General features: G+C 44.3%; 1 protein-coding gene across 1 annotated transcript; it reads left to right on the forward strand.

Annotated features, from left to right (window-relative positions):
- Positions 1 to 10,666: 10,666 nt before the first annotated feature.
- On the forward strand, positions 10,667 to 47,323 carry LOC140908615 (guanylate cyclase soluble subunit beta-2-like). The gene is made up of 16 exons (XM_073336545.1): positions 10,667 to 10,734; positions 11,234 to 11,307; positions 15,003 to 15,097; positions 17,713 to 17,873; positions 18,661 to 18,760; positions 21,976 to 22,172; positions 22,731 to 22,845; positions 25,432 to 25,535; positions 26,465 to 26,681; positions 28,706 to 29,026; positions 30,111 to 30,259; positions 30,779 to 30,925; positions 32,435 to 32,589; positions 34,721 to 34,884; positions 39,925 to 40,020; positions 47,202 to 47,323. The coding sequence occupies exons 1-16, from the start codon at positions 10,732 to 10,734 to the stop codon at positions 47,321 to 47,323; spliced, it is 2,220 nt and encodes a 739-aa protein (XP_073192646.1). The 5' UTR covers positions 10,667 to 10,731.
- The last annotated feature ends 14,527 nt before the right edge of the window (positions 47,324 to 61,850 follow it).

The raw sequence follows: 61,850 nt of genomic DNA on the forward strand, positions 1-61,850 counted from the left end.
AGAAAAGCAAGTTAGAGAAAGTCTATTTTGCTCCAGTGTCTTTTCTTTCTATTGGCCTTCAGTCAGTACTGATCCTTGGTGCATGGCTTATTGGACATGAAATTTACTATTTTAACTGTGTCTGCAATGGGCTACACTCACCTCTCATGAGCACCTGTTGGCCAAGTGCGTGTGCCTGCACTCTCTCTCTGTCTTTGTGGTGGGTCTTTGCTGACTCAGCCCTCCAGCCAAGTCTCTCACACACACAATCTGTCTGTGAGTAAAAGCACAGCAAACTCCTTCTGGGGTATAAGTCCAACAGGGGCCTCTCTCAGTAACATCTCTCTCAAGTTGTCCCTGCTCTGGTATAGAGCAATGCCCCAGGGCTCCCTCCCTGGAGGCAATGTCTTCACCCTCTCAGGTCCTTTCTGGCCACAGCTCTCAAGCTGGCCAATGCAGTTCAGTTGTCCTTCTAGGGTGTATCAAGGTCCAGGCCACTTTCCCAGTGGCTGGTGGGGGTGCAGGGTGGTCCCAGCCCAGGGACCCTATAGATAGCAGCTGTGCCATGTCCCTTTATCTAAGCCACACTGCTGCTCTAATTCCCTGGGCCACTTCCCCATGGGTCCAGTACATTCTTCACACTTACCTCAGGGCCTTGTCCTGGTGGAGTCCCAGCAGCCAGCCCAGAGCTCCTTCACATTCCCCCAGGGTTCTGCCAGCATTACTCTGTCCAAGGCCAGCCGGCCATACTCCTCCTACTCTAGCAAAGAACTAAACTCTCTCTGGCCCTGCAGCTCTTCTTATACTAGCTTGTTGGTTCCTGATTGGCTGCTTCTGACACAGCTGCTCTAGGCAGCTTGAAGGATTTCTCTACTGCCCTTTTCTGGGGTAGGGTGTGGCAGGGCCTCAGGCCTCCAGCAGGGGGCCTCCGGACCTAGTTCACCCTGTCACAGTGTCCCTTGTGAATTGGGAAGGTACTTTGCACAACTCCCTGCCATTTCTATGTTCAGCATTTCTGCTATACAAGGGACTTGGGTAAAGATCCAGAGGCAGGGACTGCTGAATTAATCAGTTTATTGCATTGTAACCTTCATGAGCATCATGCATGCTGTACTGTAACATTTACTAGACAGCAAGTGTTATAGATCTGCATTTCTATTGCTTCTTGACAGACTTACTTGACCAGGATTCCTGCCACTGGCTAAACATTCTTCAGATCTTATTGAGTTAGGATGCTGTTCTTCACCTGATAGGAGAGTGCCAAGGAATCAGCTGTTCACTGCTGACACCTGCTGATTGAATAACATCCTTTTTTTTCTTTCTAATGATATTCATGAACTGAGTTTGCTTCTGTTACACTTCAATTTTACATGTTGTTCCTCTACATTCAGCTTAGCCTGTAGTCCTGCCCAATCAAGCAACATAAATTCTGCCAACATCATCCAGAAAGTCTGATGCCATGTTGAAGCAATAAATTGGGGTATAAATGTAGCCTGTTGCTCATAGACTATAATGGTAGAAGCAACCATCATAGTCATCTAGTCTGACCTCCTGCATATTGCAGGCCACAGAACCTCACCCATCTACTCCTGAAATAGGCCCAGAACCTCTGGCTGAGTTAGTAAAGTCCTCAACTCTTGATTTAAAGACTTCAAGTTACAGAGAGTCTAGCATTTACTCTAGTTCAAACCAGCAAGTCACCCATGCCCCAAGTTGCAGAGGAAGGTGAAAAAAGCCCCAGGTTTTCTGCCAGTCTGACCTGAGGAAAAATTCCTTCCCGACCCCAGATATGGCAATCAGTTAGACCCTGAGCATGTGGGCAACCTACCAGTCAGACACCTGGAAAAGAATTCTCTCTTGTAACTCAGAGCCATCCCCATATAGTGTCCCATCTCCAGCCATTGGAGATATTTGCTAACAGCAGTCACAGATTGGCTACATGCCGTTGTAGGCAGTCTCATCATACCATTCCCTCCATAAACTTATCAAGCTCAGTTTTGAACGTATGGAAACCAGCTAGATTTTTTGCCCTTACTGCTCCCTTTGGAAGGCTGTTCCAGAACTTCACTCCTCTGATGGTCAGAAACCTTCGTCTAATTTCAAGCATAAACGTAATTGATGGCTAATTTATATCCATTTGTTTTTGTGCCAACATTGGCCCTTAAATAACTCCTTTCCCTCCCTGGTGTTTATCCCTCTGATGTATTTACAGAGCGAAATCATAACTCCCCCTCATCTTTCATTTTGTTAGGCAAAACAAGCCAAGCTCCTTAAATCTCCTCTCAAAAGGTAGAAATTCTCAATTCCTCTGATCATTCTAGTAGCCCTTCTCTGCACCTATTGCAGTTTGAATTAATCTTTTTTAAACATGGGAGACCAGAATTGTACACACTATTCCAGATGAAGTCTCACCAGTACCTTGTATAACGGCAATAACACTTCTCTATCCCTGTTCAAAATACCTCACCTGATGCATCCTAGGATTGCATTAGCCTTTTCCATGGCCACATCACATTGGTGGCTCATAATCATCCTGTGATCAACCAATACACCCAGGTCTTTCTCACCCTCTGTCGCTTCCAACTGATGCCTCCCCAGTTTATAACAAAAATTCTAGTTGTTAGTCCCTACTTATATGACCTTGCACTTTGCACTATTAAATTTCATCCCATTTCTTTTACTCCAATTTTAAAGGTCATCCGTATCTTCTTGTATGATATTCCAGTCATCCTCCATATTGGCAATACCTCTCAACTTTGTGTCATCTGTACATTTTATTAGCACTCTCCCACTTTTTGTGCCAAGGACTGTAATAAAAATGTTAAATAAGATTGGTTCCAAGATTGATCCTTGAGGAACTCGTCTAGTAACCTCCCTCCAGACTGACAGTTCACCTTTCAGCATGAGCCGTTGTAGTGTCTCCTTTATCCACCTTTTAATTCTCATATTAATCCCCATTTTCTATAATTTGATAGTTTCCCATGTGGAACTGTATCAACTGCTTTACTAAAATTCAGGCAGATTAGACCTACTGCATTTCCTTTGTCTAGAAAATCAGTTATCTTCTCAAAGAAAGAGATCAGGTTGGTCTGGCACGATCTACCTTTTGTAAAACCATGTTGTATTCAATCCCAATTACTGTTAACCTCTGTCTTTAACGACTTTCGCTTTCAAAATTGGTTCTAATACAACTGAGGTTAAACTAACAGGCTTGTAGTTTCCCAGATCACTATTTTTTTTTCCTTTTAAAAATATAGATACTAGATTTGGAATTCTCTAGTCATAGGGTACAATCTCCAGGTTTACGGAGTCATTACAAAATCCTTGCTAGTGGGTTTACAATGTCATGTGCCTTTAATATTCTTGGATGGAGATTATCCAGGATCCCCAATTTGGTCCCATTAAGCAGTTTGAATTTGGCTTCAGCCTGGGATGTGGTAATTTTTACTTCCACATCCTTGTTCCTATTAGCCACCCTGCCATTGCCCCCAAGCTCCTCATTAACCTCATTAAAAACTGAGCCAAAGCATTCATGTAGGTTTTGGGCCATGCCTAGATTATCTTTGATCTCCACCCCATCCTCAGTGTTTAGTGGTCCCACTTCTTATTTCCTTAGATTTATATATTGGTTTTAATTTCCTTTGCAAGGTCCAACTCTGGTCAGCTTTTGGAAGTTCTTATCTTTTCCCTACACTTCCTGACCTCCAAGAAGTAGCTTTCCTTGCTGAACCATCCCTTCTACCATTCCTTTTAGGCTTTCTGCTTTTTCTTAATAACATATTTGAGATGCTCATTCATCCAGTTTGGTCTGCAACACTTTCCTATGAATTTTTCCCCTTGCTTGGGATGTAGGTAGTTTCTGCAACTTTGACTTAAAGTAATTCCAAACCTCCTCCATATTCAGATCCTTGAGGTTTTCAGTCAGGTCCACTTCCCTAACTCATTCCCTTAATTTCTTTAAAGTTTACATTTTTGAAATCAAGAACCCTAGTTGCAGATCTGTTTTTGTTTATCCTTCCGTTTAGTTTAAACCAAATTAACTCATGATCACTCAAACCAAGGTGGTCCTCTACAGCCAGTTCTTCTATGAGATCATTGCTACTTACCTGCCCCACCACGTTGGCACCTCCTATATTGTGGCCCTGCCCACTCTTTAGAGAAGGATAAAACTGCTTCAGGGCAGCTCTAACATCAGCTCAGCTGCAATGGTTTCCTAGGCACCATTCAGCAACCAAGAAGAGGTGGAGCACAGGATGCTTCTGCCACACACCCTCTCTTCGCAGACATGGCCCTTATGCTGAGGGTCTGGGAGGGTAGCATAAAGTCACTTTGGCAGCTTTATGCCGTCCCAGGAACCTGCAGAAGGCTATTCCCTGGGGGCCATTTCCACTGGGTTTTTGACCACCTCAAGCTGCTAGTGTGTTTAGGAGGCAGATCGTGATGGAAAAGCCGACCCATAATCTTTCTGAAGAACAGTAATTAAAGTACATTATGAGACACACACACATTGGTAACATGGATCATAAAAAGGCTTTTAAACAATATTCAACTCCTCTGTATTGGCTTCAGTGCCAATTTCAGAGATTTTACTCATATACTGGTCATTTTGCTTTTATTTTAAAGATGCACATGGGTGGGGCAAAACCAGACCAGTTGAACACTTCCCACTCATACCATCTTCTCTCTCCTTGAAAGGCTCCCGTGTCATTTTGTTGCCACTGTGCTGTGGAGGTGCTCCCACTGCTGGGCAGCACATAGTCCCTTGTGTGATATACGGGCTTTAGTTTGATGACTAAGAGAACAAAAAGGCATCCTAACAATTCTTTGGACTCATTTTCTTAGCCTTTACTTTAAATCCCCCCTTCATTAAACTTAGGGAAATTTAAACTAAACAAAAAAGCAGCTTCCCTAATTAAAGCCCCTTTCAAAGTTTAAGATAAGGTCTGAGTGCCTCATTTCCATATTTAATGGATCACTTCATTAACCTGATTGCAAGGTGCTGCCTTTCATACTTTCACTCCCAGAACTTTTCTGTGGGGCAAGTGCCCTTCAGTACCAGTGCTGTTAGCATGAGCTTGGTCATGCACACAACATACAGCTGTCACAGAGTCCCTGGGCGATGCTCTGGAACTGCTCCCCATGAAGCTAGTCAGGACTCTGGGGAAGTCTCCTCTCTGGGAGCAGACTGTCTTCAGGACACAAAGCTCACACAGCTTCCACCTTCCTGGGTCTGACCTCGGAGCATTCAGCATCCTCTGCCCCTCTGTGCGCTTCCGACAGCGAGTCCGCTCAGGCGGGGTCCTGGGGAAGCCAGAGGGTCCTGCAGCCCAACTTCACAGTCAGATGTGACTCTCAGCCAGCCAGTAAAACAGAGGTTTATTAAATGACAGGAACATGGTCTAAAACAGAGCTTGTAGGTGCAGAGAACAGGACCCCTCAGCTGGGTCCATTTTGGGGGGCAGTGAGCCAGACAACCACGTCTGCCCTTCACTCCATGTCCCAGCCAGCCCCAAACTGAAAACTCCCTCCAGCCCCTCCTCCTCTGGGCTTTGTTCCTTTCCTGGGCCAGGACGTCATCTGATTCCTTTGTTCTCCAACCCTTTCGCTCTCACCTTGCAGGGGGGAAGGGCCCAGGCCATCAGTGGCCAGGAAACAGGGCGTCGGCCATTCTCTGTGTCCAGACTCCTGCACACACCTGCCCTCTAGGGCTCTGCAGTGATCATACACTCTTATCCCACCACCTAGATACTTAAGAACTGCATAGAGGAAACTGAGGCACCCCCACACTATTCAGAGGAAACATTAAGAACAGTCCCACTTCGTCACAACAGCATTAGGGTTTGAGCTTGCACCATTGACTTCAATGGGTGAGTTAGCAGTGACCTTAGTAGGTGCAAGATCAGACTTTTCGTGTCTATTGCTAATATCATGAAAGAACTGTGCACATGCAAAAGAGCTCCTTCATACTACTGCTGAGTACCAGAGCCCTGGAAGAGTTTACTGATGCGCTCCTTTAATCAAACCAGTGAGACCCAATAGCAAGGTACATAAATGAGGAGCTTTATTGATCGTATCTGCACTATATGAGTATTCACACAACACTGATCTCCCAAAGCCCTGTCCCAGCATGCATTCGGCTCAGTAAAACCTGGGACAGATTCTCAGGAGAGAGTCTCTTCTTTTGTTGTTTCAAAGTCCCAATATTCCCGAGGCTCACTCCGAGTGACTAGCACTTGTGACACTGTTGGGCCATAGTATCACAGGGATTCTTTGTATTAATTGCTCTCACACATACACACCCCTTGGCTGCTGTGAAATGAAAGAAATAATACACTAAAAATCAAATAACTTCAGGGGGAAGAAGTCTTCTGAAGAAATCAAGCCTATGGGACGTAAAGCCACTTTGTTTATATCATCATTCTGCATAAATCATTGGCAGATGCAGAAGTAGTTCAGATGGTGGGTGTGTAATGGAAGTTGGCAGCTGGACAAGATGTCCACTCCAATTTGAATATTTCAGTGCTGTACAGTTACAGTTAAGACAGAAGGTGTCAGCACAGCCATTGTAAAAGCATGTCTAGGAGAAGTCCTAGGCAGTGCACAAGGAAATACGTTATTAGTTTACTGGGCTAGCAACTTTATATGTTTATAGGAATACATTTATACCAGTACAACTTCCCCCCTCCTCACCCCACTCCTGTGAAGGGGGAGAGATACATGAATTTAACTGTATCCTTTTTTCAACTATTACATTATTTGATACATGATGGAACAGCTTCAACAGGAGAGGCTGGGAGAGCTCCCCCATACCAAAATATCCCATATCCCAGTGGGTAGGACACTCACCTGCAATGAAGGACACCTCAGTTAAAATCTTTGCTTCCCATCAGGCCGAGGGGGAAATTGGCCCTGGGTGAGTGCACTGACAGTTATAAGGTTGGCACCACCTCCTCCAGCTGTCTTGTGACGTTTTTTTCTGGACTTTTATTTTAAAGAGTGCCCTAAAATAAAATGAGGCAGAATTTTCAGTTCAGGACAAACTGATTTTTGTCCCCGAGTTTTTGGAACTGCCAGCCAACCAAACGATAAAATAAAATAATTGGCTATTCACCCAGCTCTACTCTGCACCTCTGAATAAGTCAGGACACTATTTAAAGCACAGTGAATGCAGCCCACAGAGCCAGGGCACAGGTCATTCCCAGAGCCACTACTTCAGAGCCTGCCATATAGCCATAGGAGAGACGAGGGAGTTGGAAGAAGGAGCAAGAGCATGTGAAAAGCAAGAAGCTGGCAACATGAGAAGACAAACTCTCAGACATCAAGAAATGCCCAAAGTTCAGGAGTGAAAGTTGTTCCAGTAACATTAATGCAGCTGCACAGTGCATCCTCTTTTTAAGGCTATGTTAATAAGGAGATGTAAGGGACAAACATTTATGTACAACAAGAGAAAGAGGAATGAAAAATACTCCATGTACGCAATGTCACTGAGTTAGTTGCCAGAAAAATTTTCATTTTAGGGATTTCCTTTGTGGCACTTGATCCTGAACCCTTGAGATTGCATTAAGGTTAGTTTCTTTACATTTAATTTCCTAGGGGTGTGTGTGTGTGAATGCAAGAGAAAGACAGGGGAGAACTCAAAAAGAAAAGGAGTGCTAGTGGCACCTTAGAGACTAACCAATTTATTTGAGCATGAGCAAAATCTCTCACTAATTGATTTGTCCAATTTACAAGCTCTGTTGTGTTGTGAATTCCTTGCTTCACAGTTGTGTATTTTTCACAGTCTACAAACTCTCAAGATGTGGGCTGAAGTCAGTGGGCTTGATCCAGCTTTTTACTGAGTATAATATGAACAGTATCTTCTTGAGCAATGGGCAGCACAAAAGATATTGCCCATGTTGCTTGATTCTTTCAGATTGGCATGACACAGCAGATAAGGTCTATTACCAGATTAGCACTGGTTTCTTTTGTGGTGGGCAAACTCATTCATAATCTATTAACAGGTAGCTCCACCATACACTCTTCCACTGATAAGTAGTTTTAATACAGTAACTACAATTCATCATTACTTTTATCATAAAAATGTGGCACGTTTCAAGACTAGAATAGAGAAACATCCTTTAGGGATAACTCAGGAATAGTTATAAGACCCTGGTACAGGGCAATAGACAAGAGGACCCATTAGAGATGCCTTAAAACCAAACGGAGTCTATGGAATCAAAGTTTTAAGTTATATTGTTTTCTTTAAAGTGAGATTGACGGACCTTACTAAAAGCCTGCGCTCATTGAAAGTGACACTGCACAGCAAGGACAGATAGAATGAAATGCGTGAATGAGCTTTAATAGCCAATGCTATTAGCTGACAGCACCCTGACCCGCTAGACATGATCTCATAGCAGCTCTTGCGGGAGGTTTCTCGAAATGCAGCTTGAACTGTCCTTCGGCCACACGGTGGCACTTCATTCCTAGCAATTCTGCAGTCGTCATATTTCTATGATCAGCAAAAGAAAAGGGAAATTGAAGTGTTTTGTCCTACTTGGTCAACAGACATTCAGTGTGTGTGTGTGTGTGTATAGATGCATAAACACATACACTACTCATTTTTAATGTCCTTAATTCATAAATGTTTATTTGGCAGTTTCCAATTTACTTTAGTTCTTTAAGTGAGTTTCCTCATTCTTCCAAGGAGATTTCCCTTTGAAATGAATGCCTGCGACACCACAGGAAAAACTGGAGACATCAGCAAATCCTGTCTGAGCTGCTGACCAGGCACCTCACCACTCACGTTGCTGGGGAAGTGCACTGGACATAGTAAAGGCATTTTTAAAAGTGATTTTGTGTTCTCAGGGAAGAGAGTTGGATTAAAAATAGGGAACCGAGGAAGGATTAAATCCTCAGAGTTTAATGTCGAGATGAGACTCAGCCACAAGATTCATCCCTGGCTCTGCAGTTCCCCGAAGTCCAGAGCCAGAGTTTTAATTGAGACAGTTATTTTGATATGGGAGAGGCCTAGTTAGCTTAAGAGCCAAACTTCCCAAAAGTTTTGGGGCTGTTCAAATCCAGGGTTTCAGTCTGGGCTTCCTTCTAATTTAATATATGAAGAATTATGTCCTTGTTAAAAAACAAAAAAATTACTATTGTCTGCAACTCTTGTGCCATGGGGAATGACAAAACGGAGAAGGGGATTGATGGCAAATAAAATACCCTGTTTTATTTACAAGACAGCTGTAGCTTAAGCATCCGGTTAGTTATTTAGACTGATCCATCACATTAAAGTAAAAATGTGGTAGATCAATCCAGATACCTAACTGATGCATCACTTTTAATGCAGTTTCAAAGATACAGGGCTGGTTTTTGTCCTCAGTTCCAGTGGGCTAAATCTGGAGTAATTTAATTGTGTCAAGGGAATGGAACAAATGGAATACATCCAGCAAGAGCAGAATTTAGCCAACAGTTTCAGCCATTCAGTGCATTGACATTACACATTTAGGGCCTGATTTTCAAAGATATTTAGGTGGCCAGTGGGAGTTTCCAAAAGTGAGTAAGCAGGTTAGATGTCTATCTGCATCTTTAGGTATCTAAATACCTTTGAAAAGCTGAACTGTAAGACCAAATCTAGAGCTAGCGGAGACAGATGCAATTGCATTTATACCCATGGGATTACACTCACTGACAACAGGTTTGATTCAGGCCAGAGCTTCAATTGTCAAGATGGCAAATGCAAGTTATGTGAGCAACATAATGCTAACAACAGCCTATCCTGCAGCGTTGTAAGATTTCTACTCCCTTTGCACAAGGTTCCTGCTGATCACCCCATCCCTGTAGGGCAGCTATTTCTTACTGATGCGCCCAAACAATAGGGACACCTCAGGATAAGCAACACTTCTTGGAATGACACGGCAATATTAGAAATGCTGCTGCTGTGACATTCTCAAAAGTGCCTCTGGCTGCATCTGTTCATCATTCATAAACTGTATTGTCGGACAGGGGGTGCCTGTACGTGGCAGCATGGCATTTTCGATGGACATTTTCCTGGGATAAGATCTCATCACTCATCTCTTCCCTCGTGGTAAGATTTCAAACTTGTTATTTCACATCCAAGTATGATTTAAGGGGCCAGAGTCTGATCTCTGTTACGCCAGTGTAAGTCTGGAGTTATTCCATTGATATGGTGAGACGAGACAGAGTCGAAGGAGAAGTAGACCCAGCGTGGACCAGAGTAAGGGGAGACTGAACGTACTGTCTTTGCAGGCACTCACTCACTGCTACCTTTGGTTATTGCATGGTACTTGGATATTAGGGTGACAGGCATTTCTAAGGCACCTAAGACAAATACAAACAGATAGCACTGATCCCTATCTGGAGAGGGCTTAAACGAGTGATCAACAAACTCCCTGAATCTGTAGTTCAAGTGCATTGTATGAGAGGCTGAGCCCGTGGAACAGTTTCAGAATTTTACATTAGAATAGTCATTTCCACCTCAGCCTAAGCACCACTTTTCCTCTGATTACCTCCATGCTGGACTTTCTGCGCTGTAATGCAAAGCTCTGTTTGGAGAGGATCCATGGCCAGGTAAATGATTAGTTTCTGATTTCCCTGTGGATCTTTCTGTTTTGTGTGCGATGGGCTCTAGACAGTCCAAGTTGATCTGTTAAAAGAACCAGGCTCTCACTGCTGGTGTGATGAAACAACTCACTCACTCCAGCACAACCTAGAGCACCTGCTCTGCACACTCGGCAAGCAGACAGCAGCACCATGGTAAGTGTCTTTCAGCATTACTCTTCTTTTTATGTTCAATACCTAGTTTCTCAGATCAGATTTAAACACTAACTATACTGTATTTTACAACTAAAATATATTTGTCTTTCAATCAAGTCTTGAGGCTGACATAAGCGCTGTTAATTTCCTGCTTTCATCTATCCTTTAACCATATCAGTGCTGCATGATCCAAAAGAATTCAGCGTAACTGAAAACAATGTTCTGTAACCATTCTTAATTGCACGCTGGCTTTAAAGTTTAGTTAATATGTTTTCTCTATGGAAACAAGAACTACTGCTGTGTAGAGAACAAGTCTCGGGGAGTTTTGCATGAAGGCAGGAATGAGCAGTGCTATTAAATAAACAAACTTAACAAGAAATGGGGGAAAGACATAATTGTTTCCCCAAAGGGGTTGTCATTTCATTTTACTTAACCAGCCCATTAAGGGCTCTTTTCCCATGTTCCATTAGGCATAATGCTAATGTCTTCTCTCCCATAGTACGGATTTATCAACACCTGCCTGAAATCTCTAATTATAGAGAAATTTGGTGAAGAGACATGGGAAACACTCAAGTAAGTATTTGATCCTTTAAAAAGAGCAGTACTGATGACTTGGGTCTTCCATCATGGGAGCCAAAGAGGATTAAAATTTGATTGTGTCCTGTTGACCATTATAAATACAATTCAGGCCCACACAGCTCTATGTTTCACTGCTACAATTAAGTATGAGCCGAGCGTGCCAAATTCTGGGCTGAGTTACATCCCCGCTGCAGCTGAGGGAGTGGTGTTCAGCATAAATCAGAACAGAGTCCATGAGAGGCAAATTCATCCAAAATGTTATTTACTAACGCCAGTGGAGTTACACCAGAGAGCGATTTGTCCCTGAGACTCAGAATGCCCTTCCCTTCTGCCACCTTAACCTTCTCCCTCCGGTAGTTCATTTCTAGTATATCATAATGTCATTTATCACATATTGTAAAACTAGCCCCACGTAATTTCAATGGAAGCACGAGACTTGGTTTTTTACCTGTTGGATTAGGCAACAATAAAGAAGAACATAAGAATGGCCATACTGGGTCAGACCAAAGGTCCATCTAGCCCAGTATTCTGTCTTCTGACAGTGGCCAATGCCAGGTGCCCAGAGGGAATGAACAGACCAGGTAATCATCAAGTGATCCATCCCCCTGTCGCCCATTCCCAGCTTTTGGCAAACAGAGGCTAGGCACACCATTCCTGTCCATCCTGGCTAATAGCCATTGATGGACCTATCCTCCATGAATTTATCTAGTTCTTTTTTGAACCCTCTTATAGGCTTGGCCTTCACAAGATCCTCTGGCAAAGAGTTCCGCAGACTGACTGTGTGTTGGGTGAAGAAGTACTTCCCTTTGTTTGTTTTAAACCTGCTGCCTATTCATTTCATTTGGTGACCCCTAGTTCTTGTGTTATGAGAAGGAGTAAATAACACATCCTAATTTACTTTCTCCACCCCAGTCATGATTTTATAGACCTCTATCATACCCCCCCTTTTTATAGCTTAAAGTGAGCCACTTTTCATGTTGTTTTATGGACTTTCCACAGCCTTTCCTCTTTTGTGTGGAGGAAGAGCGCCAGAGGCGCCAGAGTGGTGGACAGGGGCAACTCTTGGAGCATCAGACCACTAGAGTTGTGTGGCCATGGGGTAGGGAGCGAGGAGCCAGGACTTCTTGGAGCCAGTGCAGAGACACAGGGTCTCCATGCAAATGGTCCTGCTGTGCTGGGCCTCTAGCAGATCTCCCAAGGTCTAAGCAGATGCTGGGATATTTGTGACTAGGGAGTGGTGATCACATCTTCCCCAATGGAATGAATGGGAAAGCCTCCATAATGGAAATCTCATGCAGGTTACCTCCATACAGCCCTATTTCATAGCTAGGAGGAATGGTCGTGCTATGAGATTACAAAGAATAAATGTATAATAAGGGAGAAACACTCACAAGCTTTACAGCATATTATTAAGAGAGCTCATTACCTTGTCTTTGGAAGTGGTCGTGTTCATGAGGAGTACTAAATTATAAAATACCACAGCAATGAGCACCATAGAAATGCCTATACTAATGGAAACATTAATAGTGAGTTCTCACACTTGTAGTTTCAGAAATGATAGATCAGGTGGTTGTTTGTTAGGTGGTTTGCATGGCATGCACTTCCATTCCCTTGAAAAACATTCACATTGACCTGAAGTGCTGCTTAACCTAATATTAAGATGAGACACACAGCCAAATTAACTTAGTTACATAGGTGTAAATCTGGAGTTATTTACACTGCTGTAACTGGGAGCAGAAGTTGATCTGAAATAATAGACAGGGCTCTTGATGCAAGTTTGAACTATCACAATTTGCACAAAGATCCAAGAATCAACTTCTTGGCCTCTGATGCCTGCTCTAGCAAAACAGAGTGTACTGTGACATTTGCAGAGTTTTTTTGGCTCTCTTCAGCACACACACATGCTTATGTTGGGTCTCACATACATCATTGTCTAAATCTGGCAACTCCTCTTATGTTGGGCTGATAACAGTTTTATCGTTCAGAATTTACTTGCATTCTGCCTGCAGGCCTGCCAGAAATACCCAAGTTAGTCAGACTGTTCTCCAATTTTCCACTATTAGCTACTAAAATGGTTTTGCTTTAAAAGTTCGCCACACAGGGCTCATACACAATAATGCTAATGCATCCTGTGAAGTGATACAATGCTCTAGAGATCTCCCAGTGCAGTGGATTACTGTATAGCAGTCCACAGAATAGAGGACCGGAGACACGCTTAACACTCTGGAGAATGAGCGGAAAGAGGCGGAACTAGCGTGAACACTAATCCATGAGCCCAAATAAAGCACTGGAGAAGCTTGAAAGACCATTAGGACAGGGACTGTCTCTTTCTCTATTGTTTGCATAGAGCTGAACATATGTATGGTGCTCACTAAACCAACAGTAAAAGTCAGAAACGCAAATTAAACCAACCCTTGGTGGCTGGGTGGGGAAGAACACTGAATGCACTGGGCATGTCACCAAATCTGACTGATATCATAACTAGAAAGACAAGTCGGGTGTGGGAATATCTTTTACTGACCAATTTCTGTTGGTGAGACAGACAAGCTTTCAAACTGCACAGAGCTCTTCTTCAGGGCTGGGAAAGGTACTCCCAGTGCCTACTGCTACTGGCTGATTTATGGAGGTGAGTGATGTTAGGTCCTGTTTACACAGGGAGCTTTCCCTAAGAGAGAAAGGCTTGTTGTGTGGGCTAGGATTGAGTAGACATAGGTTTAAATCTCATCCTCTACCAGAGGCTTCTTATGTGACTATAGTCAAATCACTTAGGCCAAGAGCTTCCAAAAGGCACTAGCGATTTTCAGTGTGCAACCTGAGACACCTGAAAATCAGGCCCCTTTGAAGTGTCTTTAAATTCGGCACCCAGAGTGTAGAATTCCTGAAAATCTTGTCCTTAATCTGTGCCTGAGTTCCCCACCTATAAAATAAACAGGATTATTATCTTCTTCTCACTCTTTGTCTATGCAGGCTGCAAAGTTTTCAGGCCAGGCACTCTCTCTTACTATGTGCTTGTACAGTGCCTGGAACAATGGGGCCCTGATCTTACTTAGGGCCACTAGCTGCTACTGTGATACAAACAGTCCCTAATCATGGTAGCTAATAACATATTTTGAATATAGTAATTGTTTGTTGGTTTCTGCATTGTTTTCTTAACCAGAGCGGCCAGGGATTGCCCTCTCCTCTTGTCTCCCCCCACCCGAAGAACAAGCATCTAGCTGTGCACTGGTGAGGAGAGGGCCTAGGATGAACTGGCTTGAAGCCCCTTCTCTAAAATATTAAGCATTAATAAAGTTTCCTTCCTCACTGAGCATGTGATTATCTTCTTCCACCCGCTTTCAAGTTTTAATAACCAGACTTCTTATGGCCAGCACAGAGGAACTCTTCCCTTGCATTCAGGTTCCCCTCTGTGCTCCTTCAGACCCTGCTCCAGGAAATTCTAGGCTCACGTGCCAAGGAACAATTGGGAGCATTCAGTGACTTTCTGCTTTGCTGTTGCAGTTTCTTCTTGGGGACTTGCTCACATAACCATATGGAGATTTGGAAAATGCTGGAACCTGCTTTCTCGGTAACTCTGGCCTAGTTTCACTGTATTCAGTTCTGTTGATGGATGGATTGGTTTCAGGCAGTGACCAGTCTGAGTGGTTTCCCTTCTGTGTTATCATAAATCTTAATTTTCTGGGTTTTTTCAGAACACAGGCAGAGGTCCAAGACACCTTCATGACTTACACTGTGTATGATGACGTTATTACTCTGAAGCTGATCCAAGAAGCCTGCAAAATCGTGGGTAAGGACTGCTCATTACCTGATTGCTGGCTTATTGAGCACTGACCATTTACTCAGTGCTCTTCACACTGATACTGTCCCTGGCTGGCCAAGAGGCCAGATCATGGCAGTAACACAATGCGCCCCCCACTGGATGCACTGTGGAGCTGCACTATACAAGGGGAAGCTCTGGTAGGGCTTATGCAACATCTCCTGGGGGCTGCATAGCATGAGGAGTGTGCAAGGTGTGTGGTCGAGAAGGATGAGGCAGCGGGTGCTCCCTTCTTGCCCAGCTAGCTCTGGTCCATGGCCCAGCCCTCTCCCTTTGGAGTGCCTGGCTAGGGGTGGTAGGAGCCCTGCAAGTCTGGTAGCTTTTGCGCTGAGCCTGCCTGCTGCACATTGCTGCATTTGCCAGCACTTTGTAGCTGATTGTCTCCGAGCACTGAGTGCTCCCAAGAGCAGCTGCGTTAGGGGCCAGCCAGTCCTGTGGAGCTTTTCCATTGCGCTGGGGCTGAGAGAGATCTGCAGCAGTTTGTTTACAAAGGGCTTCCCAAACTGAACCTTGCTATTTGTTTGTAGAAGCGGGAAGTGACCCCATAAATGCACTTGGAGGCTGGAGATCAGTGACCTCCAGGAATCCCCAGAGCTGGCCCCTTGTTATCTCCAGCCTCCCACAGAGGATACCCCAGTACAACCCTCCTGCTTACATTAGAGGGCCTTGGAGATGTCCCTGTGGCTTTTCCAGAGAGAGGCCGTTGTTGGGGATGGAGGGGAGAGAGGACGACTGGAGGAAAAAGGGCCACTGGCTTCTCAGGTCTAAACACAAAGCTTTACCCCCATCTGCCCAAACCTTCACGAGAGCTGTGACTCCGAGGTTCTTGACAAGTGAATTTGTGATGAGATGTGAGGCTTTCACACATCTAAGTTTTGCAAGCGTTGTTGACATGAGACACTGATCAGATGGTACACTATTCTCTTGGCATTTGGATAAGAGGTGCTATAGAACAGGGTGGGCCTAGCTGGCCGGTTACTGAACACTACAGTCCCAAAAGAGAGTCATCTCTCTCTCTCTCTCTCTTTTTTTTTAAATGTAGAAAAATTCACTGCGATCCCTGGTCTAAAGCATGGCTGTTGCAGGCAGCTGTATTGGGATGTAGGATTTGTAGCATGGTATTAACCCCAGGAGTCAACATGGTCTTAAATTACTCCATCCTGATACCTCTTATCTGTTTTCCTTGTCCACAAAAGAGCTGTTTTACTCTTGGGGATTAGGGAATCCACAGCTCTGTTTAGTACCAGCCTTGACAGTACGGCTTAATCAACATGGCAACAAACACAGGGATATTAAGGAAACAGTGGCCTGATAAAGTGGAGCGCAAGCAGCATAAATTAAATGAACTAGATTCTAGAGCCTGATTTCAAACTCATTTACCCTAGTGTAAACCAGGGTTAACCCCACTGAAGGTAATGGATTCCACCAACATACACTGCAGCCAACATTTTCTGCTGTGGGTGTGGCCATAATGCCTCTTTGCTAGCTTCATTAAGGTTTATTTAAAGTCAAAAATAGACATAGCTCTGAAAACTGTTCCCACCAGTAGATCTGGGTGCATAATGGATCTTTTGGTTCACTGACGTCTCAGAGTAGGTTGAACCAAATATGAGAATTTTGAAAATTTCTGATGAATTGAAATGTTGGAAAAAATGTCAAAAGCCCAATTCAACATTTTTTGTTTCAGTTGCAGGTATTTTAACAAACGCAAAGGCAGATTAGATCCACAAACTAGCTAGCGGAAGAGGAGGCAGTGGACTCCTAACAAGCTTTAGCCCAGGAGTAAAGGCACTTTCCCGGGATGTGGGGAAACCTGTCTTCAATTCCCCCTCTTCCTAATGTGGAGAAGGGATTTGTAGTCGGGTGGCCTGCATTGCAGGAGTAGCTCCCTAACCATCAAGCTATAGAGTCCTTCTCTTTCCCTGGCCCAATGGCTATTTATTGTCATTCACAGTGGCAAGTCATAGTTATTTATGAATAGTCATTGGGCCAGGGAAAGAGAATGACTCTTTAGCTTGGTGGTTAGGATAGTCACCTAGGATTTGGGACAACCAAGCTGCAGTCCCTGCTCTGTTGATTATTTACAAAAAGTGGAACAGGAACGACAGGGAGACCCATAACAGTGTAACCCACCGCCTAGGGTACTCTCTTACAATGTGGGAGATACAAGTTCAAATCTCTTCTTCATATCAGGCAGGGGAAGGAATTGAAGCCACATCCAGAAGAGAGCCCTAAGCACTAGGCCATAGCTTCTAAGGAGAAGCCAACCACTTCTTCCTCCATCTGTTTTGTGACTCCAGTCGGAAACATTTTTTCAATTTTTGGTTCCATCGAAACAATCTGGCAAACTCGACACAAATTTGCAAATATCTTTGGGTTGGCCAAAATGGCATTTGTCAGCAAATAAACTTGTTGCCAGAAACATTTTCATCCAGCTCTACCCACCAGATCATAACAATTTTTGTAATAGGTCACGTGGGGGCCTTGGCCATTTGCCTGTGTCCGTTTCAGACCTTAAAGCTTGGGTCAGGTCACAGGGTATAGATAGCATTGCACAGCTGTAAATCCGAATATCTTTTACACAGATGTGTCAGAAGACGTAGTGCTGAAACTTTTTGGAGAATATTTCTTTACTTTCTGTAAGATGTCTGGCTATGATCGAATGCTACGGACTTTGGGAGGGAATCTAACCGAATTTATCGAGAATCTAGATGCCCTTCATAGTTACCTTGCATTGTCTTATCAGGTACTGTCTTCTTTCTGTGGATGTAAATTGCTCCGCTCCCTGGCCATTTTTCTAGTTCTGTGCTTTATGGAAGAAATCCTCTCCCTACCATCCTGCTACTGTAAGAAGATGGGGAATCCTCCCCATCAGCCCACGTGCTGGCAGTGGAATTGAAAGTCTCAAGCTATTCCACCCTAAAGGGTTTTACAAACCCATCTCTGCATGGCATTGCCAGATCCTCCAGCTTTGCCCTTCTCGTGTCCACTCTGGTCCATCCCAAGTCCCCTTGGAGGTAGCCACCCTGGAAGCCCCAAGGGAGCTGTACACCCCTCTCTATGTTGCTTTCCCAAGGCTTACCTCTCCCCTTTGCAACAGCATTGCAGTGGTTCCTCTGCCAAAGGAGTGTGCTTCTATGTGTTGGAAGGATTTGCCCCTAAATGCCTAACAGCAGGTTTGCAGGTACAGTTGAGAGAGTTCAAAACATCCTGTGGCCACCTCTGGTTCTTGTGTTCACTAAAATGGCATGGCAATGATGGAATGTGCCGAACCTACCCCAGCATCCCATGAACAAATACTCAGAGTGCAAAACCAAAAATCCCTCAAGCAAACAAGAGACAATGCCCTAGTCCAACAGGTTAGATTTTTTTTTCATGCCAGTTTTCAGTTTGCTGATAAGTCTTTATGTCTTTGAAGTAATTGATGAAATAGTGGGCCAGACCCTCAACTGGTGTAAATCAGCATAGCTCAGTGACATCTCTAGGATAGATGACTATGCAGGTAGACTGAGGTCTCTCGTCTCCTTACTTAGGAAATGAATGCACCATCATTTCGCGTGGAAAAGAGGACCGACGGGGCAATGTTACTTCACTACTATTCTGACAGGAGAGGCCTGTGTCATATTGTCCCAGGTAAAACCAATATTATTTCATAATGGCCATAGTGTGCTCTCAGATATCTGTCACTCAGGGCTCCCTGGGACTTCAGCACTTTGAGTCCTCACCTTCAAGGCCATGTTCAGCTTAGTTCCTGCATCTCTCTGCTCCTCTCTCTTTTCCCTTTTGAAAAGTTAGCCCCTTCATGCTTTTCTCCATCTGCACGTTCCTCTTCTCCTCCTTGAAACCCTTCCTTAAGACACGCTTCTTCCAAAAGGCCCATGACTCTTAGTACTCCCGTATAATGAAGCATTAACAAAAGGATGCTGGAATATTTAGTTTAAAAGGGAATTAGACAAAAATGGTGGGACCAACAGGACATGTATTGAATGCCACCAGTCACTTTGTTTTCCATGTTGCTTTAGCAGTACATTGTCTGTCTAGATTGTAAGGTGTTTGGGGCAGGGACCTGTCTTCTTGTTTGTAAAGTGCCTTATGCTGTTGTGTGCAATTGCTTACTTACCTCGTCCAGCATCAGATACAGCCGTGCCTCAGTTTCCCCTCAGCAACTGGATAGTTAATGTGGTTTAGCCTGCTGGCCAAACTACAAGGGCTTCTACAAGAAGATTACAAAAGTCCAAAACAAAGGGTGTGTGTGTGTGGAAATTGTCACATGGTTCCTGGCCTACAAATGAATGAATTATCTTAATTATGGGCTGAACCAGAACCAGGGCCTTACTTAGTCTGTAGGCTCCCCTAAAGGGCCAGCATATCTAATGACAGTGCTCTATAAATAATAAGAAGAAAACATTTCAGTGCTCAGCCTCAGCTTCTGAATTCAGATGAAGCAGCTTCCTTTCCTTCTGTTTTAGCAGATCATCTCCAGTGCAAGTTGGTGGATCCATATTTGGCTGCTTAATATGGGAGGGAGGAGACTAATGTGGGACTGAGGTGGGCTGGAGATACAACTTCAGCTGTGAATCCATCTCCAAATTTCCCTAGTCTCCAGGTGCTCAGATTGAGGATTCTGGTCTAGAATCATCTCTATTTTGTGAGAGTGGAGATGGTCAGAAAATAGGTTTTCTCCCATAGAAATGCTGACGTGGTTTCTCATGCCCCTAGTTTCTTCAATGGGCCAGGGTCCCTGGCTGGACTAAATCTCCCATGATACACCATGGTCTCTCCTCTTGCTCTCACCTCAGTGCATCATGGGAGATGTCCACCTGATAGAGGAGAAAAGAACCATGAGGCATCCAAACTACAACTTCCATGAGGCACTAACGTGGCATGGAGCCCCATCCAGTCTGCCTGACTCCAGTCCTAGGCTTTATTGCTGAGACCACCCTTCTTGGCTTATTTGGTGCCCTTCAAAGACAGTATTTGGACCCTCCAGGGTTTTTATGTACTGTTATGAGTTGGGTTAAACCTTGTTCCAGGTTGCGTTAAAACTGATGTCTGAATTGACCCTTCACTTGAGACGGTGGAAAGAGACAATTAAGGCAGGTGGGTTGGGGACACCTAAAACAAGGCCTAATAGAGTCTTCCCAGAAACTAGCCCCAGCTGGGTGGAAGCAGCGCTTAATTTGTAATGAAAGAGGTGCTGGGGCTCAAGCAATTAGGTGCGAGGGCTCAAGCAATTTTTTTACATTCACAACTGATGCAGCAAGCCCAGAGGTGCCAGGGCTATGAACTGTCAAGCCTAGAGGTGCCATGGCCCTGGCACAAATTAAGCACTGGGTGGAATGTTCCACTGGATAATAGTTCCAATCAGATGAGTATGTGAAATAGACAAGCTGGGGTACAGACACAGAACAAAGTGACAGACTATGAGGCAAAAAGCACAAAAGCAACAGCCAGTTGTGTGTATGACCTGGGAAAAAGCTAGAGATGAGTGTTTTAGATCTGGTGTTGGCTAGGGAGGCTTGGAGCTGTAAGTTAAGAAACTATTCTTTTGTTTCTGGTTCACCCTGCATTTGGAAGAGCAGGACCTTTCCCATTGCTTGTAAATAAGCAAGTTTGCATCAAAGAAAATACCAGACTCCATCATCAGTTTCTGCCCCCAACTGGCACATCCCCATGCCTCTGAACTTTGATTAGGTGCTTGGGTAGAAAATTGACAAGAGCCTTAAGCTGTTTCTCCCCACAGAGAAGAAAAGCACAAATGCTTGAGGGATGACAATTTTATGAGTTGGAGCATTCCCTAAGCTTCCTGTCAGGAGATCCTTTCAGAGCAGCTGTGGGGCTCCCTTCCTCTCATGGAAGGAAATTGATGGGGGCCATAGAGTGTGTGCAGGACTTTAGGTTTGATCTATGTGCAAAGTTGCACTGGTTTAACTAAAGGTATATTTTTAAACTGATTTAGTTAAACCAGTGCAAACCCCTGTATGGACACACTTAATTTGATTTAAATCTGGTTTATAACTGGTTCAGCTTGCATTGGTAAATTGAAAAACACCTCTTTAGTTAAACCACTGCAATGTCTATATTTAGGCCAGACCTGAAGTACAGGATCTTATGAAGTGTGTAAGTCCCATGTCCCACCCACTTTTGAAGAGACAGTAGTAATGAGATACTGGGGTTTTAAAGGGCAACATTGTTTCCACATGTGGGAATCAACATGGGCACATATGATTATTAGTTTGTGTGTGTGTGTGTGTGGCTTTGTTAACTTGATAAAATCCAAATTGTTGCAGGGTCACACAACTGGTGCCCAGCGACTACTAGGACGGGGACTCTATAAATACCACAGACAGACAGACAGAAATCTGAATAGATCTAACATGTCAGCTGAACATTATGCTCATTGGTTTACATTGGGGTAGGACACTCATTTTGCTTTTTCCTTCTAGAAACAGAACAATAAAAGTTACCTTTACCTACAAGGTGCACTTTATGAACAATTTTAACTCCAGGCCAAATTCAGAGTCAGAGACTGATCTCAGTTACACTGGTGTAAATTTGGAGGAATTCTGCCTACACTGAAGTTCTTTAGGATTTATGCTGATATAACAGATTCAAGAATATGGTTTTCAGAATCACTGATGTCAGTGGGTTTGCAGCAGTGAAAGTCAATGTAGAATCAGGTTATAATGTTACGTTGTATGGCATCTTTCATACCAATATATTAGAGTATAAATAATACAATTGTGGAGATTGCTGAGAGGTACAGCTTAGGCAAGGAAGAAAAGAGATACGGAGCCGAAGAAGTTTTGCTAACACGAATAGGTCACCATATAAATCTTCTGATTCAGGTATCATAGAGTCCGTTGCCAGAGACTTCTTCAACAGTGAAGTGACAATGGAAATTCTTACTCAGAGTGAAGAAAAGGAGCGCACTGGGGAAAAGGAGCATGTGATATTTCTTGTTCTGCAGAAGGCAAAAAGGCCAAAGAGAAAAACCAAAAAGACAACAAATCCAGAAAGCGGAGACTCCCACAAAGATAAAGAGGTGCAGTAAATCATGTATGGAAATGAGGGAGGTTTACTTCCAGTTTTCTGTGCCTGTCCGGTTTCTCTTAATTTACAAGAGATATTTTTAAGGCAAACAATCCACACATTCTCCCTTTCAGTTTAGAGCTGGATTGAGGATGGTGAGTCTGAGTCTATCTTGCTCCTATGTAAAATGAGGGCAAAGTGGATGTATTTCACGGAGGAGTAAGGTCTACACCAGGTGCAAGGCAGTGGGGCATCAGGCCTGTAAAGCTCTGGATAAGTCACAGGTTAGAGTTCACGTCTGAGACTGAATAATCAATTAAAGAAATAATAATTTAAAACGATGTGATATATTGTATTTGAGAAAGAGCACGTGATCATGTAATTAAAGACGGCCTGTGCACAATGAAGCAAAATGAAGGTTATATGTGCAACCTTAGCTTTAGCATTTCCTGTCTTTTAAGTGCTTAACAATTCAGCCTTAATGTTGTCTTAATATAGTGTGTTAAAATGGACTGTCTGTATGAATGGTTCACACACAAACATTCTCCTCTCTTTGACTGCTGCTCTCCAGAAGGCACTAGACGTAGCTTTTCAGACAACGAAGGAGAACTATTCTGCTCTCTTGTGCTGCCCAGAAAAGAAATCCCACTGGGATATTGTGAAAAGTGTTGTGAAATTTGGGAAAGGTGAGTGTACTAACCTCCGTTACAGTGATCATAATGAGATATGGGGCTCAGCTGTGCAGACAAATGGACACATTCCCAGGAGGATGGCAGCCTGTTGGATATAAATACTGGAGGCAGTAAAACAGTCCAGATGATATCACTGATTTATGTACGGATAGCAGAGTTTGGACTTGGTGAGAGGTTTTCTTCTTTAAATATGATCAGACCATAATTTGCAATTACTTTATTTGCCCCAGACACTTTTCTTCATTTTCATTGATGTCACTTGATGCCTGGGTCTCTATACTCATTGTGGGACTTTTATGATGTTTTTTTCCTGTTTACATTATTTTAAAAATACTATAGTGCAATGGGACTGGCCACTCAGCCATAGGGGCTGGACCTAGAGTTACTGGGGGTGCTACCACACCCCCTGGCTTGAAGTGGTTTCCATTATAGACAGGCTTTACAGTTTGCTTCACTGGTTCTCAGCACCCCCAAAAATTTTTTGAGCATCTCTGCACGCAGGAGACTGATAGAAGCATGGAAAGGCTTTCACTTATAGGGGTGTTTTTGCGGCCAATGTGAAGAGACTTGATCCCAGTCTACTGTCCCGGTGTGAAGTGGCCACACCACAACAACCACCGGCACAACCTTGCAGGCAGGCTCTGAAGAGAAGTCAAGGACTGGAATAAACAGGAAGAATTAATTATCTTCCTACTTTGGCAGGGTCCCACCCAGGTCAGCTCTGAGGTACTGTTGGGTAGATTATTTTACTGCTGCCCACGCTGTACCTGTTCCGTGGATAAACAGAGGCCCTCGTTCTCGAGGACTGTGAATATGGCACCTTACAGCATGCCATACGCACTGAAAGCATTGTGAATGAATTTAATGACCATGGCAGTGAGGCAGTAATGCCGCTTTAGCCAGGCACAGTAGGGGCAAGGGCTGTGCACACTCTCCGTATACCGCTCTGCCAGCACACCGCTCTCCTGGCCTGTACCACATTGATACTCCAGTCTAGCTACTCTCATAAGTCAAGCCAGCTAATTGTGCAGCAATTTTTAAAATGTGCACTGCTGGTAACTAGGATGAAACTGCCCATCTTGTTCGCCTTTAAGTCAGGATTTGAAGAGGGGAAAGGCTAATGTGCTAACCTGCTCCCCCGCCTCCCCCCCTCCACTCCTGCTCCATTCCCAGCTGTGTGGCGGTTATAAATGTCTGGGAGAAGCTGTGTGGTTCCAGTCTGAGCTCTTTCACTGACAACTAGAAAAACAGGCCATTAGTCACACTTCGTCATCTGCAGGATTCTAAGCACCCCTTCCAATTGCTGCTGCTGCTAGCTGGCCAAATGCATTGTTGACAATGTTTCTCTGTGCTATCCAAAAGGTTTTGTTATGAAAAAATGTTGTATCAAAAATGACTGAAGTAGCCTTCAGCATTACACAGTGCAGCTTTGTATAGCAACGGTAAGGGTAGTTATGGTACTGTGGCCAAGCGCTTTGTCAGCATTTTCTTCACAGACGATAGTTCAGGGGGTTAATAGATTGTCCATAAAACACTGCTGTGGGCAGAAACTTGGCCTCTGAGGTGACTTTTCCGTTTGATAGCGACTTTTTTTCTTTAATTTGGGAAATTAAAATCCATTTGGCCAGTGTTCATTTATAAGTGACTGTGAGGCAGTGAAGAAGCTCAAGCAACACACTTAGACACTCAATTCTCCTGTTCCAGCGAGCGAGGGCTTATGTTTTAGTCAAGGAAAACAAAGCACAACAGACAGTTTGGCTCACATTCTCAAAGGTATTTTGGTTCCTAATTTCCACTGATACCAATGGACACTGAGAGCCTAAATACCTTTGGGGCTCTGGGCCTTTTTGTCTAGATGCAAGGACCTGCTTTCTCTCAGGCAGTCTCTGACTTCCTCTTCATGCAGATGCCTTTTTTGGTTTGTGCCTGGAGCACCTATGTAAGACTGTTGCCAGGATCTCTGCATTTGCAAGGGACAAGGTAAAATTTCTGCTTATTGTCACAGGGATTAAGTAATGAAGTTCAGCCTATTTCAGGCGATAATAAAAACCTCATCATTAGACTGTGCTTCTCTTCATATTAAAATAGATTAGAGCTGGTCGAAAGATCTTGGATAACATTTTTTGATGAAAAATGTCTTTTTGATCAAAAAAACTGTGAAAAAATTTCCATGTTTGTTGAAATCTTTCAGGGTTGTTGAAAGTCTGACAACATACATATTTCTGTCTTTTTGACCAAAAAAAAAAAATCCACAATAAACGTTGATGAAACATAAAAAATATGTTCATCAAGGCTTTTCACAGAAAATAAAGATACGTTTTTGACCAACTGTACAGCAGAGTATGATGGACTGAGGGCAGTGCTTAATTTATGCCAGGGCTGAGCACCTCTCGGCTTGCTGCATCAGTTATGAATGTAAAAAATTAGCAAATTAAGCACTGACTGAAGGGGAGTTTTCCAAAGGCAGAAAAGGCATGTATGCTCCCAACTCCTGTTAACATTCCATGGAATTTTGGTGCCCAGATTCCATTTGTGCCTTTGAAAGTCTCCCCCTTATTCCTTGTGTTTGTTTTTTTGCAGGGAACCTGTCACATACTTTTGACCCAGTTTATCCAGAGAGGCTTTGGGTGGAAGAGAGAACATTCTGCAATGCTTTTCCTTTCCACATTGTGTTTGATGAAGAAGTAAGACAGCCTCCCTGGTCGGAAGCTTGTAGCTAAAGATGTTATGGCAGAGAAAACAATCTAAGGCCTGGATCCTCAGCTGCCATGGACGTCATGGAAGCTGGCGTTAGACTGATTTACAGCAGTGGAGAATCTGACCTTAATTGTTCTCTCTCTTGCCTTATGTTGGAAATGAAGGAACATCACATTTTGTCTTGATATTTGCGTGTGTATAATTAAAATTAGAATTGACAAACACCTGCCGTCCTCGTCAGCGTTCCCACTGGCCAATGGTACGTCAGGACGGTGTGTCTGGTATCCTAGGGGCACCCATTGTTAACCACCACGAATCTCTGTGTTGGGCTCTCCTGTGCCATTGCTGCCTGCCTCCCACATAGCTGTGCAAGAAGTACTACTTAAACTGGGCTAAATACTGCTGAAGTTACATCATTTTACCCCATTGAAATCTATGGATCTGGGCATACGGATGAGTTCAGATCTGCTCCCAATGACACCTGTGAAAAGATCTGACTTTATCTGTATGCCCAGATCCATAGACTTTGCCCCACCCTCAGCAGCTGTGGAAATGCTAAGACTGCACATTTCTTGAGCTCCTGTCATCTCACCTTGAGTCCTCCCAGCCCTAGGTCTCTATCCCCTCCTTGAACTCCCTAAGTTAGTTTCTACTGGGCAGGGGTGGGGAGTGGGCTCAGACAGACTCAGGCTAGAAGCTTGGACTCTGAATGTGTGACTCCGGATGCTACCCTGAGCAGTCTTTCTTGAGATATCAAAGCGGTAGCCCTGGTCTCAGACTAGTGAGGAGCTGGACACATATTTACTCAATCCAAAATTAAACAGGTTTTAAAATACCTTCTCCCCTCCACATTCCTTTGTTTTTGAAAGAGTTTTTAGCTTTAACCCAGGTTTATGATTTTCCTTCCTGTCCTTAGCTAAGGATCAAGCAGGCAGGTGTGAACGTTCAAAAGTTTGTGCCAGGACTACGGCGACCAGGGGGCAGAGTGGATAAATACTTTACTGTCATCCATCCACAAGTTACCTTCACCATTTTCAGCATAAGGAAATTTATCAACAGTCAATTTGTCCTCAGAGCACACAGAGAAATGTTGCCTGACTCACGGAGAAACCAACCCATGCTGAAGCTCCGAGGTACTAACTTATAGCTGCTTTTTACTGCTGCCCAGCGTGTGTGTGGGATACTTAGGCAGAGAGGAGTAGCTGAAAAGCCTGGAGGTTGAATTTTCTTAACTATACGTTTACTTTTGGAAAACTGGGCTACATGTCCCCCAACTAATAGCTAGAGCATGGTTTATCAAATCAGTCATAGTGTGGAGCAAACCTTAGGGAGAGTTTCTCTCGTAGGCCACTTCCTGTCCCAATCAAGCTCCCAGTCAATTTGGGACTATTTAGAAAAGCTGGACGAGCACAAGTCCATGGGGCCGGATGCGCTGCATCCGAGAGTGCTAAAGGAGTTGGCGGATGTGATTGCAGAGCCATTGGCCATTATCTTTGAAAACTCATGGCGATCGGGGGAAGTCCAGGACAACTGGAAAAAGGCTAATGTAGTGCCCATCTTTAAAAAAGGGAAGAAGGAGGATCCTGGGAACTACAGGCCAGTCAGCCTCACCTCAGTCCCTGGAAAAATCATGGAGCAGGTCCTCAAGGAATCAATTCTGACGCACTTAGAGGAGAGGAAAGTGATCAGGAACAGTCAGCATGGATTCACCAAGGGCAAGTCATGCCTGACTAATCTAATTGCCTTCTATGATGAGATAACTGGCTCTGCGGATGAGGGGAAAGCAGTGGACATGTTGTTCCTTGACTTTAGCAAAGCTTTTGACACATTCTCCCACAGTATTCTTGCCAGCAAGTTAAAGAAGTATGGGCTGGATGAATTGACTATAAGGTGGATAGGAAGTTGGCTAGATTGTTGGGCTCAACGCGTAGTGATCAATGGCTCCATGTCTAGTTGGCAGCCGGTGTCAAGTGGAGTGCCCCAAGGGTCAGTCCTCGGGCCGGTTTTGTTCAATATCTTCATAAATGATCTGGAGGATGGCGTGGATTGCACTCTCAGCAAGTTTGCAGATGACACTAAACTGGGAGGAGAGGTAGATACGCTGGAGGATAGGGATAGGATACAGAGGTCCCTAGACAAATTAGAGGACTGGGCCAAAAGAAATCTGTTGAGGTTCAACAAGGACAAGTGCAGAGTCCTGCACTTAGGACCGAAGAATCCCATGCACCGCTACAGACTAGGGACCGAATGGCTAGGCAGCAGTTCTGCAGAAAAGGACCTAGGGGTTACAGTAGATGAGAAGCTGGATATGAGTCAACAGTGTGCCCTTGTTGCCAAGAAGGCCAATGGCATTTTGGGATGTATAAGTAGGGGCATTGCCAGCAGATCGAGGGACGTGATCGTTCCTCTCTATTCGACATTGGTGAGGCCTCATCTGGAGTACTGAGTCCAATTTTGGGCCCCATACTACAAGAAGGATGTGGAAAAATTGGAAAATGTCCAGCGGAGGGCAACAAAAATGATTAGAGGACTGGAACACATGACTTATGAGGAGAGGCTGAGAGAACTGGGATTGTTTAGTTTGCGGAAGAGAAGAATGAGGGGGGATTTGATAGCTGCTTTCAACTACCTGAAAGGGGGTTCTAAAGGGGATGGAGCTAAACTGTTCTCAGTGGTAGCAGATGACAGAACAAGGAGTAATGGTCTCAAGTTGCAATGGGATAGGTTTAGGTTGGATATTAGGAAAAACTTTTTCACTAGGAGGGTGGTGAAGCACTGGAATGGGTTACCTAGGGAGGTGGTGGAATCTCCTTCCTTCGAGGTTTTTAAGGTCAGGCTTGACAAAGCCCTGGCTGGGATGATTTAGTTGGGGATTGGTCCTGCTTTGAGCAGGGGGTTGGACTAGATGACCTCCTGAGGTCCCTTCCAACCCTGATATTCTATGATTCTATCATTCTATCATTCTATGATTTCCCCCAAAGTGTCTCAGTGTTTTGGGGAAAGTAATACTGCACGTGTCTGAAAAATTAACCTTAGCTGAATTGTTTGTTAATTTTATCGTAGACTCATGTATAGGCTGGGAAAGCTTGCAGGCAGGGAATATGTAGGGAAGTAAATCAAAATGTGTTGGAACTGCTTCATGCCTTTCTATTCAAAGGACAAATGATCTGGATGGAGTCCATACAGTGCATGATGTACCTGTGTTCACCAAAGCTCCGCAGTTTAGAGGAGCTGGAGGAACAAAAGATGCACATTTCTGACATTGCACAACATGACACAACAAGGGACCTCATTCTCCTGAACCAGCAGCGTCTGGCAGAGATAGAGCTGTCCAACCAGCTGGAGCGAAAGAAGGAAGAGCTCAGGATCCTCTCAAAGAACTTAGAGGCTGAAAAGAAGAAAACAGAAACCTTGCTGTATTCCATGCTGCCGAAACATGTAGCCAATCTGCTCAAGGAGGGCAAAAAGGTGGAAGCAGGTACTGGACTTTCATTATCACTTACACTCTTCAGGTTCAACTGGTGTGGCTGGCCTTAAAAACTTTTCAGTTGCCTTTATAATTGAGTATTCCATGGGCATTCCCTTCCCCAGTCACTGAATAAGAAGCTGCAGGTGATACCACCACTACCATTCTCTAACCCCAAAGGCAAAATTGTGCAGTTCTGAGAGGGTGAATACTCCATCACCAATCAAGAGCAGGGCTGGTTTCATGTGAGGGTAAGATGTGCACTTGTGGATTATATGTTCTTTTGATTTTAACCTGGTAACTGCTAAAACAAGAAAGGTTGATTTCATAAGCCCCATGTAGCAAAACACTTAAGCAGGTGCTTAAATTTAAGCAGGTGGTCAAACATTTGCCGCTGTATGAGCAAAAAACATTTGCCCATGCAAATCAAATAGCCATCTAACACTGCCTTTAACTTCTGGCATCTGCCTAATTTACATGCACCAATTTAGTCTGTGCCTCTAAAGCTGAACTTCTGAACTTTACTGCACAAAACTGTGAACTTGAATTTAGAGTTACTTAAACTCTTCACTGAAAAATGGATATTTTTAAAAACAAGGTGTAAAAGACATTCTGGGTCCAGTCCAGCAGTCTTAACGGGAGAGGGCTGTTCATAGTCACTGGGGTATTTGCATGGCTTTATAAGAGTACATTATAGGAACCATATTTTTTTAAAACACAGCTAATGGATTAGAAGAATGTTGCAAACAGATAGAAGATACAGCTGAAATGTGGCCAGCTATGACACTATAGCTTTAAATATTAAAATATTCAGGCTGGGATTTCAGTGGAGCCTTCTGAAGTCAGGTGCCCACATCCCATGGAAATTCAATGCAATTTGGGCATTTTAGGTTCTTAATTTTAGGCCTGATCTGATGCCCATTGAAGTCAGTGGGAGTCTTTCCATTGAGTTGTGTGTGCTTTGGCTCAAACTAGTCAATAGGATTTTGGTTGGCAGATTACAGAAATCTATTGTCAACTTTTATTATTGACGTAGTCAATAACAGTGGATGCTTTTATAAAGAAATATGCATCTCATATCTGCTTTCTCCCTCAGGGGAATTTAATTCCTGCACGATTCTCTTCAGTGATATAGTGACATTCACAAATATCTGCTCAGCCTGTGAGCCTATCCAAATCGTGAACATGCTGAATTCAATGTATTCAAAGTTTGATAGATTAACCAGTGTTCACAACGTGTATAAAGTAAGTGTTTCTGTTACTTGTGTTCAGTGCTGTTCTTTACTGCACTTTTGTTTCCCACATTTGCTTTTGTTTCCTTTTGTTTCCCACATTTTGTTTCCCACTTTTGTTTCTCACAATTCTAAAGAGAGGCTAAAATGTAGAAGAATGGCTATCACCACAACACGCAATTTGACTTATTGTCAAACTTTTGAATTGAAAATTTGGGGGAGCATCACACCTCCCTACTCTCCCCACCATGAAGATTCAGGAACTGAGAGTTTGTCACTGGAGAGTTTATAAAGTATATAAAACTAATGAAAAATATTTCATACACAGCTAGGCCCTAGATTCATCCCCAGTCCTGTGACATGATGAATGAATCCAACCCCCAGTTACTTCAATGGGAGAGCAAGGCACTCAGCACCTTACAGAACTGGGCGTTTTGCTTTCCAGTGAACTCAACAGGAGCCTTTCCATTGACTTCAATGGGCTTTGAATCAGGCCCTTTCTGACTACTGCATTCTTTCCCTTGTCTGTCAGGTTGAAACAATAGGCGATGCATACATGGTAGTTGGAGGAGTCCCAGTGCCTATTGCCAGTCATGCGATAAGAGTGGCCAATTTTGCATTGGGTATGAGAACTGCTGCCAGAGAGGTGATGAACCCAATCACTGGAGAGCCTATTCAGGTATGAAACAGATGAACTCAGTTTGATACAAAGTACTGCACTTAAGTGCTTTGCTGAATAACAGCCTAAGTGTATGAGTAGCTTTAAGCAAGAGTTTAAGTCCCATGCTGTGTTTGTACAGTGCCTGGCTCAATGGGGGCCTGGTCCATCACTTGCATTCTGAGGTGCTATGGTAATACAAATAGTAATGCATTTATGTGCTTTGCTGAATTTGGGCCTTTAGGCCTCAATCCTGCATGGTGCCGAGCACTAATCTGGACTTTAACAAAGCACTTAGGCACATGTTCATTGAGCAAGTCCATTGGGATCTGCTGTATCTTTATTGGCATCTGTGTCTGTACATAATTAGCAAGTCAGTTAATGGCTCCAGAACAAGAACAAAAGTAGTTGACCCTGATTTATTCCAACCTTGCCTCTCCTTTGTCTGAGCTGCTTAACACAGGGCAGGGCTGTGGCTTTTTTCCTGTTAGTTGAGAAAGTATAAGCCATTTTACAAATCATTACTGCACAACTATAAAAATGCAGTGTGAACTATTACCAAAAAGGACCAATTCCTAATCTAGAGGAGGGAATAGTATTGCAGAAAGAAGAATGCAGGGCATTGTCTATAACCAGTTTTTATTAGTATTTTCTTTGACAATAATTTACAGCAAAGCAGTGAGATAACAGCCAGTTTACAGAGGACAAAGCTAAGTGTGGGTAGATTGAATGACGTATGTCGTATACGTAGAGGTAAGGTTTATTCTGAGACACTGATGCAACTTCCATTAGGCAATGGGCTACTGTCCATTGGTGAAATTTAGCCCTTTGCATGGGATGAATTTCACCCTAGTTGAGCGGCATGCATCTGTTCTCTGGTGGAAGAGTGCTCTGGTTTGTTTTCTTGTTTCAAGTCTTATTACAGACCACAAATGCTGGTAAAAAGCTACACCTTTTACACTGGTCAATGGTTAAATCCCTTTGGGTATATTTTCAATATGATGCTACTGATGGGAGTTGTACCAGTTTAATTGCCACATGGCAGGTTCAGGCTTTACCTAGTAAGATGCAAGATAAAGTTCAGCCCTGGTGTGAACAGGTGCCAATTTCCCACTGAAATCAACAGGATCCTGTGCCCACTGTATGCCTGGATGGAACTTGCCCAGCTATCCACCCAGTCTGGCAGTGCCGGAAATAGAAGCGTGCTATACAGAGAACAGCAGAAGATGCGGCCAGTCCTCCTTCCATTTCATTGTTTGCTGAATTGTAATATCAGCTCCTTTTTCTGGAAACCCGTAAGACAATTTTTTAGACTTGCTGTACCTTAAAAGCAGAGTTTCCAAAATATACTACACATATTGTCTTCAATGGTCTTTCTAGCACAGCTACTTAGTTCCCAGAATGGGGGAGAGACTGCTCAGTACTATCCAATGGGGCGGTGGATGGGGATGGGCTGCTGACATCTTACTGATGATCGCAATGAAGAGCCAATATGATTTTCAAAATATCATGTTGGGTTTAAACTGACAGATCAGAGTTGGGATCCACACAGGACCAGTTCTGGCTGGAGTGGTTGGTGAGAAGATGCCCAGGTATTGCTTGTTTGGAGACACTGTCAACACAGCTTCTCGGATGGAAAGTCATGGACTTCCTAACAAAATCCATCTCAGCCCAACAGCGTTCAGGTAGTGTCAAAAGGTTAAATAATAATGAGACCCCAAACAACCCAGAATTCTTTTCCTCCTTCTCTTCTGCTTATAGCATTAATAACACAAATAGTTTCTCTGTTGGATGAGAGCCAATGTAGGCATAGAGCACCACTCCACTTAGCTCACAGTACTTTTCAATCTGGAAACACACATGATAAAGTTTCATTTTCACACTTACTAATAATCTCAGAACAACACTGAGGGATACAGTTTAAATCTGAGTGACTAAACTGTGACGCAGCGGTGCCTGTTGCTCAAGCAACACCCACACAAAGTGCCTGTTTACAAGCACTTTGCACACACAAGGTTTGATTGTGGCATATAGTCACAGCTCTGCAATGACAGCGTGAAGAAGGTGCGGTTCCCAACTAGGAGCTTCTTTTCAGCCACACTGCCTCTCAGAGCAACAAGTAATTTACATGAATAGCTTTTTAACATGGCAACACTTTCTGCCCCAAAATAATAAATAAAGTGTCTTACCTTTCATTGCTACCCCCAGCAAAATTCTTGTGGTATTTAATGACAGCTTTTTCTGAGTAAGAGTTGAAGGATTGGGTTGACAGTCAACATAAATGTGATGTTATGGACCATAATCATAATCCAGTCTACTCTCTTCTATGCATGAAAACCAAAGAGGTTCACAATCAAATAAATATCTGAAGTCCCAATCCACTTGCATTACCCAAATACCCATCAGGATTTTTATGCATTCAATCCAAGAAGATTTTTCTGCCAGAAACCAACAACAAGCAATTTGTGGGATGAAGATATTTGCTTGTTTTAATGTAACACAGGAGAGATGCTATCAAATAAGCTAAACAACTAGGGGATGTTTAACTCTGCATTCTGCATTCCTGATACAAATTCATGTGTGGCTTCTAATTAAATATGGAACTTTGGAAACTCTCGTGATGAACATTCTCCATTTGAAAGACTCAAAACGTCCCACCCTGTCAATAATTACTGTAAAGAACAGTTATAATCTGAAATGTAACTTTATACAAATGGCACTGTCTTAACTAAACAGAACTGCTCCCTCTACAGTACATCCTCAGGAACTCACTTGCTAACTGTACTAACCAAGTATATTCTATTCCTTTTCATACTGGAGAGCTAACCAGTTTCGGTAGCGGGAGCTGGATTCCTTTCTGACTCATGCATCATCAGCAGATTCGTTACATTTCAGCTTCCAAATCTTTATTACTGGTGATGATGCATGAGCCAGAAGAGCAGAGGCTAAGTATGCAGGATTTGCCCGGAGGGAAAAGATTTACTTGTGAAGTGAGCACAGTTGATTTCAAGCCACAAATATTGACCCTCACATTATTTTCACAGGGTCACTTTTCTGTGTTTAACTGCACGTTATGTTAACAGGGAACTTTGCTCACCATGGCCAAAGATGCAACTGAAGACAGACTGGTTAGGTCCCAATCCTGTGCCATGTGCAGTGGATGGGCAGGCTGCTGCCCCTGGGTGGAAGTCAGGTGGGGTTCTACCCATTGAAGTCAGTGGCGTTTTCTGGGATGCAGCTGGCTACTCAGGCACTACCCATTGCAGGACTGGGGCTTGAGTACCTTCCTGTTCGGAGAAATGTCTTGAGTAATTTTGAACACTCGTGTAACATTTAAACAGCACCTTTTCTGTTCTCTACTTTCCTAGTGTAAACAGTCTTTACAGAAGAGCGTCTAAGTTAGGCTCTGATTGCGAATATTCATGTGTATAAAGTTAAGCATGTGCGTATATATTTGCAGGACAGGGGTCTAAGCTTGATGCTCCTATGTAAAGGCCAGGGGAAAGCACAAGATGTAAGAGAGGCTGTTCACATGATAAATATCTGCTCATTGTGACATCAATGAGACTAATAGTCTGTGTCAAGCTAAGCATGTGCAAAAGTGATTGCAGGTCAGAAGCTTAGCCTCTAGGCCAACCCTAATTAGAACAATGAACTTGTGCTTTGATAGTGTTGTTCTGTTTACAAAAACAGCACTAAAAATGCATCCAACCCTACAAATATTGTTCTGCAAAATGTTTCCTTCATCCTACTCACCCCAAATCCCCGCCTGGACTTCTTTGTCCTAATGGTTGTCCCATGTCTTCCATTGTGCAGATATCTACAAAATCAAGGCTTCGAAATAGTTGAAAGGGGAGAAATTGAGGTGAAAGGCAAAGGAAAAATGACCACTTATATCTTGAGGCAAAATCTATATGCAACTGAGAATGAAATCATGGGGAGAGCAGAAAAGCAGCACTCCAGTCACACGGATCAGATGGGTAAGCTAAGAGAAATGTCTTAATCCAGATATAGGATGCACAATGACATTTCTCTCTGATCAACATAAAGCTCATACTTCACAGAGAACACCTTTGCCTCCTACAGTACACATACATCACATACTTATATCCTTGCCTTAGGTTAGAAATCTATGTCCTCAAACTAACATTTAATACAGCATCTCAAACAGTTATTTAGTCCCATAGGGCCTGATTTTCAGAGGTGCTGGGTACTTGCAGTTCCACTGATGTAAATGACAGTTTTGGTGCTTAGTATCTCTGACAATCAGGCTTAAGGTCAGCACAAACTACATTTTCTAGGGAATAACTTTAAACTGACAATACATATATGACTAAAATACAATTATTTGTAACCAAATGTAATGGACGTTGTCTTTATATTCTTGAAAATTATATTATAACCTGCTCAATTCAACTATGAAACAAATAATCCAAATTTTCTTCATTAGAAGCCCAAAGGAAAGAACCTCAAAAAATTCAGTAATTTACATCATTATGGCCCAGTATCTTTTTTTTTTTCCGTGTGTGTGTGGCTGCTAATGAGGACTTCAGACTTAAGATTCTTGCCACTTGGAAGTGAGATACTAGGGCAGGGTTGGGCAAACTATGGTCCGGGGGCCACATCTGGCCCTCCGGATGTTTTAATCCAGCCCTCGAGCTCCCACTGGGCAGCGGGATCTAGGGCTTGCCCTACTCTGGCACTCCAGCTAAGGAGCGGGGTCAGGGGCTTGCCGCACTCCGCATGGATCCCGGAGCAGTGGCATGTCCCCCCTCTGGCTCCTACATGTAGGGGCAGCCAGGTGGCTCTGCATGCTGCCCTTGCCCCAAGCGCTGCCTCCACAGCTCCCATTGGCCGGGAACTGCAGCCAATAGGAACTTCAGCGGCGGTGCCTGAGGATGGGGCAGTGTGCAGAGTCGCCTGGCCACACCTCCATGTAGGAGCTGGAGGGGGAACATGCCGCTGCTTCTGGGAGCTGCTTGAGGTAAGTGCCACCCAGAGGCTGCACCCCTGAGGCCCTCCCATGCCCCAACCCCCTTCCCCAGCCCTGATCCCCCTCCTCCCCTCTGAACCCCTCTGTCCCAGCCTGAAGCAACCTCCTGCACCCCCAACCCCTCACCCCAGCCCCACCCCAGGAACTGCACCCCCAGCCGGAGCTCTCCTCCCTCTCCCCCTCACTCTAACCCCATGCCCCAGCCCAGAGCCCCCTCACACACCCTGAACTCCTCATTTATGGCCCCACCCCAGAGCCCGCACCCCCAGCCAGAGCCCTCACCCGCCCTGCACCCTGATCCCCAATTTTGTGAGATACAATTTCCATACCCGATGTGGCCCCAAAAAAAGTTTGCCTACCCCTGTAACAGGGTGACTTTTAAAAAATAACGTTTAGATGCTATAATAGTGATGGGAACCAAGAGTTAATTTCATCATGAAACAAGCAGCAAAGAATAATAATAGAAATAGAGGAGTTACAGATGGCAAATACCTAGAGGTTAGAGATGGACCTAGATCTAGACCTTAGCTCTAAAAGACTGAGTAGTTAGAAATGGAAACGCAGTCCCTTCCCTGAAGAGTTTGCAACCTAAACAGACAAGACAGACAACTAGGGTGACCAGACAGTAAGTGTGAAAAATCGGGACAGGAGGCGGGGGGTAATAGGAACCTTTATAAGAAAAAACCCCAAATATTGGGACTGCCCCTATAAAATCGGGAAATCTGGTCACACTACAGACAACGGACTTGGGGATAAAGGTGTAACCTATAAGCAGAGGGATTAAGGTGATGGCTGGCAAATGTTACAAGTTCTTTTTAATCATTTGGGGTTTTTTTAAGTGAATATATAAGGGTGTGGTGTGAGGGCAGAGGGGAGAGTTAATAGTTGCAGAGGAATAAGAGACCAAAGAAAGGGGAGGGTGGGAAGGGGAAATGGGCAGCATAGAGACAAGGAAAAGTGGGGAACAGGGATTACAGAGACGGAAGCTACAGCAGAGAATTGGAGATGCGGGAGGGAACAAACAGACAATTAAAAAGGACCCATTAATGTTTTGAAACATGATTTAAGCAGTAGATTCAAATTGCCATCTCCTCTCCCCAATTATCACCAAAATGGCACCACTGCCTCTTGGGAAAAGTCTCTTTTCCTGAGCAAACACTCCAGCCTGGGACGTAGAATGGGAGCAGTCCCATGGCTCACACTGCAGTGTTTGTTTGAGCAGAGGACTTTTCTCAACAGAGCCATGAACTGTTCCCATTCTACAGTCCGCTGCCCTGGCTCCTGCAAGTGGGAGCCAAAGAGAATCCATGACTAACACAGCTCAACCATCACGGGAGTGGAGTTAGCTGCAAAATAAGCTTGTCTGTTTGTCTTTACAAAGCCCATCAGCTGAATAGTTGTTTCTGTGCTGCGGAAACCATGAAAAACAAAACACAATGAAAAGGAGTACTTGTAGCACCTTAGAGACTAACCAATTTATTTGAGCATAAGCTTTTGTGAGCTACAGCTCACTTCATCGGATGCATACTGTGGAAAGTATAGAAGATCTTTTTATACACACAAAGCATGAAAAAATGGGTGTTTACCACTACAAAAGGTTTTCTTTCCACCCACCCCACTCTCCTGCTGGTAATAGCTTATCTAAAGTGATCACTCTCCTTATAATGTGTATGATAATCAAGGTGGGCCATTTCCAGCACAAATCCAGGTTTTCTCCCCCCCTCCCCCCACAAACCCACTCTCCTGTTGGTAATAGCTTATCTAAAGTGATCACTCTCCTTACAATGTGTATGATAATCAAGGTGGGCCATTTCCAGCACAAATCCAGGGTTTAACAAGAACGGCGGGGGGGGAGGGGTAGGAAAGAACAAGGGGAAATAGGTTACCTTGCATAATGACTTAGCCACTCCCAGTCTCTATTCAAGCCTAAGTTAATTGTATCCAATTTGCAAATGAATTCCAATTCAACAGTCTCTCAGTGGAGTCTGGTTTTGAAGGTTTTTTGCTGTAATATCGCAACTTTCATGTCTGTAATTGCGTGACCAGAGAGATTGAAGTGTTCTCCGACTGGTTTATGAATGTTATAATTCTTGACATCTGATTTGTGTCCATTTATTCTTTTACGTAGAGACTGTCCAGTTTGACCAATGTACATGGCAGAGGGGCATTGCTGGCACATGATGGCATATATCACATTGGTGGATGTGCAGGTGAACAAGCCTCTGATAGTGTGGCTGATGTTATTAGGCCCTGTGATGGTGTCCCCTGAATAGATATGTGGGCACAGTTGGCAACGGGCTTTGTTGCAATGATAGGTTCCTGGGTTAGTGGTTCTGTTGTGTGGTATGTGGTTGCTGGTGAGTATTTGCTTCAGGTTGGGGGGCTGTCTGTAGACAAGGACTGGCCTGTCTCCCAAGATTTGTGAGAGTGTAGGGTCATCCTTTAGGATAGGTTGTAGATCCTTAATAATGCGTTGGAGGGGTTTTAGTTGGGGACTGAAGGTGACGGCTAGTGGCGTTCTGTTATTTTCTTTGTTAGGCCTGTCCTGTAGTAGGTGACTTCTGGGAACTCTTCTGGCTCTATCAATCTGTTTCTTCACTTCCGCAGGTGGGTATTGTAGTTGTAAGAATGCTTGATAGAGATCTTGTAGGTGTTTGTCTCTGTGTGAGGGGTTGGAGCAAATGCAGTTGTATCGCAGAGCTTGGCTGTAGACAATAGATTGTGTGGTGCGGTCAGGGTGAAAGCTGGAGGCATGTAGGTAGGAATAGCAGTCAGTAGGTTTCCGGTATAGGGTGGTGTTTATGTGACCATCATTTATTAGCACTGTAGTGTCCAGGAAGTGGATCTCTTGTGTGGACTGGACCAGGCTGAGGTTGAATGTGGGATGGAAATTGTTGAAATCATGGTGGAATTCCTCAAGGGCTTCTTTTCCATGGGTCCAGATGATGAAGATGTCATCAATATAGCGCAAGTAGAGTAGGGGCATTAGGGGACGAGAGCTGAGGAAGCATTGTTCTAAGTCAGCCATAAAAATGTTGGCATACTGTGGGGCCATGCGGGTACCCATAGCAGTGCCACTGATTTGAAGGTATACATTGTCCCCAAATGTAAAACAGTTATGGGTAAAGACAAAGTCACAAAGTTCAGCCACCAGGTTAGCCGTGACATTATCGGGGATAGTGTTCTTGACGGCTTGTAGTCCATCTTTGTGTGGAATGATGGTGTAGAGGGCTTCTTCATCCATAGTGGCCAGGATGGTGTTATCAGGAAGATCCTGAGGAAACTACAATCCATCGGTAATCTTCCTAATTGGTTAGTCTCTAAGGTGCCACAAGTACTCCTTTTCTTTTTGCGAATACAGACTAGCACAGCTGTTACTCTAAAACACAATGAAGATACTATGAAAGTAGGCACCCTACTTTGGTCCAGAAACAAAACTCTTTGCACCTTCATTTGCTCACATGTCACCTGACGCAGCTTTAGGCCACTGTCTTATTTAGCTTATGAAATATTGACAGATGGTGAATGTCAATGACCAAAAAGGGAATAAACGTGATCCCACTTCACATGTAACTAGGTGAAAAGACAGATTGGTTCTGGCAAGAGCTAATTGTTTTGAACTTTGGGAACTTGAAAACTACCACAGATTTATGGCGTCCTCCTAGATGTGTGCCACCATTACTCAGCACATGGTAAACAGCAGAGACTACGCATGCTATGCATTCTGGGGAGACAGTTAGGGTCAAAGCATAGAAAATGGAGGGCAGTTAAGGAACATACCCACTTGAGTGCCTAATTTGCACATGCCACTGTGGTACCTGCACACACCAATGCAGCCAGACCACTGTACATACCTTTTTTGTGAGTGCAGGTGAATTTCCAGTTTTCAAAAATGTAGCCCAGAAAGTCTTCCCTTCTCCTCTTCGCACTTTCAGGCCTTTGTTTCAAAGCTCCTCTTCCTATAAATGCCTAATATAGACCGTGCACGTTATCACACGTGTGGTCTCTTTCCTCCCTCTTCTTGTAGAGGCAGATGCTCTGGGAAATCTAGCCAGCAAGACTATTGCTGTTATGAAATACGCTGACAGCCAGCAGCTGCTCACCAGCAGCAGCCTTGCATATGGTGAGTACATCAAGGATTTGTTTCAAAATACTCCTGCTACTTTATTTCACATAAGGAGAGGGGAGGATGATCCAAAACAGTCTGCTGTCATGTCTCATCTGCTCACCATGGTGATTAGTGACATAGACCATGTCCACACTGGGGATTTCAGCCTTTTGTATTGAGGCGGCTACGTGACTGAAAACCCCTAGTGACTTGCACTGGTTCAGCTTTCCCCTGCTTGCAACTGGAGTAAACTGCACCGGTGCAGACTGTAGCTTACAGTGGCTTTGCTTGTCTACACTCGGGGTTTGTACTTGTGCAGAGGCTGTCCACTAGTGTTGTACCCTGGGCAAATCACTGTTGTAAACAAAGCCTTTGAAAATCTAGGCATAAATGTAGTTGAGTCATTGACAGGCCTACACAAGGCAAAGAACCAGGATTTACAGCTTATGCAAGGTTTAAACACAATTCTTGTAGCTAACCCAGATCATCACAGGCTTTGAGCAGTATTAAATTGTGTTAAAGCATGTTCTATTCCAATCTCAACCTATGTTAAAGCAGCTTCAATAACCTGATTTGGCCTCATCCACCATGCCTGGCCAAACAGTGTTATAACTAGTTTTATCCACAGCTTTATTCATACCCTGATGATGCTGAAGTACAGCTGTTAAAGCAGTCACGTTACTGCACTTTGTGCAGCCAGAGCCTTCCGCTGTCACATTATAGGGGGGTGTCTCTAATCAGCAGTACTGCTTTTAGTGATGCCATACAAATATACCTTGCAGCCACTACCTTCATAGCCATTTGCATTTCAGCATCCTCACTTTGAGGAGCAAGAGGACTCTTCCTCCCAGATGGAGCTTTGTGAATCTCTTTGTTTTCTCTTCACTTCAACCCTCCAATCCTCTTTCTGAGCCAGGAAGGCCTCCACTAAGGACTCCACTGTTATTATTAGAGTTACGTGGAAGGTGCTCCCATGTTATGGTGGCAGTCTGCAGTACAAAACCCTATGACAGACGGATTGACTAGTAGCCACCATGCTCCTAGAACATAACTTCCCAGGCCAGACTCACTGCTTTTAAACTGCTGGAAGGATGGGTGTGGAGTGGTACAATGCATACCTTAGGGATTTTACCCTCCTTCAGCTCCCTTTTATCCTGTGCTCTCCTGCTAGCCACCTTATGCTCATTCCCTGACTCCGGGTATGTTCCATTTCTCTTTTATTTTCCCCATCTCTCCATCAGTTAGTTGAGCAGGTTTTAGCACACTTTGATTTAGAGGTTTTAGCTCTTGTTGGTGTTTTTCTTACACAGAAGTACAGAACTTGATACGTATCAAGTGACAATAGAAGTTCAGAAACAAAATAGCTGCTCTGTCAGATAAAGCAGAACTGAATGCATCAGCTTTGCCTGTGAGAATATCTGCTCTCATGGGACAAAGCCAGAGTTTAAGAAAGGGTATCAGCAATTTTGTCAGTGTTTCCTCCTGGGATGGCTAAAAAGCTGGCTCTGTTCACAGCAGGGGACTCCTTGGTGATTTCATTTATTTTTTTTTCACACCTCTTTTTGTTCTCACTTGTTATCTGTCAGAGGCTGAAGCCAGGCTGTGTAATGGAGAGCATACAAAGGGGGATGCGGAACAGCAGCTTTCAGATCAGATGAGGACACAGCACTTTAGCGACGGCAATGCCCATTCTAGGTTCTGTGTTTTGTTGTAATAAAAGGAAAACAAGGAACAATAAAATTCAGAACATTTGTTATCAAGCACTGTAATGAAAGATAATAAAGTTTCATTCCTGATGTTTAGCAATCCAATACTGTAGTAAGAATGGTGAATTCAGTGCTTTTGCTTTCAAGGGAAACAGTTGAGCTTTTGTTCCTTATTAAAAAGTAATCTAATACTGTCTGTGTCCTCCCCAGTTGGCTCTTAATTTAAAAATGTGATATTACCTAGGACACAGCAACTGCACCTTGGATGAAGACAGCGCTCTGGTTGCTTCGCTTGTCAATAAGACTGAGTAGCAAATTTAGTCAAATAGTATTTTGTAATATTAACAACTACCCCATCATTTGACAAAATTTATAACCTACCTGAATACTTACACAAATCAAATCCTTTGCATTATCCTGAAGGCACAGAGGTAATACTGACCCAGACTTCTTGGGTTCCAGCATAGCAATTATGTTAAAAGTGAAGCTCAGTGATTCTGAGACCCAGTAATAATTGGTGCATGTAAGGTGCTGGCTAAGTATCTGTGGTCATGTCTCCCTCTAGTGGCTGGCACGTATAGTGACTAAAAAGTTGCTACCTACTTCTATGGGCGTTTATTCCTTTAGCTCAAATAACTGGGACTGAAGATCCTGGGTTCTATCCCCACTGGATAACAACATGGTAAGTTCATGACAAAGTGGCAGTCTTCAGATTCCTGAGCAGCTCAGACGTTTGCTGATGTAGAAATCATTAGTTAAGTGTGTGCTCATATTTCCCTCTAGTGGCTGGCTCAAATGGAGGGTAAGAGCCTGAGACGGCTACTGTGGGCTAACATAGCTAACCCCTTTCGCTGAGCATTGGCTGCTTGTGCTTTTGCTGCTGTTCCCATGAACAGCCTGTGGTGAGTTGGTTGCCCAGTGACATAATGCAGCATCTTTCATTGTGAGATCTCCCAATGCAGATAATTATCTCTAATTAACATAAGAGGAAACAGGGGTAGAAAGGTGAAATGATTCACCTAAGGCCACAGAGTGAATAAGTGAGTGGGAGAGCTGGGTCTCCGAGCTCCCAAAATTCCCTATTCTGGCATGTCAATCTAAAATGAAAGTCCCCCTTGTCTCTAAGCTCCCTTCCCCCGTTCTAGCTCTGGGAGATGTTCATGAAACACAAGCATTCACCACTAGGTAAGTGATTCCGGAGGGTGCCTCCCATATTGGAAGTAAGTGACAGTTAAGGTCTAAAAGCCGTACTATGGCCCATGTGAAAGGAGTTGGCAGTCCCATTCCAGGTACCAGTACCACCACCAGAGAGTCCAAACATTTGATGGGCACACAGACTGAATTTCCTTCTTACCCCTAGAGCAGAGGTCCCCAAAAGGGCCCGGGCCAGCCTCCACGGGGAACGGGGAGTGAGTGCCACCCAGCCTTGCTCCTCCCCCAACTCTGCTCTGGCCCCACCCCCAGCCGTGGCCCTGGACCCAGCCCCAACCCCATCCCCATCCTTGGTCCCCCACTGCGGCTCACCCATGGCTTCCGCTCCTGGCCCTGCCCCCAGCCCTGGCCCCTAGCCGCAGGTCTCTTCCCATTCCCAGCCCACCCCAGCTGTGGCCCCAGCCTCAGACCCTTATCTCTGTCCATGTCCCCCCACCTGAGCCCTGGCCCCACTCCCAGCATGGCTCTGGGGTGGGGGGGCACAAACAGGGTAAAGGGAGGCTTGACCATGAAAAGTTGGGAACCACTGCCCTAGAGGAGGGGGTTTGAAGAACCACATTGGCAGGGAAGCTCAAGAGTATTTACTTTTCTATTGTTTATACTCAACATCCTAATGAAAGGTGTTGAATGATTAGAAGTTGTCTTGCAACATATTACTTCTGCCACATATAAAAGCGCTGGGACGAAAGCTAAAGAATCCCTTTTCTTATTATATCAAATCCTCTAAGCCAGTGAGCATACTAAATCCACTGAATATAGTCATGGCCCTTTTGTGAGGGAACAAGGGCCTTTCAAATCCCATTTCTACCCAGAGTCATCCTGGGGCTTCACCTTATCTGGGGTCAAGAGGGATGAATTGACATCCCCCCCCCCGCCTCGCCCCCAAGTCCGTCAAGACCTCTCATATTTTTCATCAAAGGGGGAAATGACACAAATTACATGAATTGTTCGCTCTTCATGGGAAATGAATGACCTTCTCCCTCTATGCTTGGGATTGAGAATGAACATGTTTCTACACATCTGATCAGAGAGTTGCCTCAAGTGCACTTCAGGAAGAAGAGGGAAGATGAACATTACATAGGTAAACAACTGGCTCTTTAAGACACAATACAATAGCAAATTTCCTACCTATATTGACTGAGCACTTAAATCTGTCATTTATATGGGGTAATCCACATGCCAAGCCATATAATTCATAGGAGGGAATGTGAACACATCTGGGTGTTTATTTAATAGTCTCGTGGCACAGGCTTTCCTTTCCTGTGCTGCTTTTGAAGATACATTTCATTTTGTGCCCAGCAGTTTTCCTGTTACACATTATGTAGAAAAATCAACAACCACACAAGCTTGATACCATATTGTGTGTAACAAAGCCAGTCTTTTACATATGTTATATATTCACCTTTTCTCTGACATCTGCATTGCACTTGGGAAAACACTCACACGCAAAGGGATGGGCTCCAAGGAATGTAGAAACATTATCTAGCACAGGAATACTCAATTAATTTGCAGCAAGCAGCTTGTATAATACATAACATAGACTTAACATAATACACTTTGGTCATTTGCCAGAGATTCTAAATGATTAGACTGTATCAATTTACTCTTCAAACACTGATTAAAATCTCAAAACTTTCATAGCAAATGATGCATGAACCAGAGTCAGAAATGTGATGACTGAAATACTGCAATGTCACAGATTCATCACACAGCCTTTCCAAATCCACACACATTGCATTTCAGCTGGCCCCTTAAATGCTCCTCTCACATGTCCTGCTGATCTGCTCCCCCCTCTCTCCTTTGGAAAGATAATAGCTCAGACTTAATTGAAGCAAATAGGTCATTAAAACGGTAATTTTTTGTAGACATTAACATGATAGACATTCACTTACTGCCAAAGACAGGCAGAGAATGAAGGGGTGGATACTCTAAGCACATTTAGCATTAGCATCTACATAAAACCAAATGTAAGGTAAACATCCAAGGAACTAGGGGTCCTCATCTGTCCCTTCATGTTCCAAGGAATACTCATTGGGTGCAGAATAAACAACAACCCAACTGCACCAAGCTCCATCCTAGGTAGAGGCCTTGACCCACTCTCCAACTGAGAGCAAAAAGACTCTCTCCTACTCATTGTATCTAACAGCCAGACAGTGTGTAGCAGTCACTCCGATTACTTCTACCGCCTTTCTTCAGGGGAGCTCTCATTACAGCACCCGAGGTGTGCTTCATTTCCACTGGAATCCAGAAATTCTAGGCCTTCATACCTGTTATGCAAAGCACATTGGCCAACGCAGCTGTCTGCTTAAGTAACTGCCTTATCAGAAATTTATTGAAACAATACTTGACTAGCAAGGTGTTCCTGTAAATACAGTACTCTGTTCTCACTTCTCTTTAGAGAAATGGACACTATGACCATGATTTTAAAAAATGGGTGCCTACATTTACTCACCTCATTATAAACTGTCTGATTTTTAGACCTGCTGAGCAGCCTTAAATCTCTCCGCAATCAATGGGAGCAGGCACCCAATGCCTTTGAAATCAGGCGAATTTTATTAACTTGTCAAAAAGTTATTTGTATGACAATAGAACGTTATGGCGCCAACTGAGCCCAAGGCCCATTGTTGAAGGTGCTATACAAACATACAGTAAAAGTCCGTCCCTGCTCTGAAGAGCATATGGTCTAAATAGACAAGCTTGAGAAAGGTGGAAGAAAGAAATTATTATTATTTCTAGGTGAGGATTTGAGGCAGATAGGCGTTCGGTGGCTTGCCCAAATGCATACAGGATGTCTGTGGAGGTCAGCCTTTGAACTCAGGCTACCTGAATCTCAGGCAGGGCTCTAATTACAAGACCAACCTTCTTTGCCGCTATGAATTTAGAAGCCTAACTTTTGACAGCCAGTTTTGAAAATGATATTTTTTGGCACAAATTTCCTCAATATCTTCCCCTCTATGAATATAGATTTCTAAACACTGCAGTCTCCCCAAGCTTTGGTCTACAGCATTAAATCCTGCAGCGCAATGTTGGCTTAGCACTTTCAGGAATATCACAAGGGTTTTCTCCACCTTTACTGTCACTGCGTTTATGTTATCCTGTCTGAATGCTCGAATGCCTGACTTTGAGCTCTCCTGGCCCCTGCCACTGAATTATAAATATAGTCTAACACATCATTGTTCAGGTACGACTTCTGTATTCGTTTCAAGCTGCCTCCTTCACTTCAGCTTAAGCTGTACATAGACAAGAAAACAAAACGAAACAAAAAAACAGCGGAATGAGCTCATTTTTTCCCTCTCATCTCAGACATTCAGCCTGTTAGGCAGGGTTACTGGAATAAAGCAGGGAAGCTCTTTTTCCACAGCAAGCCATCTGGCTGACATAGACTCACACTGATGCTAATCTGTTGGTTTCGTTCTTTTTATTATTTTTTTTCCTGAGGAACACTTCATCTGCAGCTGTAAATTCAGACCTGCTCCCTCTGTGCACAGAGCATTCATTTTGCACACATATTTATTACCACATTATGGCCCATTGTAGGTGTCAGGAAATCATTGTTATCCTTGGTGCGTCTACGTTGTTCTAATGTCAGGGATGTACTTTCAAATGGAAATTAAGCAATTATGTTTCACATGGGGAAACCTGACAGATGCATAGATTTTTACACCACTGGCAATGTCGCTGTCACAAAAGCAGTCATTGCTCCCGGCAGACTGCCAAAGAAATATAATGTATTTCAAGAACAGGGGAAAAACGCAGGAGTAATTAAGTGTGTGATGAGAGTTCGTAGATCATGTAGCTGTTTAACTTCAAAATGTGATAATGACATGACAACGAGATCACTTAACTCATCCTTGTAAAGGAGGCTTAAAGGAACCTATTAAAATACAGACAAATGCTTTCCACGACATCTTCGCCCCACTCCAATTTAAATGAACACGATCAAGTATGTTTAATATTTTTTCTGTTAGGAATTTGTTTAAACAGGCTCCAGTGCAAAAACAGGCACTGTAAGCAGTGCTGCAGATCAGACTTATTAAATAATGCCTTTTACTTTTATCATACATCCTTCGGCTTTGTAAGTTTCTTGGGGCAGGGAGCATTAATGTTATTCATCTATAAAGGGCCATGCACAATTCTGGTCAGTATATAAAATAATTAGTGGGCTTTCAACTCAGCTGTATGTGTGTTTTTTAATTGTAATGCGATGCACACAGTATACGTTGGCTGAAATTCATGCTGTACAGTCTTCCCACTTGGTTTTTTTTTTGTTTGTTACAGGGTTTTATTCAGCAATCTTTTGTGCAGCTCCCAAGTGCCCTTGCTTAGTAGGCTCCTGCTGCTCCCAGGTTGTAACAGACCAACAGCAGTACGATCCTGGCAATCAGCGAATGCAGATATAAGGGGTTCTTATCACTCCCCTGTTGAAATCAATAGGATTGAGAACAGGATTGGGCCCAAAGAATAGAATACATTTTAAAAGGTCTGCTTCTAAAATAAATATTTGAACCAACACAGACCAGTAAATGCGTGTGTATTAAAGCAGGCTTATGTGCACAATGATCAGTTTAAATGGAAAATAGTAAATATTCTATAAAATGGACCTATTTAATAGATTTAGAGACACTCACATCCCATAGCACTATCCATGGGAGATGTACTCGTTTAATGGGCATTTTATATGGGCAAATCTTGCAGTCCTCACTCAGGCAAAACCTCTCATTCTTTGTATTACAGTAATAGCGAGAGACCCAAGCAGAGATTGGGGCCCCATTGTGCTAGGAATTGTAGAAACACAACAAGGTCCTGCCCCAAATCCTTTACAATTTTAATAGACAAGACAGACAAAGGGTTGGAAAAAGGAAGGATTGCTATTGCTGTTTTACAGCTGGGGCACAGAGAGTAAGTGACTAGCCCAAGGTTTCACTGGAAGGCTGTAACAGAGCCACGAATTGAACGCAGCTCTCTCCAAGCCAGGTCCACTGGCCTAACCAGCCTCACCCTCTCGGAGTTTTGCCTGTATAAAGGCTGAGTAAGACCTGACTCTGAAACCTTATAGGAATCAGGCCCAAGTGAAGTTTGGGTGCTCAGTACCTTGGCTCCTGTAGATAGAATTCTGCTATTATGAACTGTTTATTTGTAAAAGAAACACTTTCTGTCGTTCTGATTCATTCTAAAGCATTTCAGTAGCATAAAGAACTTTATTATTATATTCAGGGCCTGTGGCAATCCATAATTTTATGGCTGTATAATTGTTTCTGGCTTCACGATATCTGGGATGCCCACATCACTGACCTTCTCTCCTTCAGTACTCCCTCTCTCCTCTCACCCTCCCAGTAATGCTAGCCCTGACCCCCCCTTTTATTCCTTCTCCTACTGTCACCTCCATGCCTTCTTCCTTGCTATCCCATATGCATGGAAGACCCATTTTCACTAAACCACCATGCTCTTCCTTTTTACGTTTGCTCTTAGCATGTCACAGGAAACATGGGTTTGACACATCCTGTCAAACTAACTTGATTTTTTAAAATTAGATTACAAATTTGGTTGATAAAAGTAATAGTATTGGCAAAATAGACTTCTGTCTTAAGACATCTGTCTTAGTACTGCACAACATTTTGATTAAAAACTAGATTGATACCAAATCAACATGGCACCCTTTGAGTGGATTAAAAACTGGCTGACAGATATCAAAATGTAATTGCAAACAAGCAATCACCCTCGGGGGTGGTGGTATTTCTAGAAGGGTTCTTGGCCTAACACTATTTTACATTTTTATCAATAATCTGGAAGAAAATATAAAATCATCACTAATAAAGTTTGCATACGACCCAAAGATTAGGAGGAGTGGTAAATAACAAGGAGGACAGGTCACTGATACAGAACGATCTGGATTGCTTGGTAAACTAGGTGCAAGCAAACAATACGGCCAGCTTGAAAGTTATACATATAGTAACAAAGAAAGCAGTCCATATGTGCCTATACACTACTGTAATAATCTTTGCACAAAATATGCCTTGTGAGGAATCATTTGAAAATAAATAACTCACTGATCATTAATATTCTTGAGTGATGTATGTACATAATGGGTATTAAGGTTATGAACATATGCTGGAATTAAAACTAAAGTGTGTGTAAACCGGGTGTGTCAGGGGAATTGTAAAACAGGTCTATCCTAAACAAGGGAATGTGTGTTTTCCTCTATTTACATATAAGCAGTAAACAGATATCAAGCTAACAAGGGAGTGGAGGCAAATTTCACACTAACAAGTGGAGGAGAAGACAGTAAGAGCTGTCCCTTGGGTACAGTGAATTGGGGCTACTGTCCCAGGCCCTGCGCTTTGTGGGACCCCATTAGCAGGGAGGGGAGGGGAGGTGAGAGGCAGGCAGGCGAGCAGGGTGAGGAGGCAAATCGGGAGGCACGTGGCAGGCGGGGGGGGGGGGGGAGCCGCCCTACCAGAATCTCCCCCTCCCCTCCCCACAGCACCTCCTGCCCACTGGCAGGTCCCACCCATCAGCGCCTTCCCCTCCCTCTCAGTGCTTACCATGTGCCACGGATCAGATGTTTTGTGGCATCAGGAGCCATTGGCGGGTGGGGAGGGGAGAGGAGGGAGGGTGCAGCATGTTCAGGGGAGGGAGCGGAACTGGACGGGGAAAAGGTGGGGCAGGGGTGGGATTTTAGGGGAGGGGTTTGAGTGGGGGCGGGGCCTGGGCAGCACCGCGCAGCGGATTAGAAACTCTGTGCCTATGTTCCGGGCCTTGCACCCCTTAGGGACAGCCCTGAAGACAGCATGGTGTCTATACCCAGCACAAAGAGAAACTTAGTCTGGGTTTTATGTTACAGAAGAACCCATTTCAAAGGTTTACTGGTCTCTAAAAACGGGGCTGAAGCTCAAGTGATAAGCAACTGCATCAGCTGATTTATAATACAGTAATACTGTATACAAAGTGTACGGAATGAGGTCTTTCCTGAAAGCTAGTAACACACTAGTGATTACTATCACTGTGAAATGTATGAACACCAGAGGAAGAATTATGAATACTGTGACAAAGTTCCTCCTTTACCTTGGTGAGTCTTGTGCTAATTGGAGGATTTGCTCGCCTTGGAGCTTCACGGCAGCCCTCAGCTTGGGGGACAGTTGAGGTCGACTGAACCCACAGTCCAGGTCGACTCCTCTTGTGTCTGACCAGGAGTTGGGAGGTTTGGGGGGAACCTGGGCCTGCCCTCTACTCCAGGTTCCAGCCCAGGGCCCTGTGGAATGCAGCTATCTAGAGTGCCTCCTGGAACCGCTGTGCGACAGCTACAACTCCCTGGGCTACTTCCCCATGGCCTCCTCCCAACATCTTCTTTACCCTCACCATAGGACCTTCCTCCTGGTGTCTGATAATGCTTGTACTTCTCAGTCCTCTAACAGTCAGCGTTCTCACTCTCAGCTCCTAGTGCCTCTTGCTCCCACCTCCTCACACGCGCACCACAAACTGAAGTGAGCTCCTTTTTAAACCCAGGTGCCCTAATTAGCCTGCCTTAATTGATTCTAACAGCTTCTTGATTGGCTGCAGGTGTTCTAATCAGCCTGTCTGTCTTAATTGTTTCCAGAAGGTTCCTGATTTTTCTGGAACCTTCCCTGTTATCTTACCCAGGGGAAAGGGACCTACTTAACCTGGGGCTAATATATCTGCCTTCTGTTACCCTCCTGTAGCCATCTGGCCCGACCCTGTCACATAGCCCCCCCTCCCCCGCTGCTCAACACTACAGGGTTGGGCAACTTGGGACATCAGGCAGTGTACTCGTGACAAGCCATCTGCACTGCCATGGTGGCTTCCAGCCCGGTGTTGAATGGTGAATTGGAAAGGTTGTAGGGACAGGAACCATCTGGTCACCCTTGCGTTCTTCTCTTTGTTTTGCTGCATCCACTGGAGGGGTGCATGGTCGGTCATAAGGGTAAACCGTTGTCCCAGAAGGTAATAACGTAGTGTTTCCATGGCCCATTTCACAGCTAGGCACTCTCTTTCAACCACAGCATACTTCTGCTCTCTCGGGAGGAGTTTCCTGCTGAGGTAGAGGATTGGGTGTTCTTCATCTCCGACCATCTGCGATAGGACAGCCTCCAATCCTACTTCAGATGCATCTGTTTGTAAAATGAATTCTTTGTTGAAGTCTGGGGCTATAAGCACGGGGTTACTGCATAGGGCTGTCCGTAGATCCATGAATGCTTTCTCTGCGGCATCTGTCCACTTCACCATGTCTGGACCCCGGGCTTTTATCCGGTCTGTCACGGCACTCACTCTGGTGGCAAAATGGGGAATAAATCGTGGGTAGTACACCACCACACCCAGGAATGCCCGGACTTGCTTTTTCCGATTCGGCCGGGGCCAATTTTGGATAGCCTCTAGTTTGTTTAGTTGGGGCTTGACCATGCTCCTTCCTACAATGTAGCCAAGGTATTTAGCCTCGGCTAGCCCTATAGCACACTTGGCCGTGTTGGCTGTGAAGCCAGCCCATCTTAGCATGTCCAGAACCGCTTCCACCTTTTCTAAGCGGGTTTCCCAGTTGGGGGTGTGAATAATCACATCATCCAGGTATGCCACTGCATAACTGGTATGGGGCCATAGGAGCTTGTCCATAAGAGGCTGGAAGGTGGCAGGTGCCCCATGCAGTCCAAAAGGAAGAACAGTATATTGAAACAGACCCTCTGGTGTAGGAAATGCCGTCTTTTCTTTCGCATCTTTGGCAAGGGGAATCTGCCAGAATCCCTTTGTTATATCAAGGGTGGTCAAAAATCGGACATTGCCCAGGCAGTCAACTAACTCATCGATAAGGGGTATGGGGTATGCATTGAATTTGGATATCTCATTCAGCCGGCAAAAGTCATTACAAAACCTAGTGGTGCCATTGGGTTTGGGCACCAACACAATTGGGCTTGACCACTGACTGTGGGACTCTTCGATGACTCCCAGCTCCAACATCCTTTTTACCTCTGCCTTAATCTCCTCCCTTTTTACTGCTGGGACCCGATAGGGCCTTAAAGTTACCTTTGCCCCAGGGTCTCTGATAATGTGGTGATATGCTTCGGTGGTCCGGCCTGGTTTGATTGAAAACACGTCCTGGTATCGGTTGATCATCTCAGTTACCTCCTTCTTCTGGTTTGGTGTCAGATCAGTGGATATCCTGATCTGCTTCTGCATGTTACTTCCTGCATCGGGGTCTCTTGGGCCACTACACATGCCTCTCGTTGGTGCCAAGGCTTTAAGAGATTAATGTGATATATTTGTTCTGGTTTCCGGCGTCCTGGTTGCCGCATCTCGTAGGTTACTTCCCCCACGGATTCAACCACCTTGTAGGGCCACTGCCATTGGGCCAAAAGCTTGCTTTCTGCCGTGGGTACCAACACCATCACCTGATCCCCTGGTTGGAACTGTCGGACTTTTGCCTGGCGATTGTAATGGGTTCGCTGGGCCTCTTGCGCCTTTTCCAAATGTTCCCGTACAATGGGGTGACCCGGGCTACCCGTTCTCGCATCTGCAAAACATGGTCAATTATATTTCTCCCCTCATTGGGTTCCTCTTTCCAGATTTCTTTTGCGATATCTAGTATGCCACGGGGGTGACGTCCATATAATAATTCAAAGGGGGAAAACCCAGTTGAGGCCTGAGGTACCTCCCAGATTGCAAACATAAGGTAGGGTAGTAGGGTGTCCCAATCCTTCCCGTCCCGACTTACCACTTTCCTTATCATTGCCTTGAGGGTTCAGTTAAACCTTTCTACCAGCCCACCGGTCTGAGGATGATAGACTGAAGTTCTCAGGATATGTATATGGAGCAGCGTACAGAGGTCCCACATTAGCTTCGACATAAATGGGGTACCTTGGTCTGTTAATATCTCCTTTGGTAGCCCCACTCGGGCAAAGATCCCCACCAACTCTTTAGCTACCGTTTTAGAGGCCGTGTTCCACAGGGGGACGGCTTCTGGGTAGCGAGTAGCATAATCCAGAACAACAAGTATATATTGGTGGCCCCGGGCTGTCTTCTCCAGGGGTCCCACTAGGTCCGTGACTATTGGCTCAAAGGGGACCTTTATTATGGGAAGGGGTACTAACGGTGCCCTCAAGTGGGGACAGGGACTGTGCAACTGACACTCCGGGCAGGAGGCACAGTACTTCCACACTTCTTCATGTACTCTGGGCCAGAAGAATCGTCGCAGGACCCATGCCAGGGTCTTCTCTACCCCCAAAAAGATGACTATGGGCCAGACTTATTACAGCATTCTGGTGTTTTTGAGGTACTAGGATCTGCTGTACCTTCTGCCCCTGTACTGGTGCAATCCGGTATAAGAGATTCTTCTTCATTATGAAGTAGGGTCCTGGTCCCTGGGTTTTCTCTTCCACGGGGACCCCATCTATTTCAGTCACCTCTTTCCTAATGTTGTCGTACCTTGGGTCTTCAGCCTGGTCCCGTCCAAAATTTCCTCTCCCAGGGCTAATCTGCCCGAGATCTAGGGGGCCAGTCTCTGTTGCCTCTACTGGTTCAGAGGCGTTAGGGTGTGGGTCAGACTCGGGTGCTTCTCCCTCCTGGGTGGCCTCCTTTTCAGTTGCTCAGGTCCGCCTACCTACAAGAGCGACCCTCTAGCTTTGGGCCAGTATTCAGGTTCCCAAGGCCTTAGCACCCCTTCTTTCCCTTTTCGTCTTTCTACCCTGTCTGGGAGTGGAGAACAAATCTGGGGATATTTCAGAGAAGATTGGGGGTTGACAGTCTACTATGGATGCCTCACTAACTTCAGGGCTTCCCCCTTTTTCCAATTCCCCTGCCGGGAGTAAGTCTCCAAACCCTGGGAAGTCCCTCCCTATGAGCACTGGGTATGGGAGTTTAGGAACCACCCCTGCTGCTACCTCAGTAGTGTTCCCCTGAATCTCGATTTTTACTGGGATGGTGGGGTAATAACCAACTGTCCCATGGATGCATGTTATCCCCGTACACTTAGCCTACAGCAGCTGACTATGCTTCATGAGCTTCCCCGAGACAAGCATGACAGCACTCCCCAAATCAACCAGTGCTGTGGTCTCTACTCCATTTAGCTTCACTGGTCTAGTGTACATATGTGGGGTTAGTGAGACCCCCACAAGGTGGATTAGGGAGCATGGGTCTGCCCAGTTTCGCAGGTTACACTGCATAGGCTTCTCGGCATTGGGACACTGTGCAGCTATGTGTCCCCACTCCCCGCAGGCATAACATCTGTATGGAGCCCTAGGCGTTCCCTGGTCCTTTGGTTTGGGGAGTCTAACATCACGATCCTCTTCCCCCTTAGTGCTCCGACTCTTTGTGGCTTCTGGTGGGCCTTCAGACCCTCTCTTTTTCCACCTGGGTTCTCCTGGCGGCCCAGTCACCCGATCTTTAGGGCTTGGTGCTGCTAGTTTAACCCAGGGTGCTTCTTCCTTAACTGGTCGGGACATCTCCCTTGCCGTCCTTCACCTTTCTACCAGTGCGACAACCTTGTTGTAGGTGGAGGGTTCATTCTGGCTTACCCAGGCACGAAGGTCTGGCGATAGTCCTCTCATGTACCGGACGATGACCAGAACCTCTAGTATTTTCTCCGGACTCTGGGACTCAGTTCGTAACCACTTTTGTGCGAGATGGATGAGGTCATATAATTGAGACCATGGGGTTTTGTTTTCCTGGTCCTTCCACTCATGATATCTCTGGGCCTGCACTGCGGTCATTACCCCAGATCTGGCCAGGATCTCTGCTTTCAGCTGGAGGTAGTCTAGCACAGCCTCTTCAGGCAAATCATAGTAGGCCTTCTGGGCCTCCCCACACAGGAATGGAGCGAGGATGCCAGACCACTGTCCTCGGGGCCAAGCCTCCTTCAGGGCTGTCCTCTCAAAGGCCAGGAGGTATGCCTCTACATCATCCTCCCACGTCATTTTCTGCAGCCAATTGCTAGACCGTATGATCTGCGTCCCATCATGGCCGCAGTTCAGCTCTGTAAGGGCCTTTACCTGGTTTACCAGTTCCCGCAACATAGCCCGGTCTTGAGCAGCCTGCTCCATCAGCAGGCAATTAGTCTCTTGCTGCAGCCGCACTGCTTTCTGTTGGGCGGCTGCCTGGACATGGGTAGCCTCCTGCTGGGCAGCCGTGGCTTGTATCAGTGCCCAGACTACCTCCTCCATTGTGGTGAAAAAAAAAATAAAAATAGACCCTCTCCCCCCCTTTTTTTTCCCCCAAACACTCCTTCTTCCATCACGCTGTGTACACCAAATCCCACTCTTGACACCAAAGTTCCTCCTCTACCTTGGTGAGTCTTGTGCTTATTGGCGGATTTGCTCGCCTTGGAGCTTCACGGCAGCCCTCAGCTTGGCCATTTTTCTGAACCCACAGTGCAGGTTGAATCCTCTTATGTCTGACAAGGAGTTGGGAGGTTTGGGGGGAACCCGGGCCCGCCCTCTACTCCAGGTTCCAGCCCAAGGCCCTGTGGAATGCAGCTGTCTAGAGTGCCTCCTGGAACAGCTGTGCAACAGCTACAACTCCCTGGGCTACTTCCCCATGGCCTTCTCCCAACACCTTCTTTATTCTCACCATAGGACCTTCCTCCTGGTGTCTGATAATGCTTGTACTTCTCAGTCCTCTAACAGTCAGCGTTCTCACTCTCAGCTCCTAGTGCCTCTTGCTCCCACCTCCTCACATGCGCACCACAAACTGAAGTGAACTCCTTTTTAAACCCAGGTGCCCTGATTAGCCTGCCTTAATTGATTCTAACAGCTTCTTGATTGGCTGCAGGTGTTCTAATCAGCCTGTCTGTCTTAATTGTCTCCAGAAGGTTCCTGATTGTTCTGGAACCTTCCCTGTTATCTTACCCAGGGGAAAGGGACCTACTTAACCTGGGGCTAATATATCTGCCTTCTATTACTCTCCTATAGCCATCTGGCCCGACACTGTCACAATACTCATTGATATTACATTTTAAAGCATATGGCCAAAGGAAGGGCCAGTTCCTATCCGGACAGGAGGGGTGTGGGAAGCTTTTTACCTGTCTCTTATGTGAATTAACATGGTAGAATCAAACCAACGGAAGCTCCATTTACATAGAGGGGTATGGGGAGCCCACAGGAAGGGATGAACTGCATGAGGCCAGCTTCCTGGTGGACACAGCAAGCTGAGCACACCCGGAGGGCTTCCTGCCTCCTGAAGCAAAGTCACTGTAATTTGGGAGATACAAGCAAGGACAGAAGCCATCTTTGGCATCCATCACTAGACAGACACAGGAGACCAGAGCTGTTGCAAAATGAGAAAGATGGTCCTTCAACCAAGCGGGGTTGAATATTGGTGAGAAACCTGATTAGGAAAAGATCTTTTACCTACGATGAAAAGGGAAGCCAGGACCTTGTACTTTTGTTGAAGGTCCTAAGAGAAAGTCAGCCATAACTGTGGAAAAGAATGACTGGTAAGAGAAACCATCTTGAACAAAGCCTGCATCTTGCTAGATTGTTTTAGACTTTTAGAAGTGCATTTTGTTTTGTTTTACTTGTAACTTTCTATCTTCACTCCTTATACTTGAACTCATTTAATCCTATGTATGTTTGGTTAATAAATTTATTTCAGTTTTACCATAAACCAACGCTGTGGTGTGTTTAAAGGGAAGGGTGTATTTACCTCCAATTAAGCTGTGATGCAGTTTTGTCTCTTTACAGGAGTAACAAACCTTAGTATGTCTCTGAGTTGTCCAGGAGAGGGGTGGACGCTTCAGGGCATATGGAGGAAATTTGGGACTGGGCGTGTGTTGTGGTCAACTTGCTGGTTGTAACCAAGGCTAGTGAAAGCCAAAGCATGACTGGTTTCTGGCAGGCAGGCTGCTGGGGACAGAGCTGCTGGCTAGGGCTGCAGCTTTACAGATTCTCCAGGCGTGACCTGCATGCTGGTAGGCTGGTTGTGAGACGCCCATGTTGGGAGCTACAACAGCAAAACATTGTGAGGCACCCAGGACAGGCAGTGGCACAATCCCTCACCAATTTGGATTGCACCCCCAAACCCTGACCGGACATGACACCGTACTTACAGGATGGAGGAATCTGCCCTGGGAAGGAGAAACTCTGAAAAGGACTGGGGGGGTCAGGGTGAATAATCAGATGAACATGAGCACCCACTATGATACTGTGGCCAAAAGGGCTACTGTGATCCTTGGACGTATAATAAGGGGAATACTGAGTAGTAGTAGGGAGGTATTTTACCTCTGTATTTGGCACTGGTGCAACCACTACTTGAATACTGTGTCCAGTTCTGGGGTCCACTATTCAAGAAGGATGTTGATAAACTGGAGAGGAGTCACAGAAGAGCCATAAGGAGTGAATAAAAGATTGGAAAAACCTGCCTTACAGTGAAGGACTCAAGCAGCTCAATCTGTTTAGTTTAACAAAGAGGCGGTTAAGGAGTGACTTGATCATGGTCTATAACCACCTACCTGAGGAAAAGAAATTTTGTAATAGATGGCTCTTCAGTCTAGCAAAGATATAACAAGATCCAATGCCAGGAAGTTGAAGTGAGACAAATTCAGACTAGAAATAAGGTGCGAATTTTTGAGACAGAGAAATTAACCATTGGACCAATTTACCAAGGGTTGTGGTGGATTTCCCACCACTCGAAATCTTTAAATCAAGATGGGATATTTTTCTAAAATATATGCTTGCGTTCAAACAGGAACTGATTCAGCCCTATTCAGGAGGACGGACTAGATGATCACAACGGTCCTTTCTGGCCTTATCGTCTATGAATCCATGAACCTACAAAACGTGAGTTAATTCACAACCCACATAGAATCAGGTATTTCCAAAGCTCACTAGGGGATTCAGCCATACAGCTCCCATTAACGCCAGTGACAGTTACGTGGCCAATTCAGCCTTGAAAATCTCAACTACACACACACATTTAGCAGAATGTGTGCACCAGCACATCCCAGATTGCCCATGTTTTAAGCCCCACTGTGTCATCCCTTTCCCTATTTTGTTTGTTTACTACTCTCATGCCTTATGTCATGTCTAAAATTAGACTGCAAGTTCTCTGGGGACGGGGATCATGCCTCCTATCTGTTTTTTCAAGGGCCAAGCATGACTTGGGCAACTGTAAAAATAAACAGTGCCATGGAATCAGTCAAAAAGCTACAGAAAAGGGACAAGAAAGGCCTGGGAAGTGTGGTGGCCCCAATTATAGTAAAGAATCACTGGCAAACTCCTTTATTTTGATTGGCTTATTGGTTTAAACTAGAACCCAACCATCTGTTCCAATAACATATTAAGTTCAAGCACAGGATAGTACAACTATTGTAATGAGTTATGGCTTTTTAAAAAGCAGTGCTAACCTACTACCTAATGCTTTTCCCATATTCTAGACATGAGATTGGAGAAATTGCCCACTGTGGTTTGATTGTTTCCTGATATAGTAAAATACATGGAAAAATTGAAGGCTGGAAGTGTGTTGGACCAGGAAGAATTCTATGGGGAGAATTGGATCTTGGATCACTTTTTATGCAACCACCCCCAATCCTGCCTAGGACACCTCTCTTCTCATCCTCTCACTCCTTCTATTTCATCTCTTCTCTTGCTTGTCTTCTTTCTTGCTGCATAAATGCTCCTGTCCCTGAATCACAACTTTTGGCAAGTTCTCCTGGTCACTGAACAGTGGCACTGAAAGGGAAATTTAAAAGAGTCTTAAAAAACAATCACAACTTGCCTTTGAAAGGAAAACCACACTAGACAATCATCCTACAGTTTGCCTCTTGGTCTAAGCTGTGCTTTCCAACCACTTGGCTAGCAAAAGAGAGACAGATGGCAACGGGCTACGTCAGCAGTTCTTTATTGTAATGAATCCATTAGACTTTTCTACTGCACTCACTCCTTCCCTGTTTTAATTTCCCTACAACTCTCAGTCATTGCCACCTTGTGACTAAGAATGGAATTGTAGCTTGGCATTTATTGATGCCTGTGTTGGAACAGCATAAACCAGGTAGGCTAAGGTTATGCTACACTACAGATTATGTCGGGATAATTTATGTTGTTCAGGGGGGTGAATAAATCACCCCCGAATGACATAAGTTATACCGACCTAAGCGCCAGTGAGGACAGGGTTATGTCGGTGGGAGAGCTTCTCGTGCCGACATGGCTTCTGTCACTTGTGGGGGCGGGAGTAGTTAAACCAATGGGAGAGCTCTCTCCCATTGACTTAGAGCGGCTACATTACAGAGCTTACAGCACTGTATCAGCGCTGTGCCGCTGTAAGCTCTCTAGCTGTGCCCTAAGATTCTGCCCTGTGTTGTGCATGTGTTGGATGGATGAAATGGAGAGGGAAGTAGGCAGAGAGAACAGTACTGTATCTACTGGAGTTCTTGCAAGATTCCAGAGGTTGTGGTAGCATCCAGCAAATTCTGATCCCATGGACATATTTGGCTAGCATGGCAGCACAGTCAGGCCCTTTGCCCCTTATACATACCATATACTGCAACTGGCCGAACTCATTATGACCTGGGAGATAACAGCAGTTATACTTGCTGTTTGCTAAAATAAAAATTATACAGTAGTAACTTCATTTGTAAAGAACTGCGGCAATTTTTGGTTGTGGAAACAAACTGAGATATTAATCCTTCAGTAATCGTATTCTAGATACAAGCCCAACCTGCAAACTTTGACTCTGGCTCTAGATCTAAACTTCCCAATCTTAAGGGTTGTTCAGGTCTGGGATATTGGGTCAGCCTCATCTATTGTGAGCCAGGTTCTACCCCTCCCCACTCCACCCATACTATTTATAGCAGCAGAAAGGGGAGTTTATATTTCATTATCATTTTTAAAAGGGCAAGAGATGATGTCTCCAGCATCTCCAGTAGGGTTTGCATGTCCTATGCAGATGAAGTTTGGTAAAGTTCAGGCTGAATTAATTAATTTTTAAGAAATATTTTAAATTTCATTTCTGACATTGTGAGTTAGTGCTATGCAGACTAATGACTCAACAATGTACTGATTGTCTTATTGCTTAGTAATAAATCAAACTGGGGTAATTTTGGACTTATTGTAGTGACCTATATATTGTTTGTCTTTTTATAAATCAGTCAGACAGAATATGCCTACACCTTCAAAGATGCAAGTTTCAGTTACCAAAACTCAGCAACTTGATCAGTTGCTACCAGTTGGTTTAACAATAAAAAGAAAAATATTTAAAACTAAAACATTGGTTATTTTTGGGGTCATTAAGATATTAATGAATCAGGATGGAAATATATTTACAGTCTCATATTGGGTCAACACACACCAAAAAAACCCATCACTTTTCAGCAAGATGTTTGCTTCCAGTACTAAGCACCAAAATGCCAATTACAACTAATAACTTTTAAGTTTATGGCGAGAAGAATGTGTGTGAGTTCTATTCCTGACTCATCATGCATGCCGGGGCAAGCTTGGGCCAAATTTTTCAAATCAGCCTCTGATTTTGGGTAACTCAATATTTGAGTGGCCAGCCTGAGATATCTTGTGCTGAGCATCTACAACTCTAGCTTAAGTCACTGGGGGCTGCAGATGATCAACACCTTTGCAAAGCAGACCACAAAGTATGTAACACTGAGCACCTGAAAACCGAGTAACCCAAAATTAGAGGGCAATTTTGAAAATGTGGCCCTTTCCTTCTCTATCCATTTCCTACATGTGTAAAATAGGGATAGTAGTTGCCTACCCTCATAGGAGTATTATTTTAACTACAATACAATCTCTATTTTCCAAATGTCCTAGGAGACACTGAGTAAGTTCAAATAACTGAGGTTGTGGATAATCAAGGCAATTTTCAATGTAACAGACATTGGGAGACATGACCTCACTTTGGATAACAGAGAGTTTCAGAAAATTGAGCTCTGGATAAATGAGGTTGTATTATAAGCCTTCGTTATAGTGCTTTGAAAATGCAGAACAACGTAAACAATATATATATTTTTTTGTTCCTGATGGGCTAAGCACAATGTGGGTGTTGTTTTCCTTTAATGTTAGTGATCACACTGATTTCTTGCTCCATCCTTTATGGGAATAAAAGCACATATCGTAAAGAAAAACATACACAGCTGAAAGATGCATAGGCGAAGAGATCTGAACCTTGTTTACTTTCTTGTTTGGTTCTTGTTAACTCTAATACATAGATTTGGCCACCAGTGAACAATGACACCTTTGCTTAGCACCTTGTTCTCTGGTGTCTGAAAATGGAGTAAATTAAGTCTCCTGATAGTTCTGATAACTTCTTGTCAGCATTTAACACATATTCATGGAGACACCAAAATAACGTTTTGGCAAACATACAGCTCATCCCCTATGTCTAATTAACAGTTCCTTGTTAAAGTCAGAGAAAAGAAACCGGCTACCACTTCAGTACAGGTTTCAGAGTAGCAGCCGTGTTAGTCTGTATTCGCAAAAAGAAAAGGAGTACTTGTGGCACCTTAGAGACTAACCAATTTATTTGTAGCTCACGAAAGCTTATGCTCAAATAAACTGGTTAGTCTCTAAGGTGCCACAAGTACTCCTTTTCTTTTTTCACTTCAGTACAGTTGTGTATGTTACACATACATACATTTTACCATGCATATGGTGGTGATATCTATCTGATAAATTACATGGATATCATATGACCTCTTCCCATCCATCCACCTCAGAGGCACTTATTCTAGCATTCCAAAGCCCTGACCAAATTCATAAATAGACAGACACACACACACTACGCAGCCATCAGTACAGAAAAGTACTTAAGCCTGGTTCTAAGTGTATTACTGAATTTGCCTTCGTGAACCTTTAGATTTATACCCACTTACACCATGATTACTTTTTTTCCTGTATATGTTAATAAACTTATTTTTCACTCCACTCAGTTCAAGAATTGACCACTTCATTACCTGGCACAGACTAATATATTAGTTGACTGTAT

This window comes from Lepidochelys kempii, chromosome 1, assembly GCF_965140265.1.
Source record: "Lepidochelys kempii isolate rLepKem1 chromosome 1, rLepKem1.hap2, whole genome shotgun sequence".
Lineage (NCBI taxonomy): Eukaryota > Metazoa > Chordata > Testudines > Cheloniidae > Lepidochelys > Lepidochelys kempii.

Coding starts and splice junctions, on each gene's coding strand:
- LOC140908615 (XM_073336545.1), top strand. Junction 17,874..18,660: donor ACCTTGCATTGTCTTATCAG/GTACTGTCTTCT, acceptor CTCCTTACTTAG/GAAATGAATGCACCATCATT. Junction 22,173..22,730: donor ACTCCCACAAAGATAAAGAG/GTGCAGTAAATC, acceptor GCTGCTCTCCAG/AAGGCACTAGACGTAGCTTT.